General features: G+C 43.6%; 1 long non-coding RNA gene across 2 annotated transcripts; it reads right to left on the bottom strand.

Moving 5' to 3' along the window:
• Positions 1-14,317: 14,317 nt before the first annotated feature.
• LOC135976732 (uncharacterized) lies at positions 14,318-56,952 on the bottom strand. Of its 2 annotated transcripts, none has more exons than XR_010594031.1 (5): positions 56,706-56,952; positions 56,095-56,146; positions 43,577-45,275; positions 27,029-27,239; positions 14,318-15,319 (listed from the first exon to the last, which is right to left on the bottom strand). It is a non-coding gene; the product is annotated as an uncharacterized LOC135976732 (long non-coding RNA). The 2 variants fall into 2 exon arrangements; XR_010594030.1 differs by lacking the exon at positions 14,318-15,319 and adding an exon at positions 23,354-23,460.
• Between the last annotated feature and the right edge of the window lie 15,137 nt (positions 56,953-72,089).

Below are 72,089 nucleotides of genomic sequence, written 5' to 3'. Positions count from 1 at the left end.
TGTGAAGCTGTCCTAATCAGACAGCTGGGAATGCCCCTGCTATAGGGGATCCCTGAGTTGTAGAAAGCCAGCATCAACAGCTACAATCCTTCCCCATCTCAGTTACTTGGCTGTAGACAGCCCTGGGAACTGAAGGAGCATAAAGATGGCATACAGCCACCTTTGCCCCACTCCTCATTCAGATGAGCCAAGCAGAGCACTGGTGCAGCTGTGGGGTTAGGGCTAATATGTGGAGTTTGTAACCATAAAGCAATTATTGTGGCTAAAGCATTAGTATGAGAGAAGTATCAGAGGGGTAGCCATGTTAGTCTCCTCGTTATAATGAGAGAAGGCTTTTTACACTTCCTTGCCTCTTTCACCAGCTCAGATCCAGGCCATATTGAAATAGGCAAAAGCTATGAATATTTGATGGTCTACAGGAGTTGGGTTGGTCGTGTTGGTTGTCATTTTAGTGGACACAACCACCTCACTTGGCTCTGTTATTCATAGACTCAACAGAGAGAGGTCAAGGACAGAATGGATGTAGACAATGAGCTACCTTCTCCCTACATGTTGTTGTTGTCTCTTTTGCTTTTTGCACAATGTAAGTAATCTGACGTAACCACAGGGGTACGGTAGGATTCAAATAACTGTGTTTACTAACTACATACAACACTCAAGGCCTAGCTGCACACGTAAACTGCTCTTTTGGCAAACTCTTGGTGACTTATTGTTTTCTATGTTTCATAAGAGCCACAATAGGGCTGATAAGAACAGAGTTAAAAATTTTATTAAAATGATGTTTAAAAAAAATGAACGGTACAAAGGTTAAGTACAGAAGTTTCTGGTTATCAGGGAATAAGATACAGATTATCGAGGGTGCGAAGTTCAGTTTAAGATCGGGTGTCATAAGGAATACATAATCTGCAATATCCCCAATTGGGGGTAAAAGGTTGATGGTCAAAGTACAGACATTGAGATATGAGGCTATGAAGCTCATATAATGGCTATGTTCGGGTGTGAAGTATAATGAGTGGATAGGATGATGAGGATGGATTGACCCCCATTTGGTGAGATTTAACATTTAGGGAGCTTATGGTTCCAGTTCATATGATTCAATGGAGAAAGTCTCTTGGTCTCTTTCTCATAGTCGAAGAACGATGTCACTCCAGCTCTCGCCTCCTGGTATTGTCAGTGGCCAGTGACGTGTTCAATGTAGATGTCCCTGGACCATTGGATGGTGTCTGAGACCATGAGGCGCCGCATGAGCCGTGTGTAGCGTTGACCGATTCCGCAAGTCCACAGCATACGCTCGTTGCGGGGTCCCAGGCGCCCAGGGCTCCGACGATCAGGGTGTCCATCTGCACCTCGTAGTCCTTCGCTCTCAGGGTGTCGACCAGGGGGGCGTACTTTTCCAGCTTATGAGCTCGGGCTTTGCAAAATGCCGGAGTCCTGTTCTCAAAGGAGACCATGACGTCGACAAGGATGATTTTTTCTGGGCCTTGTCGGTGACGACGATGCCAGGTCGCAGCTGGCTGTCGATACCGGGGATGGCACAGTTCACGGAGATCTCCCCCAGGCATGGTGCGATGGCTTTCACCAGGTGGATCTGGATGGCGTTGTGGCGCAGCTGCCAGGCTCTGGAGTGGGGTTTGCAGCTGCACAGGACGTGGGGCAGGGTCTCGTTGGAGTAGCCGCACTTCCTGCAACACTAACTACTTAAGGAGCTGCCACACAGTTCCTAGACAGTATGGTGATCCCATCGGGTCAGGGCTGAAACACAGCAATAGGCAAGTGAGCAGGAAGCTAGTGCTGTTGCTACCCATGCTGTATCTGCCATGTAGCAATAGAGAGAGTCATTCTTCAGGATAATAATCTCAGCACGCAGCACATAATGGGCACTGACTCCTAATTGGGGTCTCTGGGCACTACCATAATATCAATATTAAATAATAATCTCTGAACACAGAGTAAACTACATCCAGCCCTAGGATAACCAAGGCCAACTCTCATTAACATCAGTTCATAGCAGGGCTAAGTTGGTCCAGTGTCGGCACCACTCAATCATTTTGGTTAGTTTCTTACAGAGAGATGATTTACAATGATATATATGAGGCTAAGAAAAGAGGCTGAAATTAAATTTAAACTGTGTTTTCTTATCAACTGAACACAGAGAGATCTCATGCACACTGACCTAAATATCCTGCTATTCTTCACCAAAGACAGCTATATCCAGGCGCCCCTCCACCCCCACCCCTGGAAATGGCAGTGCTTTAGCTGCCATGCTAATCCTGCTTGAAATAAAATGTTTGCAAAAGGCTCATTTCAAGGTATGACTAACGCCATCATTCTCCATCCACAAAAGCAAGCCCAATGAAGTATATTAATAGGAGAGGGTTTTTTTTTAAATTTGGAAGAGACATAGTAGTGAAATGGCACATAAGCACAACAACTGGAGCCAGGCAGCATGCGTGTCAGCGGTGGGTCAGAGAAAATCTGTTGTCCCTATCCCTGATTTAAAAGCAGAGTTTGTCCTACATGTATTGGCACCACTTAGCACTTTCCAATCTTTTCTGTCCACCCAACCTAGCCTCCTGCTCTGGCCCCCATAAGAATCATTTCCATCTTCTTAAGAGTATCTTTTTTTAATTGTTTTTTTTTAAGGGTGAGTTAATCATGTGAATAAAAAATAAACACTACATACAGACCTATCAGCGAGTGACAAAAATCACAGTGCTAGTATGGTGTCTTGTCGGTATAAATATGGAGCCCTAAGCTTAATGCCACCCCATATTCAACCAGGTGAGCTATCTATCTGATACCAAGCTTCTTCCAGTTGAAAATATCTTGTGGCTTAGTCTTGGGTTACATTGTGCACAGGACATAAGATGAGGTGAAAATTATGGAGCGTGGGGCAAGGGACCTCCTTTGCCTGTCCGGGCTTAGTGTTTTCCCCTTTCAGGGGTGTGGGGCCTGCAACAAATCAGTCCCTCTCCGCAGGGTTTTTATTCTCTACTCAGGTTTTCTAGTTCAGTATTTACAAGGTGGGCCTCAGGGTAGGCCCAAGCAGTACTCTTCAGCCAAACAAAAAAACAAATTCCTAACACAAAAAGGGAATACCTCTCTGTGATGGAAGTCACACCCTACACACGGTTGTAATCATCTCTGTACAAAATATGCCTCGTAAGGTATCACTTGAAAACTAACAACTGCTGGTCAACAATATGATGGTGAGATGTATGTAGCAACATTATATGTAAACTTATTAACATAAACTGAAATCATGACTGAAGTGTGTTTACCAGACATGTCTAGGAAGTGGATAAACCTGTTTCTGAAAGACAAAGGATAAGTTGACACCCTAGCCATGTGTAATCAAAGCTGATGGGCCATCACCCATCAAGTGGCCATTTTTGGTCAAGGAAGGGGGACAGGAAAAAACATCTGCATTTTAGGAAACCTCTCCCCCACCACACTCTCAGCTGGAAACAACTTTATCTATAGGTTTCAGAGTAGCAGCCGTGTTAGTCTGTATCCGCAAAAAAGAACAGGAGTACTTGTGGCACCTTAGAGACTAATAAATTTGTTAGTCTCTAAGGTGCCACAAGTACTCCTGTTCTTTTATCTATAGGTCACTCTTAGGAAAATGCAGTTGAAAATGTGACTTAACTATACCAGTCAGGGACAAAAACACCCCAAGTTCTCTCTCCCTATCTAGCTATCGCTTTTCTACCTAAGATGACAAAAGAAATAGCCTATGGACTTTGGGAGTGGATCCTGGCCTGAGAATTTGGTCAGCACTGTAATGAAAACATGTGGTAAGAACTTCACCTTGAACCAAGTCTAGTTTAAGTTTAGAAAGTGTTTTATCTTTATTTTTCTTGTAACCATTTCTGGCTTTAATGCTTCATTGCTTGTACTCACTTAAAATCTCTCTTTGCAGTTAAATAAACCTGTTTTATTCTTTAATTAAACTAATCCAGTGTTGTAAATTGTGTAGGTAACTTCATTTAAGATAGCTGAGTGTTGTATGTTGATCCCCTTAGAGTGGTAATGGTATCTGGACTGTCCAGGACAGTGAACACACACATTTTGGGGTCAAACTCCAACACTGGGAGTGTGTTGGGGGTCAGCCTGCAAGTAGTAACCAAAGCTGCTGGAAACCACAATGTGGCTGGTGTTTGCTGACTGGCTGCTAGGGTCAGAGTGGCTGGACAGGGCTGTGGCTGTACAGAGACACTCAGGGTGTGACCTGCATGCTGTTTCTGAGGAGCCCAGGTTGGGAGCTACAGCAGCAAAGCATTGTGAGGCATCTCAGGTTGACGCAAATGGCAACACAGCCCCTCATTGGTCTGGATTGCACCTCCGAATGTCATAGTGCATTAGTCTAAACAGGATTTGTACACAGTTTGCTATTTTAAATGAAATTTACACTTTAAGCCCTGGAGTAACACTTAAGTGAGTCTCAAGTGCGGTAGCTAGGAACAGTCAAAGAAAGATTACAGTTTGTTGTTTTCTGTTTGCTTATTTTGAGTGAGAAGCAGAACAGAAGCAGGGGCAAGAAAACATATGCCAAAAGAAAAAAAAACCCACAACACCGTACAGAAGAATTGTGTGCAGATTGTTGCCTATTCCATGCTGAAAAAAAGACAGAAGTTAAGAAACCTCCTCATGGATTATGACAAAGCCAGGGGAGTACAGGCAGTTTATCGGGACCCATCTGAGACATCAGGGTCTACAGCATCAGGAGGAAACAGTCCTTGCAGCTTACACGTAAGCCCAGAATGGATGCAGCTGGAGAGAGAGAAACTGCAGCTGGAAACCCTTCGAATCTAACATGAATGGGAAGAGAACGAAAAGAAACGTCAACATGAAATCAAGATGTAGGATTTAAGGGTGGACAATCCTCAGGCAATAATCAATTCTATCCACGGAACACTCAGCTGGAACAAGTTGTGTGCTGCACACAAGGAAACAGGCTGTATTGAAGACTACCTTACCACTTTTGAAAGGCTCTGCGAAGTTCATAGTGTTCCAGAGGACAAAAAAGTCCCCACACTGATTGAAAAACTCTCTGGTAAAGCTTTACATGTATTTAATTAAATTCCAGTTGAGGAGACATTGAAATGGCTTTTTAAAATTCTGGAAGTTTTGCAAAGGCTTCAAATTATTCCTGAAGTATATGGGTTGAAATTTAGAAATCTCAGGTAAAGTCCTGGCTTGAGTCGTAATGAATATGCTTATAAAATGGGTGACCTAATGAGAAAATGGATAAAGGAGAAGAGGGCTGAGGACTGTGACAAATTGTTTGAACTCTTTGCTCAAGAACATTTCCTAAGCATATGGACCGAGGAGATCAGAGAAACTTAGTATGGGATAAATCTTTAAATGCTGTAAAGGAAATGGCCATCCTGGCTGATTCCTTTGTGCAAGCCCAAATGTCAAGGCACAAACCCAATGTAAAAGCAGGGATCCTGTTTCACCCCTGAGAAGGAGGGGGGTGGCTAAAAACCCAGGCATCCCCCCCCCCCCCCCAATCATCCCCCTCCTAGAAATCCCTATCACAGACCTCCTCTAAAAGGACAAAGGTACAAGAAGGTGCTTCCAGTGAAATGCCTGAGGAATCAGTTCCCTAAGCTAAAAGTAACTAAGTCCACACTCCGTACAGCCCATATTAATGCAACTGTCCTTAACACACAACTCTGCAGGTCCTCTGAGAAGTCTGACCCTGCAGAGGTAGATATGGAATCTATCAAAGGTGCCAAGGTGAATGGCAAAGAACGCATAGGGTGGAGAAACCCTGGTGCCCACATCTTTCTGGTCAGGGAAAGCATGGTCCCAAAGACTGATGTGTTACTTAGCCATGAAGTAGCACTTCTGGCACTGGGGAAGTGTAAAGTTCCTGCATCTTTGGCTAAAGTTCATTTGGAATAGGAAGGTTTAGAAAGTGACTTAACAGTGGGGATGCTAAATAGTATCCCTGTGGAAATACTCATGGGGAATGATATTTTGCATATGACTAAGGCTGTGTGACAAAGTTCCTCCTCTGTCTTGGTGGGTCCTGCGCTTATAGGCGGATTTGCTTGCCTCAGAGATTCATGGCAGCCCTCAGTTTGGCCACTTTTGCTAGTGGTTCAAACCTGCCATCCACTCAGCTAACCTCATCACTGGCCAGCATGGGGGAAATGAAGAACAATCCCCACAGTCTCTGTGTCCCACCTAGTGGGTCGGGGACAGGCCAGATCCCTTTCCAATTTAGAGCTTCCCTTCTGGTGTTTCTCACAGACCAGGTCAACTCCTCCTGTGTCTGATCAGGAGTTGGGGGGGGGGGAGGGAAATGGGGGAGAATCCAGGCCCACCCTGTACAGCGGTTCCAGGCCAGGGCCCTGTGATCCTTTTTAAACCAGGTGTCCTGATTAGCCTGCCTGCCATAATGGATTCTAGAAAGTTCTTAATTGGTTGCAGATGTCTTGATTAGCTTGCCTGTCTTGACTGGTTCTAGCAGGTTCCTGATTGCTCTAGGGCAGCCCCTGCTCTGGTCACTCAGGGAAACAGAAAATTGTTCATCCAGTGGCCAGTATATTTGCCTCCTACCAGACTCCTGTAACCTACTGGTCTGGGTCTGTCACAGCTGTTAATGTTGTTACCCATAAAATATGGTGTTGAGATTCCAGAGGAAAATGGTAAAGACCCAGAAACTACTATGGGGGGAAGGGGCAATCCTTATAGCTGCTCTGCAGAGAAGGAATCAGTGAATTTCCAGGTGTGGGAGGGGCCAAGGCCAGCTGATGTATGGCAGAGGAAAGAAGCATGCCCTTGGGGCTGGGGGAGGAAGAATTAATCCCTACAACGGAAGAAGCTGTCCCAGTTGTCAGCTGCCAGCATTATACAGATGAACAAACAACAGACGCCGCTCTAGAGAGCATAAGGGAACATGTTCCAGCAAGGGGAAATGGGGAGAGGTTTTTTGAAGAGAAAGGAAAATTGTACAGGGACGCTCTTGTGAGGTTGGCACACCAGGTCATGCTAGAGTGTATTCAGGTCACTTCACTTGTATATTAGTATAGGTCAAAATAACTTAACTATATAAGTGTCTAACTTCAAAAAACTAATGGGAAGCCAAACTGAGTCATCTCTGGAAAGCATCAATATTTGTAACGAGTTCACGTCAGCTGAAAAGGCAGAGGTGTTGTCTGTGCTGCAAGAACACAAAGTGTTTTCTAGTAAGCCAGGGAAGAGTCACTTGCTAAACTCAAAATTATTACTGAAGAACCAGAGCCATTTCCCAGTAGACCCTACAAGGCCCCTGGCAAGGGGTTGCCTTGTTATGCTGACCTCTGGATGCCAATCCTTCCCCAAACAGTCAGTTAGTTTGGTTACTTCCTCTGCCTTCCACCCAGGAAAAGCCTTTTCTCCATGCTTCAACTTGTCTCTCATCTCTCCTCCCCGTCTCGCCCCCGAAGAGGGGTTTTTAAAAGGTCATAGGCAGCCCTTAATTGGATTCAGGTATCCCTAGTTAACCTGAGGCCACCTCTTTTCAGCTTTTAGGGAAATGTGCCTTTAGCATTCTAGGGCTAATATACCTGCCTTCCACACACTCTGTTAGTTGTCCGGTCTGAACTTGTCACAAACTGCTCAAAAAAAAATAATGGCCTTCATTGAAACCAATGGCAGAATTCCCATTGACTCCAATAGGGCCAGAATTTAATCCAAAATCTACTCTAGTTTTTCCAAATGTCTAGACCTCTGACAAGTATCGAATGATGTAGAACCAAAATAGGTAGTGAGTTCTTTTTTGTAAAAGTTTAAAAGAGAAAAGCAGTAATGAGAGTTCATAAATCAGCTTCAGTATCATTAAAGATATTTCCCCAAATTCTGCAAGCCCAAAATGTCATTGCGTGCAGAGAACAGGACCCTTACTATGTTTTTGCCTTGGCAAAAGACAACTACCCATCTGCTTGGTACACATAAGTTGTAAACTCCTGGAAGATGTTTCTCTAACAGCTCCCCCAGGGGTTTGCAGCAGGGCTTGAGCCCAGAACCCATGGGCACCATACAAAAAAAATATTCCAAGTCCAGATATCAGTAAGGATAATGTTCGAAGTAGATAAAGAATATAAAGCACAATAGGCTTTTTGATAAGAGGCCCAGATCCATCCACTAATACTCAGGCAAAACTCCTTTTGAATAAATTGCATCATTGCCTGTCAGAACAGAGGCGAAGATTTTCAAAGGCTCATTGCCTCTGTGAGAACAGAGGGGGTGATTTTCAAAGACTCAAAGGACAGTTAAGTGGCCAGACTTCCATTGATTTTCACTGGGAGTTGGGAGCCTAACCACCCTTGTGCTATTAAAAACTCTCTCGCTGAGTAAACACTGAAGGATCTGTTCAAGGTGAATATGGCCAATAAAGTACACAGGAAGTAATTTGAAGCACGCAGGTTCCTGCTTGATATGGACAAATAACGGTACAACACAGATTTTTAGAAAGTTTGTCAAATGTTAGGGATTAGTAAAGTAATATACAGGTGCTCACACCTCTGCTGTGTATGCTTCTGAGTAGAATCAGTACAGGGAGGTAGCGGCTAAAAGTCATTTCGGTATGATGTTGTTTAGAAGCCTCTATGGAATGAGATACTAGTCTTAGTCTTTTTCTCAGTGAGCACAAGTGTCAAAAGCCACCATCAGAGCTGGCTGTAATTGGCAGTCTCAGTGGGGAGACCAGGAATTAAATAGACATGGAGAGTGGAGACTGTGGTACCCTGTCACCTGTAGTACTTATTATAAAACTTTCTGCAATAGCATCTTCATTTGGGGGGCACTGAATTTCATTTTCCTTCTGCCCACATTTGAAATCTACACTCCATTATACATTTAATTAGAGACCATGCGGATAGTTTGTCTATTCCTCTTGTTGAATACTGCTGCCAGTGCACTATTGTTGCTGTAAGAAAGATCTGTGCACTTCCATTACGTTAAATAGCCACATCCTCGGAGTCTAGTCCTAGCTGAGTAACGTGGAGCTCCAGATGCTAAATTCTGCAGAAGCCTCATTGCAGTTCTGGTCCAAACAGAGGTGAAAGTAAGCTGGTACGGTCCGGTACACCGTGCCAGACTGGACCGGCTTCGCTGGCAGTGATTTAAAGGGCCCAGGGCTCCAGCCGCTGCGGGGAGCCCAGGGCCCTTTAAATCGCCACTGGAGCCCTGCTGTCGCTACCCCAGAAGTGGCAGGGCCCCAGAGGCGATTTATAGGTCCTGGGGCTCCCCACAGTGGCAGGAGCACCGGGCCCTTTAAATCCCCGAGCCCGGCTGCCGGAGCCCAGGAAGCCAGGCTCCGGCAGGGATTTAAAGGGCCCAGGGCTTTCCGCAGCGGCCGGAGCCCTGGGCCCTTTAAATCACCCCCGGAGCCCTGCTGCCACTACCCCAGCCCTAGGCTGAGCCCTGCTGCCCCAGGGTAGCAGCAGCAGGCCTTCCGCAGTGATTTAAAGGGCCTGGAGCTCTGCAGCAGCCGGAGGCCTAGGCCCTTTAATTCACCCCTGAGCCCCGGGACTCCCAGCCACCTCTGCAGCTGGTAGCTCCAGGGTGATTTAAAGGCCTTGGGGCTCCCAGCCACAGCCCCAGGGCCTTTAAATCTTGAAAGGCCCCGCCTCTTCCGGTTGAAGCCACACCCGCTCAGGACTCTGGCGTACCGGTAAGTCCTTTAAGTTACTTTTACCCCTGGGTCCAAAGCCTTCAACATCACATTTCAGAATATTTATATATTTTGATTTATATGTAACCTTTCTGCCAGGTGGAGTCGGCAGCAACAAGGGCCTCTAGAGGCAATACTTCAAGCAATACTTCCCCACTTGCAAGCACTGAATCTGAATACAACAAAAGAAATTTTTTATTAAAAGGGAAAGAGAACCAAGCATTAACATGGGAGAATACCACAACCACATTCAAAAGCATGGGACCGTAAGCAAATCCCGACTCCATAGTGCATTGGGCAGTGACCTTCGCCTCAGTTTCCAATCTTGTGGTGGGAAAGTCCAATGAATGAATGCCTCTTAATACATCATTCCCCTCTCCCTCCATTGCACCCCACTCACGGCTGTCCTTTGTTAGCAAAGACTCAGAGCTCAGAGGTTTGTTCACAGGGGTTCACTTCCCACCTCCAGGAGGGCATCTACCAAATCTTCTACTCCAGCCTCTGAAACTGGCTCACAGCTGTTGCGGTCTCTCTGCCGCTGCCACTTGCTGCTCCCATGGGGTCACGTTCGGAAGTTCTGCCATCTAACCCATCTCGTAGTGATTTCAGCAGGTAGTGGAGAACCTCACCGCCAGTGAAGGCTGTGTTGTCTTTCACTGTTCCTATACAACTGCTCAGCAGTGACATCAGCTTTAGGAATCACCAACTGGAAACAAAGACTGTGAATTGAGTCTAATCAGCACTTCAAACACTGGAGAGGGGCAGTATGACCAGGCTCCTAGGGGGCCCACATTGAGGTTACTCAATTAGGGAAAACTGCAAAGAATGGGGCAGACAGTTCCCAATGCTGGTGGATATTCCAATCCTTAGATTTACCAAGCCAACACAAAATAGCTGTAAAACCTTACTGGTTACCCAGAAGCCAAAACACAGTTCCCTTAAAAGTAACCCAGCCTTGGGCTTCCACCTAGACACCCAAGTCAGATATGATGAGGATTACTGAAAATCTTATTCATCATAAAAAGAAAGTTCTATCAATCCCAAAGGATCAGACACATTACCTCCCAGGTTAATGAATATGTCAGATCTTATCCAAATACTTGCTTACCTCCAATTCTTATTAACTACACTAAAATTTATTAAAAAAGAAAAGAGAAAGAGTATTGGTTAAAAGAGCAGTATACACGCAGACATGAGTACGGTTCTGAGATCACTTTCACAGTAGAGACGGTGAGCTTTGTAGTTGCAAAGAGTTCTTTCTGAATTAGTCCATAGGTTATAGTCCAATGTTCATATCCAGGGTGATCCAGGTGGGACTGGAGATCTCAGTCTTACGACTCAAGCTTCCCCGAGTAAAGCATCAAGCAGATCTGAGATGAAAGGATCAGGTCCCAAGAGTCCTTTATACAGTTTTATAGCAGCCTATTGACTATGCAGTCCTGGGTGAACAATAGGCTTTGAAGTAAGCTTAAAACATCCCCTAACATCACCGGTCAGTTTACCAAACTTTAAAAGAGACATATAGACACTGGCATTATTTCACCCAAGATGTTAATATTCCCTTTTGAGTTCTGAATCAATAGCTATAGTAATAGACAGGAACTGTCTGTTTACATGGCTAACATCTAACAAGATATAAGTAAACACATACAGTTAGTATTACCTCTAATTCTCTAACAATACAGGTTTGCATTTCAAAGTTCTAGCCTATCTAACATGGAATGGCCCGAATTACCATTTACATACTTTTCTGACATGTCTCTAATGGTTGAATCTGGGTCATTTAGCCTGAAAGCTACTTAACCCTTTCTGGCCATGTGTCACAGGCAGGTCAAATGGTATCTAGGACTCTTTGCATGGATCCATATCACCAGATGAGAACACCTGCCCCTATCCACTCTCTCCTTCACTAGGATTTGGCATCTCCACCCCCTGCTTAGCAAGTGAGGGTCAGTTTAGGGTGATCCCCTCAATCAGGACATGCTAAGCACAGTTCTGCTTCCCTTTACTTGAATAAGAAACAACATTCTATTTACCCCTGCGTTCAAATACTAGAGTGATTTGTAACCCAAAATCAGCCAAAATTGATCTTGTTGGCAAAGCAGCTCCATCTGCCGTGCACCTAGGCAGAGTAGGTGTGACTACAGAAACACAGTCTACTCCTAAAGTCTTTTCCCCCAGCTTATCACTAGATGTCAGGGGAGACCTCATTCAGGCCCTGCTTACACATAGGCTATGTCTACACTAGCGCTTTTGTCGGTATAACTTATGCCACTCAGGGGTGTGAAAAACACACCCCGACCAATATAAGTTACTCCAACAGAAGCGCTGGTGTGGACAGCGCTACATCGGCAGGACAGTGTCTCCCACTGACATAGCTACCACCGTTCATTGGGGGTGGTTTAATTATGTTGACAGGAGAGCTCTCACCCATCGGCATAGAGTAGCTACATGGGAGATCTTACAGCAGCACAGCTGCATCGGTACAACTGTTTCACTTGAAGCTCTCTTGCGTAGACGTGGCTATATCATCTGCTTCAGATGCATGTGATATTTACTCATTCCAAATAAGTACAGAAACATTCAGTTCAACTCAGTGCCAGCTTTTAAAATGCTCCAAAGTCACCAACACTAAAATTCAAGCCCTCCTCCCATAATTCATTGTTCCCCAATCAACTCATCCCATCAGAACAAAGCAAGCCTTGGAAAACAGATAAGGATATGCTACAAAACCTAAGATCAGACTCATTCTACCTTACCAAGGTTTGGTCAAGAGCACATGGCCTACTAGTAGAATTTCTGGACCCCATGTCCTGATGAACACATCTAGGAATAAAGAGCTCAAGCAGATCTCAAAGACATAGACAAAAAGATGGTCCACTGGTTAGGGTACTAGCCTAGGATCTGAGAGACCTAGCTTTAAGTTCCCTGACTTCTCTTGTGACCTTGGGGAAGTTCCATTGACATCAGTAGGATTAAGGTTTCACCCTTATTCTCTCTGTGGCTCAGTTCTTTACTCCTATAAGAAGGATAATAGACACTTCTCTACCTCCAAGGGATGTTATGAGGATAAACCCACTAAAGATTGTGAGGAACTGGGGGACAGGGCATATAAGTCCCACTGATGGCTAGATAAAATGTCACTGCAACTGTGATTCATAAATGTTAAGACCAGAATGGACTATCATCATCATGATGATGATTATTTATACTTCCCTGTGAATGCACACAGTCCTGTAGAGTGGACGGCCTGTGCTAAGCAAGAAGCAAGTCCCTTCCTTGCTTCAATAGTATCTGTGACTCTTTTTATTTGTTTTCTATAGAAACAGATGAGCAATACTTTGCTCATAAGAATGCTCCCAGAGAGTAAAAGTCTTGTAAATACCAGTGTGAATGTATGTATGAAGGTTTACACTAGAAACGTTCATGTGCCTTGAAAACTCCTCCTGTTAGCTGAAGTTTTAGTCATCCAATCAATGAACAGAGTCAATATCATTTGATTTTATAGACCTGTCCCGCACCACTAATATGGAATAGCAAACAGCCAAAGTGAATACTTCATGAACAACCCATTGGCTGAAATTTGTTCATGCAAACTCTTGTAACAATTTCAGACAAATTATCCATATACAGATAACTAATGAATAGAACAAAGAATAAAAGTCAAATAAATGACTTTATATTAATCTGACTAACAGTAACCTATAAAATATCAATATAGTGTCCCATATATTTCGACTTGCCACACACCCTTGAGGAAGTGCAGTAGAGGTTTTTTGTTTTTCTTTTTCTAGTGTGCTTTAGGTCATGAAATAATTTTGTTTGCTCTGTGAGAGGAATGCAAACTGCATATTCCATTTCTTTGTTGTTAGTGTGGATAGGGCAGGGTTACATAAAAACAATGATTGCCATTGTGTAATACAGTTGCTTGTTTCAAGAATTTGCTTTGTCTGTTTACATCCCTGGCTTTTATTTCCCATCGCAATAAAAAGTAAAATAAAAAAAAAACCCATCTAACTAAATTACCTTGCTGAATTTCCACATAATCCTATTTATGCAGGAAGGATTTATTTACAGTGTTTTCCAAACTTCCTTTCTGGTCATTAATATTTTAATAAACTAGTTTTGTCATCAGTGAATGCTCTGGGAATTAGACACACAACTTCTCTAGCTATTAGCGGGCACTGCACACCTTTCCGTAAATAGACCATTATGAATCTTTCCCACTGCTCTTTCACTATTTCTTTCCTCTCTACTTTTTTTTTTTTCATTTTAATTCTTTTCCCTGGTTTGATTACTCCTGTTCTCATATTGATTAAGCCACCCTTTCCCCAGCTGCAGTCAAAGCCCACATTGGCTCACTCCACTTAGTGACAGTTCCATCAAAAATACTTTAAGGGATGAGCAGTTTCCAAAGCAGCAGAACCAGAAACTGAATGCAGTGTCTTGCACATACATTACATGGTCCGAAAAAAAGGTCTGAACTCACCTAATATTTCATCCAGCATCTTCTAAACCTCATCAGAGGAAATTAAAAACGAAATTGACTTCTTGAGATGATAGATCAAACACCTTAAGGAACATCTGCAATTTGTGGTTCTGAGAAATGAAAACTGAAAAGCTGGGTAGAGTGGATATTGGGTGATTTATAAACTGCTTTTCTCCACTCATTTCAAGTGCCAGTACATTTGGTAGATCATCAATACAATCATCTTTAACATATGATTTTCAAAATAAATTAAGTTATACAGTGTCCCATTTATATCCATCTCACATGCAGTGTAGGGGTTTTAAAATATCTTTAAGTTCCAGCTTTGCATTATAAGCAAGATTCTTGCTATTTATCACCAGGTTAATGTTAAATACATTCTATAAATCTGTATTTGTGATAGTGCAACTGACACAAATTACTGTAGCTATTAGCACTATTTATGCCTAATGTTCTAGAGCCAATTGTTCATAAACGTCCCCAAATACTTCAGAGTTGTCCAGGAACAAAAATATTAACTGCTACTCCTTGACACATTGTTGTTTTAGTAATCTAATCCTTTGGAAACGATCAGAAGATCTTTAAAGCCCTTCACCTCTTAATCATATCTGGTATGAATCGCTATGTCAGTTAACACTGGGTGCATAAATCTCAGACAATGTGGATTTATGACATTGAGATGTCATTCACTAGTATCAGCTAAATATGATTAAAATTATGGGATTGAGAGAAAGACATAAATAGCTGGTTGCAATTCTACTGCTGACCTTACAAAAAAAGGAGGAGACTAAGGGTTACAATCTGCTGGTGTATTTAAGTAACAGTTTCACGTTCTCCCTGTTCAGATTAATTGCTTCTTTAATCGGTGAATGCTGACACATGTGGCTGTGCAAGTTCATAGGGAGGAAGATTGTGGAGATGCTATCAAGTTTCATTACATTCTGTGCTCTTAATTGTCTTCATCACTGGAAACCACCATTTTATTTAATCTAAAATAAGACAGAAATCCAGTAACATCATTTACATAACAGCAAAATGGTAAAAAATCCCTAACCAAAAATAAATCTATATGAGATAATCAGACATTGGTTCTGCACTTGTGGGTCTTTTTCCTCTTGTGGAGGTGGGTCATTTTTCTGCTGGTCTCTTCTGATCACTACCTACAGCAGGATAAGAATCCACATCAGAACATTTTTGATTCATTCAGTTTAGCCTAGTGACACTTACATGCTGGGTCAAGTGCACTGCCGCTGACTGAAATTGGAGATACTAATGGAGTCTTTAAATGGATTCTGAATTGACTCTAGATGTACAAACCAGCTAGAAACTAATTTTGTTCTAGATAAACATGCCAAATCATCCAAAAAATAATTCAAATAGTTGGTTCAAAACACATAGATAAGTTGTTTTATGGCTTGGATTTATATTAGTCATCTTTCTCTTGCTCATTAGCTCATCCCCCTTTCTCATTTGATAGGAGAGCCTTTATTATAGCAGTGCCTTCACACACCAACACTGCTAAGGTTCTGTCAGCATTTCTATTACAAAACCCTACTTTCGTGGGCTTATGATGACTGGTGTGAAAAAAAAAGATGCTCCCAACTGAAACCTGGCGAACATGACATTAGGTCCCTGCCTCAGAGGGAATGTTAGCTTTTGGTATTGTTTCCTGCATATTTCAGAATAAAAATCTGCGAAGGTGGGTAGGTTTATTGGTCTAAAAAAAATTTTATTTTCCGTGGGATTCATTCTCCTCTCTCTCTCTCCCAAGGCTGTGTACAATTCTCCCCCTGCCCCATATCTTTGCTCCCAACATTTAACTTACTCCCACCTCAAGTCCTAACCTTCCTCCCACGCTTCTTTCCTACCTGCTCCAGTTGGGAAGAATTCAGGCAGCACCAACTTAAGCTGATCACAAAGCAGCTGTCCAGCTCCTCCCTAAAGAATTACCTCATTGTGGCAGGGCCAATATAGCTGACTCTCCATCCCCCCTCGCTAAAGGATCCCCCAGAACAACAGGCATTTTGAGGGCATGTTAGGGGCAGTCCAAAGGTGTGAGGGGAATGACTGGGACACCCTATGCCCTGGCTATTCCCCAGCTCTCAACATCAATAGTTTTCATCACTGGTTCAAGTGTGGCTACCCCTGTGGGTGCACTGGGTGGGGGAGAGGGCAAAGACAGCTTCTGTTCAACCCTGTAGCACTCTCATGCAGGAGGCCTACCCTCTCCCATGAACTGTACCCTGTTTTCCTACGCATCGCCCCTGGTGGCATGGGGTGTGGCCATCTCCCCTTCTCATATACCTGCTGCAAATGCAGACACAGGCAGAGAATATGAACTGGGTGAAATCCTGACCTCCTGGAAGTCAAAGGGAGCTTTGCCATTAACTTCAGTGGCATCAGGATTTCACCCACTGGGTGTTTCCAAAATAGGTTGTCCTGCTGCTGACCAGGTTCCCTACCGCAAGCCCTTTATGTATTACACTCCTGTGTGTCAGCCCTCCACTGCTCATGCGCGCTCCCTATGCCGACCCTTTCTGCACGCAAAACTAGAATTTTGCAGTTTCTCTTTTTTCTCCCATTGGTCTAACTTTGATTCATCTGGCTGGGATTAGCCTATCAGCCTCACTTTTATTTAAAAAGAGACAGGTTAGCAGTAACAACAGCAATTCTTTGTATTATATTATAGCACTTTGAAGATACAACTGAGATGATTGGAGAACTATTGTGATAGGTGCTACAGGTACACTCAGGCCTAATCTACATTCAAAAAAGTTTGCTGGTATAGTATACAAGTATATATATATATATATATATATACACACACACACACACACACACACACACACACACTTGTATACTATACCAGCAAACTTTTTTGAATGTAGATTAGGCCTGAGTGTACCTGTAGCACCTATCACAATAGTTCTCCTATATATATATATATATATATATATATATATATATATATATATATATATATATAGTAAGCTATCCCTGCAAGAGCACTGATATAACTGTCTACGTTAGAGGCTTTTGTGAGCATAAAAATGACGTTAAACAAACAAAACAAAAAAAATCACACCCATAATCACCAAAAGTTTTAAGTGGGGGAAAGGGAGTTCTATTATCCCCATTTTACAGATGGGAAACAGAGGCAGACTAAATGCTGTGACCAAGGCCCCACAGGGAGTCTGTGGCAGAGCCTGGAAATGAACCCAGATTACTTGAGTTCTAGCCCAGTGCTTTAACTACAAGACTAGTTTTCCTCTTTTAAATGAGCTGGTTAAAAACCCTGCTTTACTAACAAAACTTTCAGTTTTTAAAGCTAGAAGACTTTTTAAAGTTTGATTATTCTAAGACAATTTTCTAAATTGTCAAATTCACATTTCCACCTTTATGTGGTTTTTAACTTCTCACGCATCACTCCATTTGAGCAATGGAAGTAGAGAGTCAAGCTGAACTTTTGTAGCAAGTCTGCTTCTCACACATTAGCACTAGGCTGCAATATCTGTGTTGCAAACACTACTAGGAACGACCTAGCCCTCCCCCCACCCCCCAAAAATGCTTTTTTCACTGAAATAAAAAAAATCATGAAACATTCCCATTAATATTAAGGTGCTGTTAGGGTTTTCTTCTGCGTTTTTTTTTTAAACCAATGACTAGATTTTATAGTCTTACTCCCACTAAGTAGCACCTTACTCCACAAGTGGTACTATCAACATCAGTGGGAACCATGGGTGCAAATGCTAACCAGTTTCAGAAAGAAATTTGAATCAGCCAACCCTCAGCTTTAATCTGAGTCTCTTGCCCCTAGGTTCCCTATGGAAGCCCTCACTCCTGGGCAATCTCTCAGCTCCCAGTCCTTTCTGTGTCCAGTTACTTCTAGTCCCTGGCAGCGCTCCCTATCTCCTGCCACAGGTTGCTGTCTGGAAGCACCTTTCCAGGGCCCTTCCTCTGTCAGCCTGTCCCCAAAGGAGGCAGAAAACAAAGGCTAGCCATTGCCTCAGGCAATGCTGCTGGACCTCACTAACAGTCCCTAGGAGCCTCTCCTCCTGAGCAAACTTTCCACTTCTCTGTGGTGAGTTTCATCTTTTTAAGCTCCTCTTCTCAAGGTGGTGCATGTTCTGCAGGTGCACTAATTGGTACTGCCCGAGTACAGGACAGCTTATTAGCCTTTCAAACAGTGGGATGGGGGCATGTTCCATCACAAGGTTCAACAGCGGCTAATGTAGAATGGCAGCAGAATCTAATTTTCCTGAACTTCTTGCTTAACGATAACCCTCTGGCCCCCTCCTGGAACTTCATTTGCCTGGGAGAGATCTCATTTCATGTAGCTAAATAAATTTTATGTCCCTTACTCTCTTTAAGATAAACAGGATCCCTCCTTTTTCTCCCCTGTTCAATGAACTAAGAGTATTTTCCTTCACTTAAAAATTGGCATCTCTTCTTAGATCTTCACCCTTGTGGTTACTTTTCCTTGTTTATATTCAGGTTGCTTTCTTCCTCTGGGAATGTGATAAAAAGGATAAAAATTGCATCTCACAAATGAAAAGGCAAGAGTATAGACACTTATGATATTTTACTCAACTGTAGCGACATTACCAATAAGCGGAGCAGTAAATAAAGTAAGCAGATGTTCACAAGCAGGTGAACAAGGCTGGTTTAGAGGTACCCAGATTACTATGAACAGCCCATTTCTCTCTCCCACACACACACACACCCCACCCCCCCACCCCCCCACCCCCGTCACTTGACCGAAATGGCTCTTTTGCTATTCATCACTCTCTTCCCCCCATCAATTTTCATTGCCCTCCACTGCTTCTTTATCACTTTTGTTGTCAAGCATACAACTACTTTTAGATCAGATGTTTGCCATAAATCCAGGGAGTAGACTTCTAACCCATAAAGAATATAAATAAATTGGCTAGTTTAAGAGGAACTAGTAGATAATGTATTTCATACCCACAGATATTGCTAATATCTCCGTGTCTCAAAATGACATTACTCTCATGATGATGGTTTGTGTGTCCCTCCCACACCATTTTAACACATGGTGCTTCTCCCACATTAGACAGGACAAATACATTAGTGTACATATATCTAATTACAACAGTCCTCCTTATGCTCCCCCTTAGCGTGCCCTGTAGTTTGTTTTATTAGAAACCAGCACTAAAGAAAGCAAGATTTAAGACTTAAAATCAAACCTAAGGAATGCTGAGAACGTCTGTTTTCCACACCAGTATGAATATATCTAATCATCAAATTATTTAAAAAAAATTTTTTAATGTTCTCATTAGAGCTGGTGAATTTTTCCAGCAAATAGTTTTTGATGAAAAAAAATGTAAAACAAATTTTGAAAGAGTCAAAATTCACACCAGTGTCACACTGATTAACTGCATTGACTTCAATAGAGTTAGTGATTTACAACAGTGTGAATAAGAAGGGAATGATAAGTTTCAACCCTTTTACATTACAGGAAATTCTGGGCATACTGAAGCAAACAGCCATCACTCCCTGCTAATCAGATCCATGTCCTTTCTGGCAGGTGAACTAGAATCAAGAACAGTGTTCCCAAATCTATTGATTGACAGAAGTTGTGAAGGGGTGACAGGGGATGGGATGGGCGGCAGGTGGAGCCCCTCTTTGGGGAGGCTATCCCCTGGCTCTGCCCCTTCTGCCCACAGGCATAGGCGCCGACTTCTAATGGCACCGGTGGGTGCTCGATCCCCCTCTGCCCCAAGCCCCGCCCCAACTCCACCCCTGCCTGTCCCATTGGACTCCTTCCCCAAATTCCTGCCCTAGCCTTGCCTCTTTCCCACCTCCTCCCATGAGCATGTTCCCGCTCCTCCCCCCTCCCAGAGCTTGCTACAGCTGTTTGGCGGCGGCAAGCGCTGGGAAGGAGGGAGAGGAGCGGGTACGCGGCACGCTCAGGGGAGGAGATGGAGGAGGAAGTGAGGTGGGGCACGGAGCTTGGCTGCTGGTGGGTGCAGAGCACCCACTAATTTTTCCCCGTGGGTGCTCCAGCCCCGGAGCACCCACAGAGTTGGCGCCTATGTTTCGACCCCCCGCCCCCCAGACTGGAGTCCCGACCCCTCCCATCCCCTTGCAGTCCTGACACCACCTGCCCCCAATGAGCCGGAGGAGCCCCTGGCTGGCCAAAGCCCCAAGCCCTCTTCCCCCCCGCACCTACCTGGAGGAGCCCCCCTGCCACTTGCCCAGAGCCGCCCCTGGCTAGCCACAGCCGTGTCACACCTCCCCACCCCTCCCCAGACCCCAACCGCCCAGGAAAAGCCAGAGCATTGCAGTGTCTCTTCCCAAAGAAGAACCTGAGCTTTTGATATGCTCCATGCAGGTTCTGGGACAGCTGAGGAGGCAGTATTTGCTACTCAGCTTCCTGGGTTCATCAGTAATCTCTCTGGTGTCCAGGTAGGGTGAGCAGATGTCCCGATTTTATAGGGACAGTCCTGATTTTGGGGTCTTTTTCTTGTATAGGTTCCTATTACCCCCCACCCTCTGTCCCGATTTTTCACACTTGCTGTCTGGTCTCCCTATGTCCAGGGTGCCCCAGAACCTGCATGGGGCATAATAAAGCAAAATCTTTCTCTGCCAAACCCACAACCGGGCATCCGGCAGCAGCATCAGGGGAGGCAGAGTCTCCCCTGTCCTATTATACCCACCACCCCTGGGGGATGGATCACGTGATGATTACCTGTTCTGTTCATTCCCTCTGAAGCACCTGGCACTGGCCACTGTCAGAAGACAGGATACTGGACTAGGTGGACTTTTGGTCTGACCCAGTATGGCCATTTTTCTGTTATGAATCTCACAATATTTGGTGCTTTTCTTAGAGCCCCAGCTCATGGATTCCTGAGATTAGAGGAGAAGCTCAGTTTTCATTTAAAAAAAAAAAAGAAAGAAGTTTCTACCTTTGATAGTTGCAGAGAAAAGCTGGAAAATGTGACTCAAGTGTAATTTTAAAGGCTCAGAAACCAGAAGGCAAATGAAAAGAACCCAATTTGTATTTATTTTTTTAAAATCTCATGATCTTTAAGTCAGTCTGATGTTTTTTGAAGACATGGGGTTGCCAGTGCTATAGCTAGGAAGTCATACACCTGCTTGTGAACTTGCTGCTCCAAAGACTAACATGGAGGATTTTATGGCAGGCGAGTCACATTTACAGAGATTTTGCATGTGTTCTGCCTTTGCTTGTTTTCTCTCTTCCCTGCCTCCTCTCCCACCTGAAAACATTTTGTTTTATCACAGCCAGACACCTTTGTGACAAAGGGCTTGAAAGAAAAGACAAGCAGAGACACCACATCAAAAGGAGAATGGAAATTTTCAGGCACTAGCAGCCTCTCATTAAACAAATGAAAACATATTAATTATTGGGAGGTTATCCTTAATATTTGCCTTTTTTAAGCGTGTATATCAGAGAGAGAGTTAGACGTGATCATATGGGTCAGGCTCTTCTAGGTGCTTTTTTTGCTCTCCTTAGGGTGCACTTGCTGGAAATCCCTGAACAGGCAGCCTCAGGAATATCTTTGTATTATCTCATGAGAGCAGATAGCTATTGAGTTGAGCTCCCCTACTGTGTTACCAATAGCCTGTCCCCACCCCACTTCTGTAAACATCAGGCAGAAATTGCTTCTGCTCTTGTTGACATCAATTGATCACTAACGTGCAATTGAAATTTCAGGAGACAGGATTTCGTTTTAGAGCCATCAAAGTAATCACACCTTCGCACCTTTCATTTTACCTAGGTAAACATTGCACCCTGGTATATTTTAAGCACCTGGTCTGCATTTACCTTCCCATTATTGATGATTAGTGATTACCAAGTTGTCCATGCTTAAACAGCAGCTTTCTCCTTCTTCCCTATCAGCCTGCTGTTGCTACTGCTGTCTGATTTAAAGACACTCCAGTGTCTGTAGCATCTATTATCCCTTCTTTGGTGATGAATAGTGATGTCACAAATACTAGATTGTGGCATCACTGAAAGAATCAGGTTGACATAGAGGAAGAAAACCACTATTTACACATAAATGACTTGATAATCTGCTAGCTGGGAAAGAGAACCAGGCTTTTAATTAGGAGCTGGCTGGAAGAAATGTGATATTTTTAAAGCCTGAGTGAGTGGGAAAATGCATATTCATGTGATAAAGACAGACATGGACAAAATAAAAAAGGAAAACAGGCTCCAATTTCAGAGAAGGAAATGTGAGCATAGGGCTCTGTTATGTCACTGATATCTGCACAAGGGCCTGATTTTCAAGGAGGAAGAAGAAAAGTGGAAAGTATCTAGTTAGATGCCTAAGTCCCCCTTGTGAATCTAACCCCTAGAGTTGAAGCTCCTTGGGGCAAACTGTGTCTGTGCAGCACCCAGTACAGCTGGGCCTTAATCTTAGCCCTAGGCTCTCCTGTAATATAAAGCATAAGAAGAAGATCCAAACACCTCCAAACTTTGGTGTCTTTGAAATCCAGGTCCAGATCTTAATGTTGCAGCCCAAGCCCCCCCACTAATTCAATTGGAATTATCACCAAGCTTTCTCTGCATTGGCTCAGCTTCCGCATGTGTTTGCAGGTTCACAGATCAGTCAATCAGTCGCTGCCTTTTTGAAGCACATTTCAGAAAGCACAAGCTGCAAAGGATCAACTCCTTTTGGCTGTAACCAAATAAAAACAATGACAACTATTTTTACCTTTTTGAACTGTACCTGTTCAGAAGAAATCTTGGTCCTGGCAGCTATGGCAAAAATGAGGTGCTGTGCAATAGCACTACAACAGCCTCTTAAAGGCTGTAGTTTCTTCCCCATACCCACCTGGACCTCATTACTGTTATTAGGAGTTGCACCCAAGTTATAGGGAAAACCGACCCAAAGCCATAAAACTGCAGAGACAACACAATATTGAAGTCAGCTGTGCTTTCAGCCATGGAGAGAAGATTTGTAAAGAACGAATGTCATCAAGCTCTTATTTTCATAGAGCTCAAGGCACCTTGCAAAGGAGGTCAGTATCATTATCCCCATTTTACAGATGGGGAAACTGAGGCACAGAGTGGGAGAATGACCTGCTGGTCACCCAGCAGGCCAGTGTTACAACTAGAAGTTGAACCCAGCTTCCTAGAAACCCTGGCCAGTGCCCTATCCACTGGACAACACCGCCTCTAAAGAAAAAAAAAATTCCCTCTGTATCTACCTGTCTTTATACACCAACAGAAGAGATGTCTAAGATAGATGAGGGAAGAAATCCTCAGTAGAATGGATTTCGGTGGGAGATTTCAGCGTTGATAATCCTTTTCCTGAAACAGGTATAGAAATAAGGAAGAAATGAAACTTTATTGTTCTTTCTTTGCCACCTTAGCGTGAACATTATTGTGACTTGACATGTAGTCTCTCACAGAAATGGCTGTATGTCTTGTTGACATATCTATGCCATATGTATATTTATATGTTGCCCTAGATATGTTTGTATAGACAGAGCTAGGAACTAGGAGTCTGGAGTTGTGGGTTTTACTCCCAGTTCTGCTACTAACTAACTCACTAAAAATTCTCTCTGTCCCTCAGTTTCCTCATTTCAAAAATGGCATTAATATTCTCTACCTCACAGGGCTTTAATACATTCAGGTTGCTTTGAGATCCCCAGATGAAAGGTGCTACAGGAGTATGATTATTAAAAGAGTTGTTAGAGATTCACAAGCTTTGAAGGTTACAGCTTCATAGGCTAATTTATTTATTTGGATTTATACAGTCACTTTTAAAAAGACGACATCTATCTATACACTAAACATAACAACTTAAAAACTCAAATCCCTTCCAACAATTCCCCATTCTTGCAGCTCCCCTGCTTCCCTCCATTTTCTAATACTTCAAAAAGACATGAGCTTTGCCAGGTGTCGCACCCTAAAGGTCATTAGACAGGGGTTATGTGAGACTAAGGCAGGGCACAAATTCCAAAGCCATGAGGCCCCCTACACAGAACACTCCGCTGGCAGCCCCCTTCCCATTTTTACCAGCTGTCACCACTGTGCATTTTGTATAGCTGAAATACATGCACATAACTTTCAAAAGAGCATACTTCACCATCTTATTTTTTGTCTACTATTAATTATTTTAAGGGGTGACAGGGAGGGATAGCTGAGTGGTTTGAGCATTGGCCTCCTAAACCCGGGGTTGTGAGTTCAATCCTTGAGGGGGCCACTTAGGGATGTGGGGCAAAAATCTGTCTGGGGATTGGTCCTGCTTTGAGCAGGGGGTTGGACTAGATGAGCTCTTGAGGTCCCTTCCAACGCTGATATTCTATGATTTTGTTTCTCTGTTCTTTCTTGATGTCAGTCTTTCTTCTCCCTATCCTATCACCCCACCTGTCCCACATACATCCTCTGCCTTTGATCTACAGTTAAACCTGAGATAACTGGCCTATTTGGCAGAGGAGGAGCAAACTCGGCCTCCTCACTATGAGCCCTGCCTAATCTCCTAGGCTTTGCACATTCATGGCTCTCTCCCCATGCCAGACCAATCAGCCTAGGCTATCAGAGTGCAGTCTCAGACTCTGCCCCGCCACAAAGGCTGTGCAATGAGCTGCATGACTTGCCTAAACCAGCTGATTTTTCTGGCATTTAAATTAAAGGAAAGGAAGGAAATAAAGTGGGAAATGGGAAAGACAAGTAGAAAGAAACCTGCCAAGAGCAAGAAAAAGAACATAGCTGGCATGTATACTGTGAGATTACACTCCCATCTAGTGGCCATCAAATGCATACCAGGTGATAAATCAGTGATGGTGTGCCACCTGCCAGATGTGTTTTCTTAGCTAAGATTTTCAGAAGTGAATCATGGTTTGACTGCCTCAGTGTTTGGGTGTCCAACCTGAGACACCTTAAAGGGACCTGATTTTGAGAAAGGGCTGACCAATCCGCCTCTGGAAACCAGACCCCTTTAAGATATCTCAAAGTTGGGCATCCAATATCACTAGTCATTTTTGGAAGGCTGGATTAAATTGGATAAAACCCTGGCACACACATGCACCATTTCATGGACGAAGCTGGCAAGATGCAGAGAAAGAGGTATGTACGTTCCATTCTACTATAGCTCTAGCCTCCACATCATGGCTCATTCAATAGAGCTGCAGAAACCTATTTTTGCTGGATAGAACTCTGCACCATTAGGAATATTGGCTAAAATAAATATTTTCATACTTTACTTGCCTGTTTTTAAGAGTCTAAGAATAAATCTGCCTTTTTTAAGATAAGAAACTAACATTTCACATTTCTAAGAGACAAAGTTAAATTGTTCAGCACAATAAGGGCAATGTATCAAGTACAGCACTAGTAATAGATGCTGGATGCTCAATAATCTTGTGTAGCAGTGACAATATAATCAATTGATGGATGAGCTAAAATCTTTTTAGAACTCACTCAAAATACAATATATGTAGTAACATAAGTGTGTCCATTTTCCAGAAAGGCTAAGGCCATCAATAACAAGGGCTGGGAATGGGGAAAGGCCTTCTGAAATAACAAAGGATACTTCAAAATTGTCAGGCTCTTATTTTCGAGTTTGCTTCGCTGCTTTCATCTAGACCAAGACACAAAAGCAGCAGGCAACAGTGCAGCAAACAGAGGATAGCTGCACGCTGGGGTGGACTTGGGATATCTGTGCTATAAGGGAGGAAGATCCAAGACTTGGGGCCAAGAGGAAGATAAAGGAGGTTGGGAGGGAGTGTTTGTCTGTGGAGGGAGTGTGTGGATATTAGGCTGAAAAGTAGTTGTGATGGATCCAGGCATCATTTAGTCTCAAACTTCACCCAGGAAGCAGAATGTATAGACTAAAGGATATCATACTTTCCAACCCTCCTTAGCCAGGGGAAGGATTGCCATGCTGTATCAGACCATGGTCCATCTAGTCTAGTATCTTGTCTCCAAGAATGGCTACCACCAGCTATGTAAGAGAAAGCTGCAAGAAGATGGACAATGATGAATAACCTAAAGATTGAATTTTTTTAGAAATCTTACTAAGCTCTTGACCTCAAAGAGCTTGATTTGGGCTGAGTAGCATTGGGTCAGCAACCAAGTCCTTCTTTTAAAGCTGCCCTTTTCTCTCCAGAATTTTAACTTTCATTGACAAAAAAACAAAACAAGTGTTGTGAGGAAACTCATAAAACATGAACCATATGCAAACTAAAGTAATGAAGTCTGAGTCTGCAGTGAACCTGAAACAATAGCTGTAGAAGGGGTGAACTACCTTAGTCATCTCAATGAGATGTTAACTCAAATAATTTACAATCGTTTAAAGGTCAACCACATTACTTATTCCATTTCTCCTCACCGAATGTAAGAAAGGAGAAGGGATATATTATGAAGTTCTGCACCATCTAATGGGAGTGACATATTTTGGTACCAGCACTGTCTCTCCTTCTCCCCTCTCCCCTCACCTCAGCCCCAACTAGGAAACAATATTTTTAAAGAAAGATTAAATTCTAAAATCATTATGAATCTATGGGAATCAGGACACTAAGTACAAAACTATGCCCTAATCCAGCCCTGCTCAAGGGTGTATCCCACTCTCTCTAAAGGGAAGCCAACCTTGAGGAACATATTGGAGCCCAGCAAAATAATGGCTTATAGTATTTTGAATATATGCACAAACTACTGCAAGGAGCATCTCATTCTGATTTCTTAAGTAGGTGGGGCTTTGTTCACGTGTGCAGTTTGGGAGAGCACCACTACTTTTTTTCAGTTTGAACCTTGGACCTCTGATATCTTATGGCAAAGCATTCAAAAGGCTAATTGCCAATTTTTAAACTTGTTGCTATTCATTTTCATTGGGTGTCTTTTGTTCTTTTATCATGAAAGAATAAATAGCCCAACTCACCTTTATTCTATCATTTATAGTTTTATATCTCCAACATGTCTTGTCTTATTCATCCCTTCCATAAATTAAATACTCTTAACTTTTTCAATCTCTCATCATACAGAAGTTTTTCGGTGCCTTTAATTATTTCCATTGCCCGTAAACACCAAGGGTCCTTGCTGCATAACTTATGTCCAGCTTGTCACAGAGCACAATTAGAACATGTGCTAGCCTAGAAGACAAGAAGAAAGAGCAGAGAATGGGAATTACATTGATGGATTCATGCTATAATTGTTCATTAAAATCATGAGAACAAGCTATAAGAAGGCTTTCTGTAAGAAGTATATTTTAAGGCAGGATCTGAAGGGGAAGAGAGAAGATGGTTGGAAGGCAAGTTGGAGGCTCCTCCAGTTGAGGGGGTAGCATGACAGACAGCACCAATCAAAAAGGTGGAAAAAAAAAAAGAGATGAAGGGAGAAAGGCCTGATGTTGATGTCTCCCTTGCCACAATTTCCTTGTACCCTTTTGCTAAAATTAAAGCCACATATTAGAAAGTGCTTTGTTGAAAATAAATCAAAGCTGGTGTCTCAGTAGCGGCTGACGCTGTTGAGCTAAGCCTGATTCTATGCCAGCGGGTGAGGGGGCCTACAATACTTTCACGCTAGGCAACCTCGTATAGCCCTGCACCACCACTTGCAACTGCTCCAGCATCCATTTAAGCTTGCTGCAAGCATAGCCGTAAAATAGCTCATTTTGTCAGCACATTCCTGAGCCTAAGCCTACTGTAGTTTTCCTTTGAGCATGGTGAGTCTCTTTGGCTGGCACGCTCTGCTCTTTTCTTTGGCAGCCATGTGTGTAACAGAGGAATCACCCCTTATGCTCAGGTGAAAAGAGATTTAACCCCACTAGATAGCAACTCTCAGCTTTCAACATAGCTCTGCTTTTTGCCTCCCTGCAGACAAAACCCAGCACTTCCAGCAGCTGTTTACAAACTCACAAATACTAGTACTAACCTCTCTCATAATCTCTGAGCTGCTGTATGATATCTAACCATTTTTAGGTGAGAAACACAGAGCACATCTTCTGCCAGTCTGATCACAGGAAGGCTCTCTTTTACTTTTCATGGTACAGTGATTCCCTATGGACCATGAGCGTTCTTGTTTAAGTTCCCTCTGTATGATGCACACACAGCCTTTAACTGGATAAGTCTGCCCTAAGGTCTGGCTGCCAGGAATCAGACAAAACACCATCAAGTGACTTGTCAGGAAGTTTCATACAGAGACAAGTGAGGTGGACACTTTAAGATTGACATGCTTATGGATTTAACACATCATTCAGGTTGGGTTTGAATCAGAACCCTTCTCTCCCTGTCTATTGGAAAGTTTGGAGGGAATCTAGAACTTCATAACTCAGGACCATCTCTGCACATCACGTCCACATCTATCCAGGCAAACAACCAGTGTGAAGAATTCTGTGCTTTGGATACACTTCAGCAGCAGCCTTTGAAACTCTCCGATTCAGACTCTCAGTAAATCCCAGGGCAAAATGAATTTTCCTGAAGATGAAATACTAAAGGAGCCTAGGACCTGTTCCTATGATGGTGCCTGTGATGGATATTGGGGGGAAAAGAGCAGTGTATGTAGGGTTGAGGGGGTTGGGGGTGGAGTTGGTGAAAGTGAGAGAGACAGGCAGACAAAATGGAAAGAGAATAGTATGATGTTGTTAAGAACAAAATGGCCAAGTAAACAGAGAGGGAAAGGAACACAGAAATGGAGAGAGTTAAACCAAAAGGACAAAGTAAGACAGGAATACCACAAATAAATCAGAATGAGAAGGGGGAAAAAATGAACCAGATGCAGGAATGCAAGACCAGGAGGTGGAAAGTAAGGTGGAGGGTCCATTTCATGGGGAAGAGGAAACATTAAAGAAGATGGCTGTAGGGTGGCAAAGAAGCAGAAACACAAGAAAGAAAGAGAGAGAGAGAACAATTAAATAGTGGGTGTGATCCTGAAGCCATTGAACTCAGTCACAACATTGTATTTGGGACCTAGAAATAGAGTTAAATTGAACCAAGGTCAGGTGGTTATTTCAGTGCATTTTAGGAAAGCATCTACAAGTATGACATTGCATAACCCTGGTTAGGATTTGCCATCCCTTAAGAGATCCTTGTCAGCCAGTCTGGTGCCATGACTGGTTAGTGGTCAATAAGTGACAGAGAGAGGAGACTCACACAGTGCATTTACTGAACAGCATGGCATGGCTGTTGGTGCTCCGTGTAACCCATGCTAGCATAACGTGGTTCCGTACCCCTCTTTACTGCCGAGGCCACATAGAGAGAGCTTTATGAGCCATTTGAGTCAACAGACCTGGGTGAAATCATGGACCCACTGAAACCAATGGCAAAACTCCCGGTGACTTCAGTAGGGCCAGGATTTCAGCTTTGGCAACTGACACAATAGTGGTTTACTCTTTCAGATCCGTTGGTCCCAGGCTCAGTCCTTACTGATGGCCAAAGAAGGGTCATTGTTACACTACCATTGCTCAAATATCATTTGGGCAATATGCAGCACATGTCTATTCACCCATCCCTTACTCTGGTGCTGATCTCCAATTCCCTAGTTCTGCCTGATCAAAAGATCAGTCCCACCTATCCCACCCAGGGAAGAGAAGACTCAGGATCCCTCTTCCCCTCCCCGCACCAAAGGAGATTTTCCAGTAGCCCCTTACACAATGGTCAATAGAAACTGCAGCAATGGAACCACAGAACCATTTTTTAGATCTCATTGTTAAAGGATACAAGATGGGCAGGTCACCTGCTTCCCAGAAAATCCATGAGGAAGGAGGAAATATTGGCTGCCGCCCCACCCTCCACCCCAAGAAGTGGGATGGAGGAAGTGAATCACTGGGCCACCTGAGGAAGTGGATCTGCCAACAGTGCCTTAAAGATGCCAGAAGGTAGGTTGGAAGGCCCCAGGAAATAATTAAAGGCAAGAGAGGAGCACATGCTTGTTGGGGGAAACTGCTAGAGCAGAGGGTGACAGGTTCCAAGAAGATCCATGCCTGGGAGCATGATTAATTGTGAGAGTAAGGGGTTATTTCCCATTCCCATTGATACCTGATGGTGCAGAAGAAAGCAAAATGCTGTGGAAAAGTGCCATTAATCTCCCAATTGGTACACTGTATTCTACCTGACATTTCCAATTGCTTTCAATACACCGTATTGTACATTTTTCACATTTTCAGAAATCTATTGCCAAAGATTCTGAATCTTCAGAATTAATCAGCAGCTTGGAATGAAGCCAGGTGCAACAAATAAGGAACCAGGAGTTTTTGGTAATCTACCAGCCTGAGATGGATGTATAACTCACATTTATTGGTGTGGGACAGTTTGGGGGAGAGGGAGAATAACCCTCGACTGCATTTTTTGGAGGCAGCTGATGGTTGCTGCTAATGAATAGGAGGAGATTATCGTTGGTTAGGAAGCCAGGAGATGTGTTTGTTTCTTTGGTTAGTTTTTTGGAGAGCATCAGAGGAAAGGGGCCCTAACTCTTCTGACACTGTCAAGAAAAACTGCATTAAAATCAATGGATTAACACCAGCATAAGTCAGAGAAAAATCAGGTCCAAAGAGAGAGGGAGAGGTCACGGATGATAACTGAAAACATGTGCACTTCATGCATAAAATTCACCACAAATGCCCGATTACAAATTCAACCAGTTATCCTGAATTGAGGAAGAAGAAATGTATTTGCTTAGTTCACCCAACGGACATGCTGATATTATTGAGAGAAGCTTTAGTATAATAAAAACCAGATAGAATTCCTCTGCCTGCTGCTAGCCCAGGGTGCTGTTACCTAGCTCACAGATGAAGATGAAGCTCAACCTATTAGTGGAGAATTCCACATTAAATGCTACTCACTGTGCTAAGTCCTCAGAAACGTTTCCGAGGCACGACAAAGGGAAGCTATGGCTAGAGGGAGAGAGACATGGCAACCCTGACGCAGAGTGGCTGCAATGTCTCAGGTTTCAGAACTATCTGGCAATTAATCAGGGCTCTGGGGACCTTGCGATGTCAACAGGTAATGCACCCAAGGAGTGACTTAACGAGAAGCAACGGCTTGGAAAGCCGGTGCTGAACTGTGCACTTTTTTTTTTATAAGAATCAAAATGTATCTTGAAAGGTTTGCCATAGGAGGCAGCCTGGAGTTTCAGATGGGCCTGTGCTAGCATAGGCAGTAGGGGGGCTCTGCATTTGCATAGCTCTGTGTTGAATCAACATTAAAAATTCTGTTAGGTCTGGAAATCTCCCGGAGGCCAACAGCCGGAAGCTCAATGGAACTTCTGCAACAACAAACTCTGGGGTGGGATTTCCCACTGAGATACAGTACCAAGAATATGCTCACATTTCCATGGTAGTTTGAAGGGCTGCAAAGAAGTCAGCATCCAGGGAGCTTTAAGGACCCATAGCCGAGAAGCACTTTTACAAATAAATAAACAAACAAAATAAAGATGAAAATAGTTCTCTTTGCGGGAAAGGGAGTAGGGTGTGGGAGGGAACTCTCTTTTTTGTTTGGTTGGTTTTTGTTTTTAACAGATTCTGCCATTTTTAAGTCCATATATTAGAGTTGTTGAGCAATTAGCAACTGCTAAGGCTTACTGGGGTGCTTCTACACAATTCCATTATATTGACTAATTGTCAAGCTTTCTATTCGGGGGGGACTCAGAAAATGGATTTTGATGCTGATGCACCTCATTCCCCTAGAATCAGTTTTAAAGAGTGCTACTAAGAATCATCATCACACACACACAAAAATGCACATACACTTCTATTTACAGTGAAGACATTTACAACCACTGTAAACATTTGGTGTCTCAGGAAAGCTGTGAAAGAGGAGCTTGTGCTTTGCCCAGGTATTTGCTCTACATATGCTAGCGAGAAAGCAGAAACTAATAAAACTCCATTTGTTTGCTCTAAAAGTCATAGAAAACATGACACAATAAAGCTACTCTAAGAGATTTGCTTGCTTCACAAGAACAGTATCTCAAAAAATCCTAGGCTATTATGTACTGTACCCGTTTGCAGAGTTTTAGAGGACAAATTCAAAGATTATGGGATCTTGCTTTCTGTGCAATACTTACAATTATGAGCCCATTTAAATAAGACACCTCTGAAAAATAATTGCTCCCAAAGCTAAAATGAAAAACCTGGATCCTGTTATTAATTTATCATGAGATAAATGTACTGGCGCATGCATGTTCCAGGCCCTCAAAACTTTTTACCCTGACTTCTTAGAAAGAGCAGATGACTGACTGCTGCTTCTTTGTTTCAGAAAGGAAGCCAGAAAAAGTCAATACAATTTTTGGCTTATGCACATGCTGTCAGATAAGAATGCAATTGTTTGTGCCTTTGAAAGGATATACTGGAGGATTTATCAGAATGTGCATAATCTTTATCAGTAATTAATATAAGTCAAGTGCATAAAATCTAGAAAGTAATCTTTCATTCCTCTTTTTCTCCACTGGGAGTAACTGTGAATTTTGATATGCTTTTTCAGCATTATGAATGAGGAATTAAGTATGTAACTATGTATAATTTTAAAATAGCAATCATTAAAAAGCAGCTATTCATCTCATACTCTTGGCTTGACCAAGGCCAAAATGCCTTTGTATTGCTCTTAATGGACCTTGAATGAGGTCCTATGGCCTTGATTCAGGAAGGCATTTAAGCGTCTTTGTTTAACTTTAAGAATGTGGCTCAATTCCACTGGCACAAAGTTAAGCCTGTGCTTCAGTACTGTCCTAACTGGAACGTAGGAGCAGAAATGCTGAGGCAGAATTAGGAAGACAAAAGAATTGCAGATTTTATGTGCCAATCCTTTTGAAAAGACAAGAAATTAGATCTCCTTGCAGTATGTTCTCTCCCTTTTAATTGCTCTGTTTTCAATACATGAAAGTATCAATGATCAGGATTTGATATATTTAACACTATTTTAAAAGTATTTCATTATGAAATTCCGTAATAAGCTACAGAAGAAAACAAAATGCTGCTGTGTATTTTAATAAAAGCTAACCAGAATATATTGGTTTTCAAAATAACGGTAAATCTGTATTGTAGTCAATTTGTCAGTTCTTTTTGTGTACAAACCCACAAAGAGAGACTTTCACACTTGAGCAATCTTGGAGAAAGAAAACATTTATGCATAAATGTTGTTGGCCAATAGATTCCTGTGTCACATTTGGCTATTATGGAATATATTGTTCATACAATGGCTTTCTCCCTTCTACCTCAATGTATCTAACTTGATCCTGCCATCAAATGATAGGGCCAAGTTCCACTTGCGGTACTCAAATCCAGTAGGAGGCTATTTGCATGAGTAAGGTGTGCAGGATTTAGCCCACGATGCTATGGTTAAAACATCCATCTGTTACTATAGAAATTATTGAGAAATCAAAAATCCATCATTATGGGTTCAATCCTTGGCCCCTGGTCACTGCGTGCTGCTTGGGTAGCACAAAACAGCTGAAGAGCAGATGGGATTCTCCTGATGCAGGTGAATCCTTGAGTGGCTTACAGTTGGTAGAACCAGCTCCTTGGCACCTGCTCCCCCCATGTTCTGCATAGTATTGGAAGAAGAACAGAGGCAGGATGGGGATATAGACGGGTGCCGAACTCTACCGAGCTCTCTAACCAATCCTCAGCTAGCACAGTGATCCTATAGAATCCTCTCCATCTGACATAACTTAGAGCAGCCTTTAGGACTGGCAGTCCCATGATCGGGAAGCCAGAAGTGTCTTAGAATCACTTTCCCCACCATGTAATTCCAGCTGTGCTGAGCATTCGGCCTGGTAATTTCAATGGAGGAGTGAATTGTCCCCGGGGATGCGGGGGGAACAAGTCTTTGTTTAAGCACAAGTATCATTAATAATTAAACTTGATAAGAAAAGTTATGAAACCAATTTACTGTCAACGTTCTCCCCCGACCCCTCCAAAAAAGTTTATATTCAGACCTAATTGTAAGTTTTCATCAACATGAAAAGCCTTCTTTAAAATGGACTGTACTGTCCATGGTGCTAAGACTGGTTTTAGCAGCTCATCTCAGTAACCAGAAAAGTGTTAAATCCATCATTTTCAGTCTGCTCTGTAATTTTCAAGTGCCTGAGAACCACTGCCAGCTTCCCCCCTTGCACCAACCACCAAGCACAAAAACGCTGCCTGCTTGCCATCACATTCAGTATTGATTCTTCAAATGGAAAAAAAATCTGTAATAAGTACAGGGGAATTGAAGCAGGCTTTCAGACTCAGCAGTTGATGGGAGGAAAGGGGGCAGCCTAGAAGTAACTTTAAACTCTTGGAAATTACAGTGCACAGAGTAAAACAGCTGAGACTCTACAATTTGTTAGATAACCTGACTGTTAGCATTAAAACTGTCAGACTGCTTCCAGATTATTTACCTTAGATTTTATAGAGCATATAGTACTGTAGGCCTGCTTTATGTAAACATATGCCCCCATTGACATGAATCCACCTCACACATTACAAGAAGAACTCTACGTGGACTCCCCCTGACGGTCGAAATGACAGACTGGACCTCTACATAGAGTGCTTCCGCAGACATGCACAGGCTGAAATTGTGGACAAACAACATCACTTGTCCCATAACCTCAGCCGTACAGAACGCAATGCCATCCACAGCCTCAGAAACAACTCTGACATTATCATCAAAGGGGCTGACAAAGGAGTCTGCAGTCATAATGAACAGGTCGGATTATGAACAGGAGGCTGCCAGGCAACTCTCCAAGACCACATTCTACAGGCCACTATCCTCTGATCCCACTGAGGAATACCAAAAGAAACTACACTATCTGCTCAAGAAATTCCCAGCTACAGTACGGGAACAAATCTACATGAACACCCCCAGAACCCCAACCAGGAGTATTTTATCTGCTACCCAAGATCCATAAACCCTGGACACCCCATCATCTCCGGCATTGGCACTCTTACAGCAGGATTATCTGGCTATTTGGACTCTCTCCTCAGACCCTACGCTACCAGCACTTCCAGCTATCTTCGAGACACCACTGACTTCCTGAGGAAACTACAATGCATTGGTGTTCTTCCTGAAAACACCATCCTGGCCACCATGGATGTAGAAGCATTTTACACCAATATTCCACATGAGGATGGACTACAAGCTGTCAGGAACAGTATCCCTGATGAGGCCACAGCACGCCTGGTGGCTGAGCTTTGTGACTTTGTCCTCACCCACAACCACTTCAGATTTGGGGACAACTTATACCTTCAAGTCAGTGGCACTGCTATGGGTACCCGCATGGCCCCACAGTATGCCAACATTTTTATGGCTGACTTAGAACAACGTTTCCTCAGCTCTCGTCCCCTAGTGCCCCATCTCTACTTGCGCTACATTGATGACATCATCATATGGACCCACGGAAAGGAGGCCCTTCATCATATGGACCCACGGAAAGGAGGCTCTTGAAGAATTCCACCTGGACTTCAACAATTTCCACCCCACCATCAACCTCAGCCTGGACCAGTCCACACAAGAGATCCACTTCCTGGACACTACAGTGCAAATAAGTGATGGTCACATAAATACCGGAAACCTACTGACCGCTATACGTACCTACATGCCTCCAGCTTCCATCCAAGACACATCACACGATCCATTGTCTACAGCCAAGCCCTAAGATACAACCGAATTTGCTCCAACCCCTCAGACAGAGACAAACACCTACAAGATCTTTATCAAGCATTTATAAAACTACAATACCCACCTTGGGAAGTGAGGAAACAGATTGACAGAGCAAGACGGGTACCCAGAAATCACCTACTACAGGACTGGCCCAACAAGGACAATAACAGAACACCACTGGCCATCACATACAGCCCCTAGCTAAAACCTCTCCAGTGCATTATCCACGATCTACAACCTATCCTGGAAAATGATCCCTCACTCTCACAGACCTTGGGAGGCAGGCTAGTCCTTGCTTACAGAGAACCCTCCAACCTGAAGCAAATACTCACCAGACCACAGAAACACCAACCCAGGAACCAATCCCTGTAGCAAACTTCGTTGCCTACTCTGTCCCCATATCTACTCTGGCGACACCATCAGAGGACCCAACCACATCAGCCACACCATCAAGGGCTCATTCACCTGCACATCCACTAATGATATATATGCCATCATGTGCCAGCAATGCCCCTCTGCCATATACATTGGCCAAACCGGACAGTCTCTCCGCAAAAGAATAAATGGACACAAATCAGACATCAGGAATGGTAACATACATAAGCCAGTAAGTGAACACTTCAATCTCCCTGGTCATTCTATTACAGATTTAAAAGTCACTATCATTGAACAAAAAAACTTCAGAAACAGACTTCAAAGAGAAACAGCAGAACTAAAATTCATTTGCAAATTTAACACCATTAATCTGGGTTTGAATAGGGACTGGGAGTGGCTGGCTCATTACAGAAGCAGCTTTTCCTCTCCTGGAATTGACACCTCCTCATCTATTATTGGGAGTGGACTACATCCACCCTGATTGAATTGGCCCTGTCAACACTGGTTCTCCACTTGCGAAGTAACTCCCTGCTCTCCATGTGTCAGTATATAATGCCTGCATCTGTGACTTTCATCCGAAGAAGTGAGGTTTTTACCCACGAAAGCTTATGCCCAAATAAATCTGTTAGTCTTTAAGGTGCCACCAGACTCCTTGTTGTTTTCACCTCACACATGCATCTCACATTGAAGTCAACAGAGCTACTCATGCTCACAATTAAGCACATACTTAAATACATTGCTGAATATTAGAACGAAGTTCTGCAAGCACTGAATCCTCTCCCCATACAGCGATCAGATCCAGTACCTCCCTCAGGGTCCATGCTGGTGCTCTTTTTCGATTATCAGCCTGCATGGTTACCTGTGCTGATGAGGTATCTGTGGTCACCTGTGCTCTCCACGCTGTGCAAACAGGAAATGAAATTCAAATGTTCGCGGGGCTTTTCCTGTCTACCTGGCCAGTGCATCCGAGTTCAGATTGCTGTCCAGAGCGGTCACAATGATGCACTGTGGGATAGCTCCCGGAGGCCAATACCATCGAATTGCGGCCACACTAACCCTAATTCGAATTGTTAAAATCGATTTTGGCACTACTCCGCTCGTTGGGGTGGAGTACAGAAATCGATTTAAAGGGCCCTTTACATCGAATTAACTAGCGTCGTTGTGTGGACGGTTACAGGGTTAATTCGAATTAAAGCTGATAAATCCGAATTAAAGTCGTAGTGTAGACCAGGCCTAAAAGACGAAATGCAAAAATTTTTGAAAAAATCTCCAAGGGCATGATGGAGAGAGGCCACAATAGGGACTCAGATCAGTGCCGCGTGAAAGTCAAGGAGCTCAGACAAGCCTATCAGAAAACAAAGGAGGCAAACGGTCGCTCTGGGTCAGAGCCGCGGACATGCCGCTTCTACGCCGAGCTGCATGCAATTCTAGGGGGGGCTGCCACCACTAACCCACCTGTGTTCGTGGATTCTGGGTCGGGGATAGTCTCGACGCCTGAGGATTCTGCCGATGGGGTAGAGGAGGAGGAGGAGGAGGATGAGCTTGCAGAGAGCACACAGCACTCCATTCTCCCCAACAGCCAGGATCTTTTTATCACCCCGACTGAAGTACCCTCCCAAGCCTCCCAAGCCAGTACCCAAGACTCTGACCCCAGGGAAGGCACCTCAGGTGAGTTTACCTTTTAAAATATAAAACTTGTTTTAAAAGCAAACGGTTTTTAATAATTACTTTGCCTGACTTTGCATTCGCGGTCAGTTCAGCTACTGGAAAAGTCTGTAGCTACTGGAAAAGTCTGTTAACGTGTCTGGGGATGGAGCGGAAATCCTCCAGGGACATCTCAATGAAGCTCTCCTGGAGGTACTCCGAAAGCCTTGCCAGAAGGTTTCTGGGCAGTGCATCTTTATTCCCTCCTCCATGGTAGGACACTTGACCACGCCATGCTTGCAGCAAGTAATCTGGTATCATTGCCTGACAAAGCCTGGCAGCGTATGGTCCCGGTGTTTGCTGGCATTCAAGCAACATCCGTTCTTTATCTTGTTGTGTAATCCTCAGGAGAGTGATATCACTCCTGGTAACCTGGTTGAAATACGGGAACTTAATTAAGGGGACAGAGGTGGCCATTCCTACTGGGCTGTTTGCCTGTGGCGGAAAATAAATCCTTCCCTGCAGTTAGCCAAGCGCAGATGGGAAATTGGCCCTGAGTTTTTCGCGTTTGGCTAGCAGGGATCTTCCCTGTTACCAGCCACGCGGTGGGGGGAGGGGTACTGTGATCATCCCAGAGAATTCATGGCGAGGGGGGGGGGGGGGCGGCGGGGGGGGGGTTAGTTTGGTGCCTGTAGGGATCTTCCCTGATACCATCCACGCGGTGGGGGGGGAGGGGTACCGTGGTTAGTTTGTTTTCTGGTGCTGCTGAATGTTAACAGAAAAACCGCAGCACTCTACTTGCCTGAAGGGGCCCAGACAAGCCCCACCACACTGCCCCCCCCCCCCAACTGGCTGAGATTGGCCAGGCTTCTGCAGCACTCTACAAGCTATGCTTGGTATGTGGGAAAGTAGGGCGCAGAAGCTGTAAGAGAATGGCTTACCATGGCCGCATGCAAGCAGAATTCTGTTGCCCAGACCTGTGATCTCTAGCAGCAAAGCCACAGGCACTCAGCATTAAGAGGCAAAATGCGACCTTGCACAGAAATCACATGTGCTATGTAATGTGAACAGTGTTGGTCACCGTGAAAGAGTATAAGCATTGTTCTGCAAAATGTAGCTTTTAAAACAATTCTCTCTTTTTTCCCCTCCCTACAGCAGCTGCAAATTCCTCAAGCCTCCCTCCTCCATCCCGAAGGTTATCACAGATAAGGCGTCGTAAGAAGAAGACGCGAGAAGAGATGTTTTCGGAAATTATGGAATCCAGCAGAAGTGACAGAGCTCATCTGAATGAGTGGAAGGAAACAGTTTCAAAGTATAGGAAAGAAGTCAGTGAACGTGAGGACATGAGGGACCAACGTGAGGACATGAGGGACCAACGTGAGGACATGAGGGACGCTCGAGATGAGAGGTGGCGTCAGGAAGACCAGAGGATGAAGGAAGCAACACTGGGGCTGCTCCAGCGTCTGGTGGAGGTTCAGGAACGGCTGCTGGAAAACAGACTGCCGCTTCAGCCCCCGTTCCACCCTCCCCCCTCCCCATGTTCCGTATCCTCCTCACCCAGACGTGTAAGAACGCGGGGGGGGAGGCTCCGTACACCTTCCCATTCCACCCCAGTAGACAGCCCAAGCAAAAGGCTGTCATTTTTTTAACCTTTTCTTTGTGGCTTTTTCCTTCCCAGTAATCCTCCTCCCAAATACCACCCGGGTTCCCTCCCTCTTTTTCTAATCTATTAATAAAGAATAAATGATTTTTAAATGATAGTGACTTTATTTGGTTTGAAAGAAAGCTGGGGGAAGGGGCAGGGTGGGTTCCTTACAGAAAATCAGTCAATAAAGGGGGCGGGTTTTCATGAAGGAGAAACAAACAGATATTTCACACTGTAGCCTGGCCAGCCATGAAACTGGTTTTTAAAGCTTCTCTGATGCACACCGCTTCCTGGTGTGCTCTTCTAATCGCCCTGGTGTCTGGCTGCGCGTAATCAGCAGCCAGGCGATTTGCCTCAGCCTCCCACCCCGCCATAAAGGTCTCCCCCTTACTTTCACAGAGATTGTGGAGCACACAGCAAGCAGAAATAACAATGGGGAGATTTCTTTGGCTGAGGTCAGAGCGAGTCAATAATGAACGCCAGCGACCTTTTAAACGGCCAAATGCACATTCTACCACCATTCTGCACTTGCTTAGCCTGTAGTTAAACAGCTCCTGACTCCTGTCCAGGCTGCCTGTGTATGGCTTCATGAGCCATGGCATTAAGGGGTAGGCTGGGTCCCCAAGAATAACTATGGGCATTTCAACATCCCCAACGGTTATTTTCTGGTCCGGAAAGTAAGTCCCTTGCTGCAGCCCTTTAAACAGAGTTGTGTTCCTGAAGACACGAGCGTCATGAACCCTTCCCGCCCAGCCCACATTGATGTTGGTGAAACGTCCCTTGTGATCCACAAGTGCTTGCAGCACCATTGAAAAGTACCCCTTGCGGTTTATGTACTCGGTGGCTTGGTGCTCCGGTGCCAAGATAGGGATATGGGTTCCGTCTATCGCCCCACCACAGTTAGGGAATCCCATTGCAGCAAAACCATCCACTATAGCCTGCACATTTCCCAGAGTCACAAACTTTCGTAGCAGCACCTGAGTGATTGCTTTGGCTACTTGCATCACAGCAGCCCCCACAGTAGATTTTCCCTCTCCAAATTGATTCCCGACTGACCGGTAGCTGTCTGGCGTTGCAAGCTTCCACAGGGCTATCGCCACGCGCTTCTCAACTGTGAGGGCTGCTCTCATCTTGGTATTCTGGTGTTTCAAGGCAGGGGACAGCAAGTCACAAAGTTCCATGAAAGTGCCCTTACGCATGCGAAAGTTCCGCAGCCACTGGGAATCGTCCCAGACCTGCAACACTATGCGGTCCCACCAGTCTGTGCTTGTTTCCCTTGCCCAGAATCGGCGTTCCATGTTTAGAATCTGCCCCATTAACAACATGATCTCCAAAGCACCGGGGCCTGTGGTTTCACTGAATTCTGTGTCCGTGTCCGTGTCCATGTCCTCATCATGCTTGTCGCTGCGCTGCCGCTGCCTCCTCTCCTCGTTTTTCTGGTCCTGGCTGAGCATAAACTCCACGAGAACGCGCGAGGTGTTTACAATATTCATGAGTGCTGTCTTGAGCTCAGCGGGCTCCATGCTTGCCGTGGTATGGAGTCTGCAGTGTTCACCCACCCAGGAAAAAAGGCGCGAAAATGGTTGTCTTCCGTCCGTTGCTTTCATGCAGGGAGGGAGGGAGGGAGGGAGGAAGTGAGGCTGTACCCAGAACCACCTGCGACAATGTTTTTTGTCCCATCAGGCACTGGGATCTTAACCCACAATCCCAATGGGCACGGGAGACTGCGGGAACTATGGGATAGCTATGGAATTGCTACCCACAGTGCAACGGTGCAGAAATCGACGCTAGCCCCAGTACTTGGACGCACACCACCGAATTAATGTGCTAGTGTGGCCGCATTCATTTCGACTTTATACAACCTGTTTCTCAAATCCGAATTATCTAAATTCGGATTAATCCCGTAGTGTAGACATACCCTAAGAGTGAACTGATGATCATGGCCTTTTTTGGAGCCATCCTATAGAACAGTGGTTCTCAACCAGGGACACGTGTATCCCTGGGATACACAGAGGTCTTCCAGGGGGTACATCAACTCAGCCTAGTTTTAGAACAGGCTCTATAAAAAGCACTAGTGAAGTCAGTACAAACTATGACTTGTTTATATTGCTCTATATACACTATACACTGAAATGTAAGTACAATATTTATATTCAAATTGATTTTATTATATGGTAAAAATGAAAAATGGTTAACTTTTTCAGTAACAGTGTGATGTGACACTTCTGTATTTTTAGGTCTGATTTTGTAAGTAAATAGTTTTTAAGTGAGGTGAAAGTTGGGGGTACGCAAGACAAATCAGACTCCTGAAAGGGGTACAGTCGTCTGGAAAGGTTGAGAGACACTGCTATGGAAAGCAGATTATTCCTTTCCGCATTGTACAGGACAATCCAAAAACATATAGAAAGGCTATAATTTTCTATTCAACTCTATAGTACTTTTCTATATGGCTAGTAAATTTAGGTTATTGAGCAATATGACTGGCTGAGCATTTCTGATGTGCTATAATACCAGAGCTGTTGAATTATCCACTACATTTCAATCTTTGAAAGGGTTTTAAAGAATGAAATGCTTGGACTTTTATTTTAGGAATGTATTAGTGCACATACAATAGAGAAAATACATTCTATTCTGCCAACATTATAATAATTCCTATTCTCTTGAAGAAATCTACGCTGCTGGCACTAAAAATGCAGATGAAGGTGGACTGGATCCCTCACAATTATCAGTACTGTTAAGCATTTTAAAAGCTTAGCTCATTACAAACACACTATGGCTAAAGAGAGAAGAAATTTTGTGATTATAACTCCAAACATTAGAAGAAAGACTCCTCTATGCCAGTGTGGCATTATTTGCAGAGAAACATACCTTTAAATGGAATTTTAAATAATTTATAACTTTATATTTCTTTAATGAATTAACAATGCATGTCTGAATAGACTTTTCAGTATTCAAAAGAGGATTACCTCAGAAAGGTCAAGTTATACATAAGAGTTTGCATATGACAAGGTTGTTCACTTAGCGTCAGAATTAACATTTAATGGGTCTGCTGTAATGTTTGAATGGAGAGCAGCCCATATTGGCCTGAAAAGAAAATGATGATAGTTTAGTAGTAGAAACCATTAAGCACTCAGAGGTTGAAATCAATAACAAAACAGCATGTCTCTATGTTCAGCACGTGCACTTGATTGTATGTTGTAAGATTAATAGCAAGACTGCACATGGGTCAGTTGTAATAAACTTAGAATCTGCAACAGAAATCTGATAGCATGTTCAAAAAGTCATAATACGCAAGGTAGGAGATGAGGTGTTATTATGCTAAAGAAATTATAGACTGGTTTCTCTGTGTATTTAAGATATATGTTATTAAGTCTGGATGAGTCTTCAACCTTACAACTGTTTCCTGTTACATCGCAATAGATTTTATTTCTAATGACATGATAAATATCAGGATTAAAAGAAATATGTACAGAAACTATCAGCAAAGAAAAGGGAGGTAAGATTTGTGTACTTATTCAGCACACAGTGCAATATCCTCCACAACGGTGGAAGCGTGTGAAAAATAAAGTTTGCTGCAGGAAAATGATTCTATCAAAATTCAGAAAGTCTCTCTGACAGGTCAAAAGGCTACAATGTGTGGCTACCAAACAGTACTGAGCAAACTGGAGAACTTCTACCCATACTAAGAAAAAGAAAAAGGTTTATTTCCAGCTTCAGAAGCAAATATTTTTGTTACCAGGTATGTCTGCAGCCGATTTACCCTCACTGTAAAACAGTCAACTTCATGCCCAGGGTCTTTATAGTCCTGGGGTAAACACAGTATATTCCAAACCATATGCAGGACTGGATACATGGATGTTAACTGAGGAGGGGAGTGCAGAGTGGGCACTGAGGTTTAGTGCCCACTCTGATTTAAAAAAATCCATTTAGAATCCTATTCTGATCACTTCTTGGTCAAATTTATAATAGAGACTGCAGCAGATTATCAATGAAGCCTCAATCAGGTGTACACCATTATGAGCCAATCCTACAAAGTGCCGAGTGCCTCCTGAGAGGCAAACAATGGCCTCACATCCCATTGATATCAAGGTAGGAGAAACCCAACACCTTACAAGCATAGGCCATCTCCTGTCCTGTTTTCACTTAAAATGTGCATCTATGTACTAGTTTGGTCTCCAGTGCAATATCAGACCTGGGGGAGAAGACACCTTCGACTCCTTATATTGTCCACGTGCAATTCCAAGATGGTACTGCTGTCCCTTGGTCTAGATGCAGCATTCCAGTGTTACATATCCATGAGCATCCTTTATCCTTCTCAGTTCCTTGTGCAGGGCAGATCATTTCTCATGCGACAGAATGAGAACGTTCATGGAAAATTCAAAAAAGAGAGAGGTGTTAATTTAAATTAAGCCAACTGAACATACACATCTGAAGCACTAGATGGAAAGAGTACAGTTGAAGTACTTGTTTAATCAAAGGTCTATTCTTCCCTGGGTGTACTCATGTAACTCCCATCAAGTTCATTAGGACTGATGGGAGGCTAGCAGCCCTTGGCAGTGTGACTGTTAGAAAGAGAGCATTGCTTTCCCCCTTGGCTTTATTTATTTATTTTAATTTTTGTGGCAGTTACAGCCAACACTAATAATGTCAGGGCAGAGGTGACATATTTTATGACATTCTTCTTCAGTGACGCCATGTGAGATACGAGCAGCAATGTGTCACTTCCTTTAGTTCACATTTGCATCAAACCCTCAGTGAGTAAAATAAAATCTCGCAGCTGCCAACATTCAATTTCTCAGACTCAGGGACAGGCAGTAACCTCCCAGATGTCTTCCATTTTAAATTTACAGTATTATACTATTACTGGGGGGGGGATTAGAACCAGGATTGCTTCCAATAAGTCATTTAAAGTGTATGCTGTGTGACATTTTATAATTATATCAAATGCCTGGATAATAAAATTTTACATTTGTGCCAAAAATGTGATATAAACATTTTTATTTACTGTATGTCAGAATACACTGATTTGAGTCCACATGGCAGCTTTTTCCACTGGAATGAGATAAAAGCATCTTGGGATGGGCCTCTGAGCTGCACTGGCAAAAGATACAAGTGATAAAGTCTGCTAATACTCATGCTCCAAGGCAAAGCACATCACTAGCTGATGTCAGGAAGAAATTTCTTCACAGAAGTATACAGTGCATTTCAGAGTTCTCATTCAAATTACCCAGCAGTTTCAAGAGACACCCAAGCTTTAGATAACAGTGGGTTTCAAAACATTGGAGGAGCCAGTCTTGCAGACTTTTGCAAGTTGGCCCTTGGGTTTCCAGCCTTAATATAGATACTTCAAAGCCTGGTGGCCTGCTGAGCAGGAGAAAGTGGTTGTGCTCTGGAAGCCTGACCCACAGCCCAATGAAGTCAGTGGAAAAGACTCTCATTGACTTCCATCAGTTTTGGGTCAAATCCTTACACTGGGTGCGCCAGATGGGAGCAAAGAGAGGCAGTAGCATCACCTCTGACCCATCTAATCACAATGCAATCTTGAGGGGCATGACCAAAGTTTGACTAACTGGGAACTTGGTTTAACTGGTGAACTGTGGTCACACCATAATATGGTTAAACTGGCTTGGTGGACAATGGGGCAATAGCACCTTGAACCATCTGCCAAAGATAACTTTCAGAGACAAGATACTGAGCCAAGTAGACTTCCGCTACTGGAATAGACCAACAGCCCATCTAGTATTGTATCCTGTATCCAATGCCAAATCCTTATGAGGAATGCTTAAAATTATCTATAATATTGCTACGCATATCACTTTAATAATAGACTTACAATTATAGACTTACAAATTATGATTACTATAGTTAAAGGTCAAGTCTCTTCTCATAATCTTCACAATGGGGAAAGAAAAAAACAGTTGAATTAGTATTTTATATGAGTAATGAAACAGTGACTTTGTTGCCTGAAGTAGTAAATACAAAAAGAAATTCAATTCCAATGACACCTCAAAGCCAACCCCAATAAACTTTGAGGAATATAAGTTCTTCACCACTACAATGTGGAAGCCGTGAGCTGTTGAAAAGTATCTTTAGGAAGCTGTCTTCCTCTGATAATACCATTTCTACAGACTCCCATCACAAAAGAAAACAATTATTATTTTTTCCTAGAACTAATGAGATAATGTTAATCTCCCATGTGCCATGGTTTCTGTTATGCTAAAAGAAAAAAAGGAAAAGAAAGGGCGGGGGGAGGAAGACCAGCAATTTAAATGGCTCTGTTCTTCCAAATAATAATGTGCTTGGTCAAGATTGGAAGCGAGGTGTATAAAAAGGAATATTTTTTTCAGTTTTATATACAACATACTAATGAAGACATTGCAATTGTTCCACTTCTTAAAGAAACACTGAAGGAGAAATTGCCAGTAGGGAATTATTCACACCAAGTTTAACATATTACATCATGCCAAAAGATTTGCCCCCATAGGGAGCACATTTTAAAAGTGTTGTGAATTTTTTAGCAGTGTCTCTCCCACTGACTGTTATGACAGCGCCATCGCTAAAGTCCCATATACTGCTTGAGAAACATAGGGGTAATTGTCTTGTAGTTCTACACGACAGCACCTGTAAAGCACTCATTGCAGAGCTCGTCACAAATTTGATGACTGTATTTAGCTTAGTGGATGTCATTACACTGCCAAAATCAAAGACTTTTTAAAAGTTGCTTAGTTCATTTGTTAGAGACAGCCTCTCATTTTGTGCAGCAAAGTGTATTTGTATACGTGTGTATGATTTTCAGATGCTGGTCTATTTAACTTCACTGGAGACTGAAATTCTGTTCATTCAGAAAACAGCTCTGTAGCATGGCAGCAAAATGACAAGCTTTCCCACATGGGGGGGCTCTCAGTCTCAAGGAACAATCATTCATGGACGTATTTTATTAATTATTAAATATAATTATTATTATTATTATTGATGAAAAGCATCAGATACTAGCTGGTTACTGAAAGGGATGCTATCAACTTTAAATCCAGTCAGTTAAAAAAGCAGTAGTTTCAGGTACAAAATCTGCCCCCTTGCCAAAATTTGCGGTTTTACAATCACATCTAATTTCTTCCCCGCCCCCACCCCTCCTTGTGTTTTAAATTATATTCCTGGCTGCTGTGAGGAAGACCCACACAGAGCAGTGGAAACTGACTATGCACAACATTCTGCCAAATGCACAACGGACAAATGTTTTCCTCTATTTTTAGGCATTACTAGTCAAAAGAGCAGGTAAACAAAATTGCAGACACAAAGGTGAATTTTACATTGACAGCACCTCTTGAGCCACTGTCATTTAGCTCACGCTCAGCTTGGCATTCTATCAGAGTATCAGAATGCTGTCAGAACCATTGGTATTTTTCTCAGCTTCATGTAGTTGGGCTCAGTGCTTACCAACCAACAGAAGTTTTTCTAGATTCTTTTGAGCCGTCACACAGCAGAGCCAAAGTTTTAACCTCTTTGCAAAACCCTAGTGAACTGGCCTTGGGCAGGGGAATCACTTCTAGATGCTGCATGCTGAATTTTCCCCCAGGGCAGGGAATAGTATGAAGCTACCTACAGTAGCTATGATGCTGGCAGACCAGGTGCCAGCTCATGCCAAGGCCCCAAGTTCTCAACTGAACAATGACAAATACATAGCGGAAACCAGTCTGGCTCACCTGTGTGTTACTATTGCTAGTAAAATGTGTTTATACTTGGTGAAATGCTTGTAAGCTGCATGCAGTAACCTCACTTTTAATTTCTGTATCCCATGTCTGGGTGGCAAGTAATATTGAAGTGTTTGCTCTTGTAACTGTAAACCACCAATCAGGAGAGAAGCATTACTAAGTGACAAATACTAGTTTACCATAGGAGGTGTTATCTCCTGCACAACAAAAGAAGGTCAATAAACACCAGACAAACCATTTTTGTGGAATAGCAGAGCACAAAATACTTTGTTGATTGCTCCCCTATACCATGAAGAAGAGACATGCTCATCTCATCAACTTGAAACTCTGGGAGGAAGGGAATAAAAATCCCTGACAAGAAAAAACTGTATCTTTATCCTGCTTGGAATCTGAGGGACAAAGATTACTAAGCATACACAAAAGATCCCCAGTGCTTGGCCTGGATTAGCCCAAAAGGACATAGAGAGAGCTTGCTTACTATAGAAGTGTCTGTTATCTTTTGGAATTTAAGACTAACTCATTTGTGTGTGTATGTTTACCTGCTTTACCTTTGTCAATAACTCATTTCCTTTTCCTGGTTAAAAAAAATCTCTAGATAGTTTATTATAGGATTGGCTACAAACATGGTCTTTGGTATGAGATCTAAGGGGCAAATGAGCTGGTCCTTTGGGCCTGAGAATAACCTGAATATTTTTGTCATTTTCGGTGGAAGGGACCATCTATCACAAAAGCAAGCTTACCTGGTGGCAAGATAGATCAGAGAATTCAAGGGGACTATGTGTGACTATGTTCAGGCTGTAACAGTGCCTGAGGAGTTCACACTTGATAACTGGTTGGTGAAATCTAAATATAGAATTCACATTTGGGGTTTGTGCCCTGCTTCCTCAATCTGCCTGAGGCTGTTACTCATGTTCTTGAGCCAGTCCAGACAGCTTGCCAGTAACATCTGTGCTTTCTCTGTGTACCCAAATGCTGGACTTTATGTCAATGGATCTGTGAAGTCACAGTCTGAAGATTCAGGCCCTGAAATCTCCAGTACCATGGAATCTATTTTGGACTAATTTTTTGAGCCTATTATGCTGGGGTATTAATTGTTTTTCTCACAATACCAACACAATCATTCCAACAAGGCTGTTGCATTTACTGGGTCTACGTGGCACATACTTTATGGGGAGCAATCAAGGAAGAGAACGCTCACTGAGTCCTTGCACAAATCTGAGGTAGGTTATAGCAGCCCCTGCAGATCTCGCCATGCCTATGATACAACAGTGAAGAATTAAACTCTGGCTTTTCACATCACACACACACACACACAAAAGAAAGCAGCTTTGGAGGAGGCGAAGAAGAAACATTTTTGCATATCCTCCATGTTTAATCTGTTATCATAACCTTGCCCTTTGCCTGCTGGAATAGAAGTGCTAAATTCTGAAAGCTCATATGACAATACTTGTCATATATTTGAGCCAGTGACATTATGAACCATGTAAAACATTATGAAATATTTGAATGTTGTTATTGTGCATACTGCCCACTTATCAGTGCTAATGGTGACACCTGCTCCTGGGCGGGAATAATGTGAGGTGCTAATTGACATTTATTGAGTAATATTTTATGCCTTTTGTATATTGAGCCTGATCTCTGGCTTTTGTTTCTAACAACTTTGTTAGGGTAGTTAGAATAAATATTTTTTTCATCATAATACCTCTCCAATGTCCTTGGCTATAGGGTTGTCTTCTCCATCAGTTCTGACCAAGTCAATGGAAATTATTATTCTCATGTCAAAGGTTTTGTGAGATGATGAAAACTAAATAAATTCCTTTCTGGGTAGAAAAGAACTATACAAAGAAAAAGTAAAAGGAATACTTTGTAAAGCTGGTCCTTAGCTTCCTGGAGACGTTGGACTCTTCAGAATAAATATTTGTTTCTAGCACTTTTTTTAAGTTTACACAAGCTTTAAAGATTCTGTATGCTTCAGTCATAACCCTTGACCCTTTCTACACTTTCCTTTGTTGGCCAAAGTCTGAGAAAACAGTTCTAGATAACTGAATTTTGCAGTCCAGTTTAGTCAGAAGTCATTTTGAAGAGTGTTAAGCCCAGGCCAGGACACAGTCACTACCTGATTTTATGACATTATGCAGTATGATCTTTAATACACTTGCTCTTTAGTTCAGCTGGGCCCTAAACAGCCATAGAAAACATAGGCTCATGCCTACATCCAGTGGCTTCAGGTAAGTTTGCCCTTTATGTTCACTCCAGCTGAGTTCTGCCTCCTTACTACCACAAGCACTTACATGAGGGAAAAGATATCCATGGCTATTGTCAACAGCCATTGTCTATCCATGCTGTTACTTTTTCATAAGGATGAGGCAGAATAATGAATTACTAATAACATGAATATTGTGGTAATGAGAAGTCTGTTCCGGGATCATACATGACACAAGCATTTAATATGGAAATGTGCAGATCTGGAGAACATTGTGACAGACAAACTGGCCTGTGATGCATAGGGCTGAAATAAGGTGGTAACGGATAGCCTAGGAGAGGTAGGATAGAGACAAAAGTATCTGTATGTTGTGACAAAGTTCCTACTCTATCTTGGCGGGTCCTGCGCTTATTGGCAGATTTTCTTGCCTCAGAAATTCACCATGTGGGTTGGGGAACAGCCCAGAGACCTTCCCCTCTGTAAGAACCCACAGTCCAGGTCAATTGGGAGGTTTGGGGGGGAACCCGGGCCCACCCTCTACTCCAGGTTCCAGCCCAGGGCCCTGTGGACTGCAGCTGTCTATAGTGCCTCCTGTAACAGCTGCATGACAGCTACAACTTCCTGGGCTACTTCTCCATGGCCTCCTCCAAACACCTTCCTTATTCTCACCACAGGACCTTCCTCCTGGTGTCTGATAACACTTGTGCTCCTCAGTCCCCCAGCAGCACACCCTCTCACTCTCAGCTCCTTGCACCTCTTGCTCCCAGCTCCTCACACTCACACCACAAACTGAAGTGAGCTCCTTTTTAAAACCCAGGTGCCCTGATTAGCCTGCCTTAATTGATTCTAGAAGCTTCTTCTTAATTGGCTCCAGGTGTCCTAATTAGCCTGCCTGCCTTAACTGGTTCTAGCAGGTTCCTGATTACTCTAGTGCAGCTCCTGCTCTGGTCATTCAGGGAACAGAAAACTACTCATCCAGTGACCAGTATATTTGTCGTCTACCAGACTCCTGTACCCCACTGGTCTGGGTCTGTCACAGTGTATACAGCAGAATTGTGTAAAAAAAAAAAAAAAAAAAAAAAAAAAAAAGAAAGAAAGAAAAACAAACAAACAAACAAACACTGACTAATCCAGCTATTTCAGGAAATTAGTACTATGAATCATCAAAAAGGTTATGGACAGAGCTGTGTAAATGGATGTTGTTGGATTTTTTTTGGTTCAATGGCAATTCCAAAAAATCTGGGGAAAAAATTGTTTCACGTCAAACCAATCTATTTATTTATTTATTTTAAATTAACCACACACATTTTTGGCCAAAGAAAAAAAAATTGATTGAAACATTTTGTTTTAAATTTTGAGCATGTAACATTTTTAAAATTTTAAATAAAATTGAAGAATATTTCTAAAAGTAGTAATTTCAAGTCAAAAAAGGAAGTGTTTCAATTTTTTCTGATTTTTTTTATTTTTATGGATTTTTTTTTTTTACACAAACAATTCAGTGAAATCAACGTGAATTTGTGAAATGTTCCTGCATTTTCAACAAATAAAGATTTTATCAAAAAAATTACTAGTTACGGGTAATGTACACAGACTCCTCATTCACAATCTACCAGCCACAGAACAGCAGACATGGACACAAGAGTGATGGCCCTAAGGCAAATATTTAAGTAGGCCAATCTAGCTCACCTTACCTCTAAAGACGTTCATTGATTATGGGCACTTTGGAAAGTGATTCTCAGCATTTTTCTGAGATTATTCTGTCTAGGGAAGTTCTGCTGCTTGGAGCCCTCTACTAGGATGTTGAGCTGTAGAATCTTTAGAACTGGAGCTGCTGCCCCAAAATGGAGATCCCATCCTGAAGTGCTGTCCTGTGAACAGCTGTGACTGGCTCATCACAGTGAGAGCAAGGTAAATTTTACTCTATTTTTATTTTCTCATTGTATGAACAGGACAGAGTCACAGATGGCAAACCAGTTCAAACACCAATCCAACATGGCTGGCTGCAAAGTTTTGTACATTAACTTTGAATCCTTAACGGATGTCACTATCAGAATCAGAAATGTTTCAAAGCTTTTTCCTAAAGGCACTGGCGTGATCCTGACCTTTTGTGAAAGGCATGTCAACGTCAGGAAAATCATCAACAGAATCACTGCTGAATTTGACTTATCTGCAGAGAAACACATAAAAAGAGCTAGCAGTAATTAGAGAGCTGGCTGGAAACAAACCACCACCACTCCCCAACAGTTTGGAAGAGCCACTGCTCCATGGAATACTCCTGGCTGGAAAACAGCAGGTCTAAAAAATAACAGCTGTTGAGAGAATTTGCTACCTGTACCGTTGTGCTGCTTGGAAATCTGCTGCCTGCATTACGGAAGGAAGTTTGGCTGTGCAGAAGCAGTGCACGTTCATACCATCTGTACTAGAATTCCTAAGCACTTTTGAGTTGGGCAGCCATAACCACCACTAACCCCACACTGACTCCCATGATCAGAGGCAATAGCAATAAAATTTTTCTTTCAAGAGTACACTGAAGTGCCCGCTGTTTCTTATTCTGCAATTAGTTGCATTACCAGAGAAACTTTCTGAACCCATCAATATGATTTATATAATCTACTGACCTGGTGCTTACTGAATACAAGATGTCTGAAGAGTTGGTATAGTATTGTACATGCTTATTTATAGGAGAACATTACCTGGTTGAAGTTCCAACTTATCTGAAGAATTTACACATTGAACTAGTTCCTTATTCAGTGGATCATATAACGATCTGACACGGCCTCAGCCAAGATTGTTCCTAAGTTTTCTGCTGGCATTACTCCCTGCTGGTCTGTTGAACTATTTTTTATTTTATTTTATATGCAACAGCAGAAACTGGAATACAAGAGGATAGCAAACGGACGACCTTTCTGTTTTGAGTCCCAGATTAGATCACTCAATGACTGACACTTGCAGCTTCCTTTTTTCCATGATCTGTAATGTGTTATGACCTTTTCCCTGTTACTGAAAGTCTGGGGGGGGGGGGGAAGAGATATTTTATTGGGAGCTCACTTGTGTTGTGCAGCAGCATCTACACATTTATCCTTGCTGATATTGTCATGGAATACAGTGGCTGGGTTGCAAGTGGGTTTGGTCTGAGATAGAGGCTGGGAAAATGGGACACAGGGCTTGTCTCCACTGCAGTTAACTCAAGTTACAACTCGAGTGTTGCCCCAAACTCAAATCCCATCCCACACAGAAAACCCTTCACTCTTCCAGTGTAGTGATTCTTTTAATTTGCATTGGCTGTCTGTCAGGGGACACAGGCTGAGCAGCAATTTGAGCACACTCAGCTGCTAACACTGCCTGGCAGTCAACCCCATAATCTGGCTGTCTTAGAATCATAAAAATGTTTTCCACTCAGACTTCTCTCTAGGGCCTCACATCGAGACTATATTTAAACCTTGCCAATTCTTTCTGCATAACATCTCTAAGATATGGCGTTTCCTACCCAACCCCACAGCTAAAACTCTTCCAGGCTCTCATCTCGCATCTCGATTACTGCAACATCCTTCTCTCTGGCCTTGACAAATGCCAGCTTGCCCTGCTCCTATCCATTCACAATGCTGCTGCAAAGATAGTTTTTCTAGTCCATTGCTCTGACCATGTCACAGTTCAGGGCAACTACACCTATATTTTCCCCTCCCTGGTACAACAAAGGCAGCCGCACGAGGCTCCCAGCTCCTCAACTGTCACCTCTCTTGCATAGAGACCTGGCTCTCCCTCCCTCTTGACCAAGGTTTTTCCAGGCTCCACAGTTCTCTGCCTTCCCTAAGTTATTCCCAGCAAGACAGACGGCCTTAACAGGCCAGTGTTTGCATTTTGCTCTCTCTCCTCAGACTATAAACAGAGCAATTACCCATAGTTATAAGTTACCACACAGCTCTTTATAAGCAAGCACGTGTATTATTAAAGTGAAAGCATTGCACAAAAAACATACACCTCTACCCCGATATAACGTGGTCCTCGGGAGCCAAAAAAAAAATCTCACCGTGTTATAGGTGAAGCCATGTTATGCCAGGGTAGGGAGAGGAACCGCTCCCCGCCCCAACTCACCTCCGCTCTGCCTCCGCCTCCTCCCTAAGCGGGCCGCAGCTCCGCTTCTCCCCCCTCCCTCCCAGGCTTGCCGCGCCAATCAGCTGTTTGGCCTGGCAAGCCTGGGAGGGAGGGGAAGCGGAGCTGAGCGGCATGCTTGTGGGAGGAGGATGAGGAGGCGGAGCAGAGGTGAGCTGGGGCGGGGAGCGGTTCCTCTGCGCCCCTTCCCAGCTCCACTTCTCCTCCCTCCCAGGCTTGCCACGCTAAACAGCTGATTGGCACAGCAAGCCTGGGAGGGAGGAGAAGCGGAGCTGTGGCACACTCGTGGGAGGAGGCGAAGCAGAGGTGAGCTGGAGCGGGGGGGTGGAGGGGGCCAGGGAGGGCCACAATAAGAAACGGGTGGGTGCAGAGGAACCGCCTGCAGTAACACGAATTCGGATATAACGCGGTAAAGCAGCCCCATCCCCCGGAGCGCTGCTTTACCGCGTTATATCCGAATTCGCGTTATATCGGACCACATTATATCGGGGTAGAGGTGTATTAAAAATTATGAAAGAATCTACACGTATGGCAAAAAGCTTACTAGAGATCCCTCCAACTACAGCCTCAGGCTCGGTGTCAGTCCTTCCAACCCTTCTCTAAGGATTGCAGGCCACTCCTTCTTTGGTCCTATCCATTTGCTGTATCAGAAGGAAAGCTCTGAATCAGTTTAAACTCAGGCTATTTATCCAAAAGTCTGTTGGTCTCTGAAGAATCCAGTTGGAACTAGTATATGCGAGCCTCTCCAGGTGGTGGAACCTCTCCGGATGTGTTACAACCTGAGTGAATTTCCCTAGTCCCCTCTCACTGTTCTTAAATCCTGGGAGAGCTGTGGTTACCCTCTCTGAGAATTACATACAATCCCCGGCCCACAATGATACATCAGTGTAATTCAGTAAGATCCCCTAAAGATATGGCAGGAAATTGCCATATCTGTCACACACCCCTCTCTGATTCTCTCCATTGACTCCCCCTTCTCTATCGCATCAAACACAAGCTTCTTGTACTCAACGGTTAGAGTGTTATGTGCCAAGACCACCACTTATCATGCTGACCAATAGCATCTCGTTGTTCACATGTACTCCCCATCTGTCTGTATCCACCTGTTGTGTCGTGTCTTATAATTAGACTGTAAGCCCCTTGGGACAGGGACTGTCTTTTTGTCCTGTGTTTGTACAGCACCTAGCACAATGGGGTCCTGGTCCATGATTAGGGCTCATGGTAATACAAATAATAACAAACAGTCATTCTGGGCATCACAAGTGTTATTTGAGCATGGCCACTCTCACTTGAGCAAGGATAACTCAAGAGCATTAACTCAATTTGAGTGTATATATTAGGGTTACCATACGTCCGGATTTCCCCGGACATGTCCTCCTTTTGTGTGCTAAAAATAGCGTCCGGGGAGAATTTGTAAAGCACTCACAATGTCCGGGATTAGCAGAGAGTGGCTGGGAGGGCTGCAGGGAAGTCCCGGGCTGGACTCAGGAGCAGCTGTAGAGGAGCCGGATCCGCCCTGCATTCTGAGCCAGCAGCTGCCTTGCAGCCCAGTCCGGCAACACTGTGCAGGGCCAGACCGGGTTTTGTTGTGCAGGGCCAGACCGGGTTTTGTTGTGCTGGGGAGCTCAGCCACGTGTCCGGCTCGGCTGCACAGAGCCCAACACTCTGTTCTGAGCAGCAGGGTAAGGAGGTCAGGGGGCAGGAAGGTTCTGGAGGTGGAGGTCAAGAAACGGGGGGGGCTTTTTGGGGGGAGTGGAGAAAGTTTTGGGCAGTCAGGGTACAGGTAGGGGGTAGGGTCCTGGGGGGCAGTTGGGGGGGGTCTTAGGAGGGGGCAGTTAGGGGAAAAGGAGCGGGGGGGGAGGGGGCTGGGAGTTCTGGGGGGGAGCTGTCAGGGGGCAGGAGTGGAGAGAGGGATCGGAGCAGTCAGGGGACAGGGAGCAGAGGGGTTTAGATGGGTTGGGAGTTCTGGGGGGGGGCTGTCAGGGGGCAGGAGTGCGGAGAGGGATCGGAGCAGTCAGGGGACAGGGAGCAGAGGGGTTTAGATGGGTTGGGAGTTCTGGGGGGGGGCTGTCAGTGGGTGGGGAGTGGTTGGATGGGGCGTGGGAGTCCCAGGGGTCTGTCTGGGGGTGGGGGGGTGGATAAAGGTTGGGGCAGTCAGGGGACAAGAGGCAGGGAGGCTTAGATAGTCCTGGGGGGCAGTTAGGGGCAGGGGTCCCAGGAGGGGGTAGTCAGGGGACAAGGAACGGGGGGAGGGTTGGGAGGTCAGGGGGGGCGGGAAGTGGGAGGGGCAGGGGGCGGGGCTAGGGCGGGGCTCCTCCCGTCCTCTTTTTTGCTCGCTGAAATATGGTAACCCTAGTATATATTTTAGTCAAATTTTCACAAAAGACAAAGTGTTCTTTCAGTGGGTGGCACCCCCTGTCACTAGCTCTAGTAGAGACAGGCGCTGCTGTGTGTTAGGTCTCTGGCTATATTAACAGTTTGGATCTTAAGACAATGTGGTCTCATGCCTCAGTCTTTTAGATACTCCTGATGTTAGAATGTGTTTTACATTCGGTGCCTACCCTTGGCCAGGTTGCCACTGTAAATGAAAAAAACATTCCTGAATCTTTACCTTGTAAAAATCTGTTTTTATCAGTTCACACAATTGACAGATATAACCAAACTGCTGTAGTAGGGGTCAAATCTCACCTCCCTCCTTCATGGTTGCAGAGGGCCTAGCCCAGTGTCCTTTATGGTTTTGCTGCAGAAAAGACAGGGCACAATTTCTGTCAATAGTCATATTCAGTGGTGGAATTCACTCAGGTGGACTTCTTGCACCCAAATATGTGAAGAGGGAATGGGGGGCAGGAGAAGAGAGTGATAAGGGGCAAGAATCACTGATTTCAATGGGAACTGAAGTTACAGATTACTTGATGCTCTCTCTTTTTGAGACCTTTACTTTTCCTTTTTCTTTAAATCATCTCATTGGGGCCTAAGAGATTAGGGGTCCACACAACTAGATACCCACAGCTGGCCCATGCCAGCTGACTTGCACTTGCAGGCCTCAGGACTGTTAATTGTTGTGTAGACTTCCAGGCTTGGGCTAGATCCTGGGCTCTGGGGACCTCCCACTTGCAGGGTCCTGCTGCCAAGTGTCTCTCCTTGAATAGGAGGTGAAAATTCATGTTGTTCAGTGGGTGACAGAGAAGGGACGGAAGAGTATTCTGCTGCAGATCCAAGGGATTTGGAGCTTCTAAGACAAACTGTAGTTTAGACAGAACATGGCCAATAAACTTTTATAAGCTGACAGTCTTACTCACCAGCCTGGGGAATTATCAGCCACACCCAAACCAATCTCTGGTCCTTGCCTCCAGGATACATTTATCATTCAAACCACACAAACAGAAAACAAAACTTCCAGCCAGGGCTTTCTACCCAGTCACAACAACTCGACTTTGACCCTTCTTCAGGGATTACTGCAGGAACCAGTCTCTCCCTGCAGCTTCTCTCTCACATCCCACAATTCCAGCAGCTTTCTGCAGCTCTTTATAGGGAACACCAGTCCCCTTCTCAGCTGGATCAATTAGTGAACAAGCAAGCCCAGACCCCTGGCCTTTAAAGGGTCAGGCCACCATTACAACATTAAAGAAACTTCACAGAATGCAAACCTCTGATTTTTCTTAATGCTATATCTGTCAAATCTCTAGTCCAATCAACCCTAAGCTTTTAAAATAGAAAATGATCATTGATCAGAAAACTACACATGAGAAAATGTGGGAAGATTGTATTATGCTTTCCATGCACCAGGAGCTAACCATAGACTTTCACTCTAAAGGAACACAAAACAAGAATGAATAGTGTCTCCATGGGTGCATGTATGTGCATCTTCTCTGCCATAGTCTACATCTGAATAGAGCACAGGGCACAATTTCTGTCAATAGTCATATTCAGTGGTGGAATTCTGCTTAGGTGGACTTCTTGCAGCTGACTCCAGAAGACTGCTAAAAATCTACAGGTGCAGTACACAGAAAAACAAAACCGTAAATTACACAGCCATATGATCCAATATGGGTTTTGTTTTGATTTAAAAAGTGGAGAAGGGGACAAAAATGAAGATTAAGAACCAGGGCCAGCTCTCCATAATACTTTAGAAATGTATGAGAGACAATATGCTGTCAGATACATTTTAAAATTGAAAAAAATGAGAAGTATATGCCTCACTTAGAACACTGCACTAATGTACCCAGGCAGTAAATCAACAGATATGAAGCTCAGAGTCTCTCTATTATTGTTTTACCACCATTTATAAAATGCTTAACAAATGCACACATACATTTCAGCTAAATCATACGTACGCTTAAAAATTACTGCTCACCAGCAAATAGATGGAAGAGGGCCTAAAAATAGAAAAATATACTGCAATATACAATAATCCTGGGCAGATTGTGATAGACAGAGGCGGACATGTTCAATCAGGAAAGGAAAAGGCAAGCTCACCTCAGAAATGGTTATCCACTGAACAATCTAACTAGAATCAGAGACTTGGACCTAATAATCTAAGAGATTTTTTTCAAACCTGTCACACAATTTTATGGGCCCAGTTCTTCCCTTATAGGATTAAAAAAAAAAATCTCACACACAACATAAGAGAAAAAAAAACCAGAAGTTTGGACAGGATATAAACCCTCATGCTTCAGAGTATAAACCAACCCCTAAATAAAGGGAAATAAACTTCCCTTAAAGTCAGGTTATTCCATAACTGTGCATACCTTGTACATAGCTCAAAAACATCTGGTGCTGGCAACTCTTGGAGATTAGATACTGGACTAGACAGATCACTTGTCTAAACCAAGAGGGCAGCTCCTATGTTCCTACATTCCCAAGTCCATGCTTGGGAAACTGAGGGCAGAACTGGACACTGAGTGCCCACAACACTTAGGCTAGGTCTACACTACCCGCCTGAATCGGCAGGTAGAAATCAATCTCTCGGGGATCGAATTATCGCGTCTCGTTGGGACGCGACAATCGGTCCCTGAATCGACGCTCTTACTCCACCAGCGGAGGTGGGAGTAAGCGCCGTCGATGGGGAGCCGTGGAGGTCAATTTTGCCGCCGTCCTCACAGCGGGGTAAGTCGGCTCCGATAGGTCGAATTCAGAATTTGCATATCTTACATCGATCCCCCCCCCTCCTGTAGTGAAGACCTGCCCTCAGTTTCAGACTTTATCAATTGAACAAGCTATCAGGTTTATCGATTTGAGCTTCCAGCTAGATGGATAGCTGCTCTCCCTTCTTGGGCAGGGGGATGGACAAGAGGATCCAATAGGGTTTTACCATCTCTTATCTAAAGGAATCTGCAATATCCCCAAATCATATTGTTCCTTTTTGTCTGACTGCTGCCTGAGCTGTGATGGCCTCCCACTGCTATAGGTCCTTCATCTAAACACTTGTGGGCATTTAGTACTGTACTGTATTTGGGGGGGGGGAACCTCCTTGTATAAAATGGGATTACAAATTATCAGTGGCTTAAAGTTTGTCTGCCTTTTTGCAGCACACCGGTTCGCCCAACCAGTCAGCCAAACTGCCTACCTTATCGTTTGTATCAAACAAAGCTTGTTCTATTATCCACAACTATCTGATTCCCCTGTAATCTTCTTTCCAATAATCCCAAAATGAGAGTAAACAATATCCTATCAGCAACTGTATCCATATAACCAAACAGCCTTATTTCTTGTCTATATGGGATTCCCAGATAAAATGTGTACAAAATTAATCTTTAAAATAGTTGTTTTGCATCCTAAATTTTCTGGGTTTTACATTCAGTCTGGCGGTATTGTTTTAAAATGTGTATTTTCTTTTATTATTAATGACTCCCATTTTAAAAATGAATCCTTAATATTTTAATATTTAAGAGCCCTTCAGTGCCAAATGGCAAAGAGCACACTGCTCTGTAAACTTTCCATCAGGTCTGACACACTCACTACACCTAACACGCAGCTGTCCTAGTATTTACCTGTAAAGAATGTTGTAAGTAGTAGTATTGAATGAAAGCTGGTGACACACCAATTAGTAATATCATTGTGTGAAGTATGTATGGATGGTGTTTAGTTATGTTTGCGTGCTGGAAATATATTCCTAAAATATGATTTGAGAGCAGATTTGATAAACCAAGGAATGTTGATTTACCAATCCCCCAAAGTCTGAGACAATGGAAGTTGCATTTGCATCTGAGTCAACAGGAAACGCAAACTGAGAGAAAGGGGAGGAAGATAGCATGGTGTCAGCAAACACAGCAGGGGAAGATCACTTTTTCTGGAGATACACTTCAAAAGCATGCATTTCAAAGGTTTTACTGGACTATAAAAAAAGGGGGAGAGGACCCCTTTGTTATCCATCACTTAAAAGACAGAGGCCAGCGTTCCTGGACTCTGTGAAAGGTGGCTTGCCCAGCCAGGTGGGGTAAGCATTCTGAGAACTGACCGTAAATGAAAAATTTCCTGAGACCAGAATTGTAATCAGTTAAATTTTAGATGCTAGAAAGTCTTTTTTCTTTTCCTGGTAACTATTTTTTGTTTCTATTAACTTTACGTACTATCACTTAAATCTCTGTTCTTTAGTAATATGCTTATTTTTGGTTTGACCATAAAATCATCTCAGTGCTGTTTATTAAAGTACAGCATAAGTCCTCAGCTAAACTAACAGGCAGGCGTGTGCACTGTCTCTTTGGAGGCAGCAGAGGTGGTCATTTCTGTGCTTGTCCAGAGACAGAGGCTGGTTACTGCAGAGGTTGGGAAGTGGAGTTCACTGAATGTCACCAGCAAGACAAGGTTAAGACTGGCAGAGTCTTGAGGAGTTTGTAGGTGAGGCAAACAGACTGGTGTGGCAGGGAGCTAACACACACAGTTTAAGTTCCAGCAAATCTCTCTCTTGCTGACTCAGAGGGGTAACACAGTAGCTTAAGCTAAGAGAGCATCACACTAGGACAGGGGTTTCAATCTGAATGTAAATACTGAGTGAAATCCTGACTCCACTGAAATCAATGGCAAAATTCCCATTGACTTCAGTGGGGCCAGGATTTCATCCAGTCTCCCAGGCCCTTCCAATGAGTTCACTTTGGGTGGACCCCCCCACTAAGACCACTAGGGCTCTGTGAAGGAGCAGGCATCTGCCTGTGCAGAGCTCAATGCAGGACTGCAGCCTAAGAATTTGCAAAAGAACAAATTTATTTAAAATATACATCTAGTCTCCTATTACTTAGCCAGTTTTCCTTAGTGTAGCATTTTCTTCCTCATTGAATGATTCTTCTGCTTTAGGCCACACCATAAAAACAATATTTCCTTCTTCCAATATTCTTTGATATTGCTTTCTTAATCTCAGTTTACACATAACGTGTAATCAGGTTTTGAGCTGAAAGGGATAGTTTTAGTTATTATTACACCAGAAAAGATTAGTGATCTGGAGATGTAGTCTCAAAACAAATACAAAAGTCTTTAAGTGCTCAGGCATTTCCAAGGAAAATAAGCATTTTGAAGAATATACCCTTGCAGAATTTCTTTTTATTAGCATTATTATTACAGTACCACGCAAAAGCGCTCGTCAGGAGCAGGGTCTTCTCAAAGTATTGCTTTGGAATATGTACAGAACAGTTGCCAAGCAGTAATATTTTGGAATTAATGATAATATAAAAATCAATCCTCTGTTATATTGGATGGTTTTGTGACTGAGATTATCATAATTGCTTATTAAAATGTGCTCTGCAATAAAGAGGTACTGCATAATCTCCAGCAAAGCAACCATGAAGGAGGACATGCTGCAGATTGTCCTTAGTGATGCCAACATGCTGATATCTGTTGTCTTAACAAAATGTTCTCTCCAATTTGTACACCCATTTTTCAGAAGTAAGGCCACTATTATTTTAAAATACCTCTGCTTTAAACCTGGACATCTACTCATAATCGGAAAGTGGAGCTTGAAATTAGAGCTGAGCAACATTTTTTGACCAAAACTTTTTTTCCGGCAAAAATGCAGATTCATAGATGTGTAGGACTGGAAGGGATCTCAAGACACCATATAGTCCAGTTCCCTGCACAAAAGGTAGGACAAAGTATTATCTACACCATCCCTGACAGGTTTGTCTAACCTGCTCTTAAGAATCTCTAATGATGGAGATTCCACAACCTCCCTAGGCAATTTATTCCAGTGCTTAACCACCCTGACAGTTAGGAAGTTTTTCCTATTGTCCAACCTAAACCTCCCTTGCTGCAATTTAAGCCCATTGCTTCTTGTCCTATCCTCAGAAATTAAAGAGCACAATTTTTCTCCCTCCTCCTTGTACATAACAATCTTTTATGTACTTGAAAACGGTTATCGTGTCCCCTCTCAGTCTTCACTTTCTCCAGACTAAACAATTGCAATTTTTTTCAATCTTCCCTCATAGATCTTGTTTACAAGACCTTTAATCATTTTTGTTGCTCTTCTCTGGCCTTTCTCCAATTTGTCCACATCTTTCCTGAAATGTGGTGCCCAGAATTGGACACAATACTCCAGTTGAAGCCTAATAAGCGTGGAGTAAAGCAGCGGTTCTCAAACCGTGGGTCAGGACCCCAAAGTGGGTCATGATCAATGTTACCTCTAATTTTTTACATCCATGTGTGGAATGAATTTTGTTATGTGCACCAATATAGAGTGGCTGGGGGTGAGGATGAGGGGATTGGGTGCAGGAGGGGGTCAGGGCGAAGGCAGAGGGTTGGGCTTGGAGAGCACGGGGGTGAAGGCTCTGGCTGGGGGTGCGGGCTCTGGGGTGGGGCCGGGGATGAGGGGCTTGGGGTGCAGGCTGCTGCAGGGCTGCTGTGAGGAGAGTGGACCCCCCCCAGCCCTCTCCCCGCTGCGACAGCCCTAAGAGGTGGCAGCTCCGGGGCTGGGGCCGAGGGAGAGGTTCCTCTTCCTAGTGCTGCTGCGGTCGGGGGACAGGGGAAAGGCACCTCTCCCTGGCTATGGCATCTCCGGGGCTGGGGAAGAGGCACCTCTCCCCGCTGCACCCCTGCATGCCCCCTACCTCTCTCCTCTCGCCCCCGTGGTTGTGAGTCTACATGGCCCTTCATAGCCTGCTGCGCGACTGCGCAGTTTAGAGGGAACTTAGGTCACGACCCCGTTTTAATGGGGTCACCAGGGCTGGCATTAGACTTGCTGGGGCGGGGGACAAAGCCCAAGCCCCACTGAGGACTGAAGCTGAAGTCCAACGGTGCCAGCCCTGGGTGGAAGGACTCAGGTTACAGGCCCCCCCGCCAAAGGTCATGTAGTAATTTTTGTTGTCAAAAGGAGGTCACAGTGCAATGAAGTTTGAGAACTCCTGGAGTAGAGTGGGGAATTACTTCTTATGTTTTGCTTACAACACTCCGGGTAATACATCCCACAATGATGTTTGACTCATATTTAGCTTGTCATCCACTATATCCCACCAAGCTCTTTCTGAAGTACTCCTTCCTAGACACTCATTTCTCCTTTTGTGTGTGTGTGTGTAACAGGTTGTTCCTTCCTAAATGGAGTATGTTGCATTTGTCCTTATTGAATTTCATCCTATTTTGCTTCAGACCATTTCTCCAGATCATTTTGAATTTTTATCCTATCCTCCAAAACACTTGCAACCCCTCCCAGCTTGGTATCGGCCACAAACTTTATAAGTGTACTCTCTATGCCATTAGCTAAATCATTTATGATGATGCTGAACAGAACCAGACCCAAGACTGATCCCGGTGGAACCCCACTCAATATGCCCTTCCATCTTGACTGAACTACTAACTACTCCTCTCTGGGAAGGGTTTTCCCACCGTTTATGCACCCAACTCATAGTAGCTCCATCTAGGTTGTATTTCCCTAGTTTATGAGAAGGTCATGTGAGAAAGTATCAAAAGCTTTACTAAAGTCAAGATATACCATGTCTACCGCTTTCCCCTATCCACAAGACTCATTACCCTGTCAAAGAAAGCTATTAGGTTGGTTTGACAAGATTTGTTCTTGACAAATCCATGTTGACTGTTACTTATCACCTTATTATCATCTTGCAAATTGATTGCTGATTATTTTCTCCCCCCTATATCAACATATCCCTGATCTCAGTGACTAGGGCAATCTTCTGCAATGTGGGAAACCCAAGCTGAGATCCTGTGTCCACAACAGGAAGAGGGGGGAATTGAACCTGGGTCTCCCAGATCCCTAGGGAGTTTCCTAACCACAAGGCTTAAAGGTGATAAATGAGCTCTCCTCCTCCTGCCCCTCCCAGATGCTTTGTGAATCTAGCCCTCCTTTGCCTTTGTCAAAATACCCAAAATTGAAACAAAGTTTTTCTAGTAGGGTCAAAATGAAACATTTTGTTTCAACATTAATCCAAATATTTTAGTTTTTTCGGTTTAGTCAAAACGATTCCACAAATTCAACTCAAATTTGCAAATACTTTTGAATTGACCAAAACTGCATTTCCCCCCCAGAAAATAAACTACTAGAAGAAAAAAAATTCACCTAGCTCAACTTACGATTAAGTTTAACACAGAATGTTAAATCTTTAGTAATAAGCCAAATCACAATACAATAAAAAAATCTTATCCCTAGTGTTAAATTTATTTTAATTCTACACTATTCGCAGATGGTGATTACAGTATAATACGTAACTAAGGATCTTTAGTACAATCCATTATCAATCTGTCAATAAAGCTTTATGCCAATTAAAATTATGGAAATGTTAATGACAATCCAAGCAGAAGTAATTAGAAAGTGAGAAATGTTGACAATTAATGAAATAGCAATTCAGTTCAAAATTTCCTTTCCAGAGAATAATGCATATCCAAGCCTACACTCTCAAGTGCCAACTATGCAGTTAAAACTCCTAGTTGCTTTTTAAATTTCACCAGAAGATAGAAACACAAGCCACTGTTACCCTAATCTTAGTTTACTGTAAATTCTTGTTTTATTTTAACCAAGTGTTAAAACAATGATAAACTCAGTTTAAAAATCATCCATTTTTTAATACAAGCTTATTTTTTCTGTCCGAGAAGCTGTCTCTTCCATGTGATACCTCTATTCTGGGCTATCACTACCCCTGTGATTGCTTTCACTATATGGATTCTCAATGATCTTTTCACTTTATGTGAACATCATTTTCTGTTACAGTTCTATGGTGAAATAGAACAACAAATTTACCAGTCTAAGCTCTCTTAGCCATTTATTGACTCAAAAATGATTTCTAGTCATCTAGGGTAAAAATATTAACTATCACACTGTAACTGTCATACATGTAAAACATATGCCGTTTTTTAACTCAGATATGTGCTTTCTAGGCAGTATAACTGTCACTTGGATAAAAGGAAATTCAGGTGAAAGTGGTTGTTTAGTTAAGTTCTTCAGCTCAGTTTGAGATAGCTTGTCTCCGGAGACTGGCAAACAGAAACTTCAATTTACCGGTAGTTCATGGCAGTACAGGTGATAACGCAGTACAACCATTGTCTTTTCTTCTAGTAAAGCTGCAGGCCTTCCTTAGGGGCTGGAAAAAAAAAAAGTTAATAAGGTGCTTATCTGTAGTAAGTATTAGAGGACAGCAGTAGTAGTCATCATCAGTGCTTAATTTGTAATGAAAGAGGTGCCAGGGCTTAAGCAATTTTTTTCCATTCATAACTGATGCAGCAAGCCCAGAGGTGCTGGGGCTATGAACTGCCAAGCCTAGAGGTGCCGGGGCTCAGCCCTGGCAAGCCCTTTCACAAATGAAGCACTGGTCATCTATGGGCTTGTCTACACCACGCAGCTTTTAGCAACAAGGCTGTGTCACAGCCTTGTTGCTAAAAGTCAGTGTGTGTAGACGCTCTTTGTTGGTACTTTGTCAGCACTTTTGGCGACAAAATACTTCCAACCCCCGTGAGCAGCATTAGCTTTGTCGTCAGGAGAGAGCTCCTGCTAACAAAGCCGCGTTCACACTGCCACTTGCATCGGCAAAACGTTTGTTTTCCACGCGTGGCGGGGGAGCTTTTTTAAGTACCCGTAAAAGACAACGGTTTTGTCAACAACTTCGCAGTGTAGACATACCCATAGTTGGAGAACTCAGCTCACACACTTTTATCCCAGAGTTCTCCGCTTGTAGGATGCCAGTTGGTTTGGCCTAAGAAATGAGGGGTCATTTGCTTTGGGAAGCAATTTGTGGAAGCCATTCTAGGCTTTTTATCTATTTTAGCCCTCCTGTTATCCTGTCTCCTGAGATAGGATCTCTGATAAGTCAGTGAAGAAACCCACTGATGAGGTCATGTTCCATAAGGTGACATCTGCATGCTATCTAAAATTTATCCATCATTTCATCTCCATTCTGAGTCTACCTTTCAGGCACTCCTACTCCCATCATCTATCAGACCTTTCTAGCTCTTGTTTATGCTTATCACAGGTTATGAAATGTCCCAGATCCTTCGGAGTTCATATTGCTTTGAAATAGCAGAAATTTATCTTTGTCCACAATCTTACTTTTGGACTGTAGTAACCGAAATTCCAAAAGCTTGAGTCTCTTTTCACCGGCTGTTTAGAAATGATGTTATCATCGGCTTTCTCCAGCCATTTGCTTATTTGTTCATTACGGCTGCAGGAGAGTTTAGGGAGTGACCATACTGTTCCTTTGTTCCTGATAACAGTACTCTTATCAGAGGTTGGCATTCCAATCCAGTTTTCTCTTTTTCATTTCCTATGTATGATTTGTTTAACCTGAGTTGTGTTTTAATATTTCTTTTATGTAACTTATGCTGTGTTCTGTATTGCGTATGAACTCATAAGTGTATAACATTGTCTATAGAACCTTTCCATAGCTTAGCTGATTCTTCTAACACTGTTTTGTTAAAGTCTACCAGTGATTTGATATGGTTTTTATTTTAAACACACACTCAAATTCTCTGATAAATATTACTGGAAACTCAGATAGGATTGCCAACTTTCTAATCAAACAGAGGGGTTTGGGGTGTAGGAGGGGGCTCCAGGCTGGGGCCAAAGGATTTGGGGTGTAGGAGGCAGTGTGTGCTCTGGCTGGGGGTATGGGCTGGGGTGGGGCCAGGGATGAGGGGTTTGGGGTTCAGGAGTTGGCTCCAGGTTGGGGCAGGGGGGTGGGTGCGGGGTCCCGGCGGCACTTACCGCGACTCGGAAGAAGCAGCCACCAGGTCCCTGCAGCCTCTAGGTTCCTGGCAAATGGAAGCTGCGGAGCCAGCACTCAGGGTGGGGGCAGCGCACAGAACCTCTCAGTCCCTGGCCGCCGCAGCACCTAGGGGCCACAGGGACCTGGTGGCCGCTTCCGGGAGCAGCACGGAGCCAGGGCAGGTAGGGAGCCTGCCCTAGCTCCGGGCCCCCCACTGTGCCATCGACCGGACACCTGGCAACCCTAAACTCAGAACAGGACTGCTTTGCAACAAATATTATACAGCAGCAAGGAGAGCAGAAACTTGCAGCCATGGAGCTGGAGTCAAACTAATGCTCTTACAGATTGTGCCAATGGAAATAAACACCATTAATGTAGTCTTTTGGCTGTTAAGCAAAAGTACAAAAATCACATGCTTATGGGAAAACAGATGAGTATTTACAGGAATTCACAAGTCACCTATTCATTCTTTATCTACTTGTCTGACCTGAGCCCATTAGAAAACCTGCTCATTTCCCAGGGTACAGTGCTAATGCTCATCAGCTTTCCTACACGCCGCCTCCTTCACTCACATTGAGTAGTATTATTATTAGTATTATAAGAATCACTAGTGACTGCAGGAGTGACTCCAGTCAGGATTGGGGCCCCTTTTAAGTAGGTAGATGGGGAGTCATTATTGCCATTCACTCTAGAATGTAGGGTTTAGATTATTGCCGGGAAGGAGCATTAAAAAGGTGAATGAGCAGGGCTGTTGGATGCTGCTTTGGGAAATTTAAATAGATTATTATCCAGGTATTTCACTCAAGCTGGATAAGTGTATTCTCACAGAGCAGATTTTCTTTGGTTTATGTGTAGGCTTAATGAGTACTCTCAAGAGTGATTCCTCTAAATCCATTAGGAGAGGCCTGTGCTTTGCAGCTGAAAGGCACGACTTCTATTCCCATCTGATGACTGCAGGCCCTTGTTGGTGGGGGTGGGGTGAGGAGGGTGTCATTACAAAGTGATGGTGGCTTGCTAGTGCCAGGGACTTAAGGGTCCTGGATGGGGAAAAGTAGGTCACAGGGAAAGAGTAGGAGCTGCTAAATTAAAAAATATATATAACTACAAAGATAGTTCTTTTCTTAACTTGGAGACTGGCTTTTCTTCCGTTTCCATACTGGGATTTACTAGGGGATTGGGTAGATTTGTTTCAGGAGTCTGAGCAGGTTTACCTACGGGCATTTCTAAAGACCCATGAGTTTATCAGCTCAACTTCCTCAAATATTGACTCTAGAAAAGAGAGTCCAGGTGTGTTTTTTGAGGGGGATGAATGATTCTCAGCCAAGGCTTTGGGGGCTAAAGGAGGATTCTGGTAAGGAAGGAGTTCAAGTAAGGGTGGGGGTCAGGATTCTGGAGGGGATTCTGGTGTGAACATTTGGGATCAGGTGGAAAGAGGATGTAGGGGAAGATTAGTGATTAACTGAAGGGTGAAGGACAAAGCAGCTCTGAGTGCAGAAGCTGAGGTGTATCTATAACCCACACAACCCCAAGCTCTGCCCCCTCTTCCTGGTCTCTGTTACCCCTCCCCTACTCCCTACATATCTCCCCTGTCCCACCAACACCAAATTGCTGCAGGCGGAGGCATTACTCTGACTCCCCTGCTGCTGGTTACACACATCACAGGCACCAGCTTAGTATGTGCACCCAAGGACAGAGAGTGGCAAACACCCATTCACAGGAGTATTTGTGCAACTTCCTTTAATGAAAGAAAAAGGTCACAAAATACCCTCCAAGCATAACTGCTACTTGTATTTGAACCAATGTTCATGAATACATTTTGGGAGCTTTCACCCAATGCTGCCAATGAGCAATTCTGAATCAAGGATGCACATTGTTGTTAATATCATTTGTATTAGGTTAATGCCCAAAGGCTCCAACAGAGACTGGATTCCATTGCAGTAAGCACTGGCCACTCACATTCCCTGCCTCGGAGAGCTTACAGTCCAAATTTAAACAGGACAAGTCAGTATAATACTCAACGGAAGGGAACCAGAGAAGGAAGATGAGGCTAATAGCAATAGGACCACCTGTGTCGTGACGTATTCAATCACATTCTGCCTTACAGCAATAGGTATTTATTATAGAAAACATCCATAACAAACAGGTTTCCAGACAACTTAAGCAAAGGAGACAAAACTAAAACTCACCAGGGGACCTACCCTGCCTGCAAGCCTAGACAGCACACACACACAGACATCAAATGGCTGAAAAACTCCATTGCACGACATCACAGCTGATAGGCTAGATTTGCGTAAAAATGATGGGTTTGAATCATTTGATAATTTCTTTCATAAGAAAGCAAGTCAGTTAGGTCTGACTGCCACTCAACCACAGCCTCTTTCGCTGCTTTACCTTATTGGCCATTCAAAGCTTTGACCATGTCCTCCTGTCTTGGTCCCAAAGTCTAAGGAATAATTTCAGTTAGATTTTTTTTTTAACCTAGTGGCAAAGGCAGCTCCAAAGATCTGTAAGTAGCTATAAAAATCATAGTATAGCTGTCCTGCCTCTTAAAAATGATCATGCCTGACTTAAAAAAAAAAATCTTCACATCATTCTGGCGGTGCTGCCACCATCTGTGCAAGCTTCAGGCTACACTGCTAGGCCTTACAAACAAACAAACAAACTTCAGCCAAGGAGGCACTGATTGGATGATCCAGGATCCAACAGAAATAAAGTGCAGATGGAGAAGGCATTAACAGGAGTGAGATAGTGAGCAGTTCTGCCTGAAGATCAGATTGAATGATTTAAGTAGCCTATTCAGCACCTACCATTCATGATTCAGTGAAAAGTCTCTCACAGTATAATCCGATAGAAAAAAAAATAACGACTGCAAAACAAAATATTTTCCAACATGAGACCTGGCAACATTGTAGTATTCGTGTGAGTATCTCTTCTATTTTTGAGGAGTAGCTTTTCTTCCATATGTAATACATTTTCTCTTTAAATTCCCCTTCCCACTGCATGGAAGTCAGTTATGTTTGTTTACCTGTGGATAACCATCTTAATTACACTACTGAATCTTAGTCCTTCTCTCAGTGCACACAGAGAACAGTTTCATTTCCTCTGTCAATGTTTTCCTTGGAGAGTGTCTATTCCTAAGCTGAATCATTTCCTATCTAATGAAACAGAGTAAGAAACTTCATCCTGTAATCTCTGTGCATATGCCACTTCCACAGAAAATAAGCAGGATTGGCCTAGATAATTAGTACAAGCTAAAAGCCAAAGAAAATCCAGCATTAGTGGGCAGGTTATTTATTTATACTATGGCTCTAATCCCCACAGCATCTAAAATAAATCAAATCCCGTGCAATTTCAGTTTAATTTTAATTATTTCACAAGCAGTTTGTAAAAGGGGGTGGAGTTATTTAGCAACCTTTTCCAAGAGCAGCATGTCAAGGAGACAGTAATCCTCCTTTGGGGTGTCTGGCATGTGGAAGGAGAGGTAGCATCTCTGCAGTCAAAGCTGTTGCACTCTCCAGTGGCTCTTTTTCATTGGTCCTCGCACCCAGCTCTCACCTGTGGCTCCAAGTAGCTGCTAGTAAGTGGCAATGGCCACACCTCAGCACATTGCTTCAACTGGTGGGCTAAACCAGGTTGAAGGGTAACCATTGGGAACACCTAGGCATTTCCCCTCACCATATCTCCAGCATACTAAGTCTGCTTTGGCGGGTCAGAGGAGACTTTTTGGTCCCACGGCTGGAAAGGCACTGGAGGAATGTTACAGGGAATACGTAAGGCTTGACAAGGCACAAAGACGTCAATGGCAGTGCACTGAGGCTAATGAAGTTCCCAGTCATTGTGACCTTATGTGCCACTGGTCTTTGACTTCAATGGGTGCGGGGGAGGAGGGGAAGAAAGAGAGAGAGAGATTGCCTCTGTGTAATGGTCTTCTCACTTAAAAAGAAGAACAGGAGTACTTGTGGCACCTTAGAGACATGTACAGGTATTCAGAAAAAGTCCTGCGGCAATGGGCGAGTGGTGAAGCAACAGGTGTAGGTGAACGTGGAGTCATAATCACAGCTCTGCCTGCAGGCAACCTGGGAATCTGGTCTTTCAGCCTTGAATTGTGGGGAGCAAGAATGTTTGGCAACATCCCTGGTGTTTGAGCAGCCCTTTTTAGGACAGCACTGCTCGCTCTAGTAAGGGAAGGGGCTAGAAAAAGTGCCTTAAATGTTGCATGCCTGACTCTAATCTGGCCAGTTTACCACAGCTGGATCATCCACACAAGTGGCTATTCTATAAGAAAAACAAGAGCTCTCACCATGGTGTCATGGAACATGTATGCGCTAATGGATAGAGATAACACATCAGGACCTGAAAGGCATGCAGCATTAATTGTGAGGGAACTTTCTAGACACAGCATTGATATAACCTGTCCTCAGCTAAACCAGACTTGGGGACCAAGACTCCCTAAAGGAACTAGGAGGTGGCTATACCTTCTTTTAGAAAGAAGGAGTAGCTGAGGAGGAAAAAAATTATACCATTGGTTTTCCCATTAGAAACAGCCTCCTGAAGTCACTGAAAGACTTACTTGTGAGCAAAAATGAACACCTAATTACTGTATGACTTTCCACCTGGAAAATCAGGCTTTGCAACTCTTACCAGTGCTTATGCTCCAGCTATAAATAGTACAGAGGAAACAAAGGCACAGCTCTATTCTGATTTGGATGACATGATTAAATCTATAGCCAGTGGAAGACATGCTCATGCTTCTGGAAGATTTTAATGCTGGAGTTGGAACAGATAGTGAGGCTTGGAGTGATGTAAAAAAAAGACCAATGAAGTCAGAAAAATGAACAGAAATGGTCTCCTCCCGCTCAGCAATTGTGCTGAGCGTGAACTCGTTATCATCAACACAATCTTAAATCAAGCTGACAAATATAAAACCTCTTGAATGCATCTGAGATGAAAGCACTGGCATTTGATTGACTATGTCATTATACAGCAAAGGGACATCAAGATCACCAGAGCAACACAAGGGGCAAACTGTTGGACTGACCACAGGATGATCAGAGCCAATTTTAATTTACAAGCTGTTGCCCCTCAGAAAATAATGGTAAATAGATTAAACCAAAATTGGACATAAAACTGTGTAATGGTCCTCACTCGGGGCCTGTTGGGAAGCGTTGCCTAATGGTCATGGCCACAACCCTGGACTGCCACAGGGTTGTGGGGAGGGGAGTCCGGGCCCTCCCACTCCATCGGGCTCTGACCCACGGCCCTTTGGGTACCTACCAGTAATTACCTACCAGTAATCTGGCCACCAAGGCTACTCAAGGCTGTCCTCCCTGGGCCTCTTCCTCTCGTCCCGTCCCGTCTCCTGGGGTCAGCTCAGTCGAAGGCCTTCACCCTGGTGGGGAAATCCAAGCCAAAAAGTGGTAAGAGGGAGTTACCAATGTCCAATGTCACAGGATAGTTCCCTCTCTGGTTGTCTCTGGGGTGAGTCCTCCCTTCCCTCAAGCTATGTCAGAGCCTTTAGGCTCTGCTGGAGCTGTGGGCTGCAGGTCTGCTCAACTC

This window comes from Chrysemys picta, chromosome 1, assembly GCF_011386835.1.
Source record: "Chrysemys picta bellii isolate R12L10 chromosome 1, ASM1138683v2, whole genome shotgun sequence".
Lineage (NCBI taxonomy): Eukaryota > Metazoa > Chordata > Testudines > Emydidae > Chrysemys > Chrysemys picta.
Note: the sequence above shows the minus strand (reverse complement) of the source record. Positions and strands in the feature narration are given on the sequence as shown.